This window comes from Mytilus trossulus, chromosome 12 (assembly GCF_036588685.1).
Source record: "Mytilus trossulus isolate FHL-02 chromosome 12, PNRI_Mtr1.1.1.hap1, whole genome shotgun sequence".
In the NCBI taxonomy this organism is placed as follows: domain Eukaryota; kingdom Metazoa; phylum Mollusca; class Bivalvia; order Mytilida; family Mytilidae; genus Mytilus; species Mytilus trossulus.
The window spans coordinates 10,906,174-10,978,262 of NC_086384.1; the positions used below are offsets into that span (position 1 = coordinate 10,906,174).

The 72,089-nt window shown below is 32.8% G+C and overlaps 4 protein-coding genes across 5 annotated transcripts; 1 reads left to right on the forward strand and 3 right to left on the reverse strand.

The window, feature by feature from the left end:
* Window positions 1-10,153: 10,153 nt before the first annotated feature.
* On the reverse strand, window positions 10,154-13,435 carry LOC134693022 (isatin hydrolase-like). The gene is made up of 2 exons (XM_063553713.1): window positions 12,989-13,435; window positions 10,154-11,140 (listed from the first exon to the last, which is right to left on the reverse strand). Exons 1-2 carry the CDS (start codon window positions 13,168-13,170, stop codon window positions 10,447-10,449), a joined length of 876 nt encoding a protein of 291 aa, XP_063409783.1. The 5' UTR covers window positions 13,171-13,435; the 3' UTR covers window positions 10,154-10,446.
* A 3,095-nt stretch (window positions 13,436-16,530) lies between these two features.
* Window positions 16,531-50,352, forward strand: LOC134693893 (uncharacterized). 2 transcript variants are annotated; one of them, XM_063554839.1, is made up of 4 exons: window positions 16,531-16,704; window positions 45,814-46,104; window positions 47,408-47,654; window positions 49,468-50,352. In XM_063554839.1, exons 2-4 carry the CDS (start codon window positions 45,835-45,837, stop codon window positions 49,923-49,925), a joined length of 975 nt encoding a protein of 324 aa, XP_063410909.1. In that variant the 5' UTR covers window positions 16,531-16,704; window positions 45,814-45,834; the 3' UTR covers window positions 49,926-50,352. The 2 variants fall into 2 exon arrangements, with proteins under 2 accessions (XP_063410909.1, XP_063410908.1); XM_063554838.1 differs by lacking the exon at window positions 16,531-16,704 and adding an exon at window positions 41,551-42,121.
* On the reverse strand, window positions 19,253-22,293 carry LOC134693894 (isatin hydrolase-like). The gene is made up of 2 exons (XM_063554840.1): window positions 22,033-22,293; window positions 19,253-20,026 (listed from the first exon to the last, which is right to left on the reverse strand). Exons 1-2 carry the CDS (start codon window positions 22,203-22,205, stop codon window positions 19,345-19,347), a joined length of 855 nt encoding a protein of 284 aa, XP_063410910.1. The 5' UTR covers window positions 22,206-22,293; the 3' UTR covers window positions 19,253-19,344.
* Window positions 36,487-40,611, reverse strand: LOC134693892 (uncharacterized protein K02A2.6-like). The gene has a single exon (XM_063554837.1). The coding sequence runs from the start codon at window positions 39,732-39,734 to the stop codon at window positions 36,759-36,761; it is 2,976 nt and encodes a 991-aa protein (XP_063410907.1). The 5' UTR covers window positions 39,735-40,611; the 3' UTR covers window positions 36,487-36,758.
* Window positions 50,353-72,089: the final 21,737 nt, after the last annotated feature.

Consider the following 72,089-nt stretch of genomic DNA (forward strand, 5'->3'; position numbering starts at 1 on the left):
CTACTTTATAGATATATTGAAAAGAAGTTGGAGAGAAAAAAAACAATATCAGCCACACATTCATGAGACAATGTCCATACTATAGTTCATATTAAAAGTGACATGTCTAGTTCTTTAACCTGTTTATATAACACTTTTTTTGTTGATTAAAATCTTAGTCATAGCCATTTCCCATACGCAACAAAAGAAATTCTAAACATCATCCAAATCACTTTGTGTTACTATGCTGGAATTTGAACAGTTAATGCCACGACACTCGCCACAACTAGCAGAACAGTTGATTCCATGTTTTCGACACGAACATCTTCTTGAATCACAGTTCTGTTTGCAGTTACATCGTATTGCTTTCAGCAGTTTTTGGGGTGCCGGTGGTAATAAACATCTAACAGGCATAAGTTTATTCTCTGATGTATACCAACCCCATTGGTTAGGATCTAAATCATGTCCAATCCAAATTTGTGTCTGATAGAAAGTTCTCATGCTATGTAGTTTAGCTGCATCCGATGTTGGCGGCAGAGTGTGAACTTGAACAAAAACGTTCCCTACAACGACCTTTGACGCAAATTTCCTGTATCGAAGTAAATCTAAGCCTTCTACTGAGTGAACACCGCCGTACAAATCAACTAAAATCTCTTCTCCAGCTCTGACAACCTGATCTTTACTTGATTTCTGAAGGAAAAGCTGTGATTGATCTTATAAGTATGCAGATGATTTAACTTGTTTCAATAGTGCTCCTTTTCCTAACCCAAACACTCGTGATGTCGTGTCGCACCCACTAAATGCATGTATAAACGGCAACAACCGACATATAGCTTCACCTAAATGTTTCTTTCTCTTTTTGATATCCCATATTCGGATCTTTTGAATACTTTGCTTCGGTTCTGACCTGAAATAAACATTTTTTGTTGTGCATCATGGCATGATAGCAAAGTAAAACAAGCAAATCTGTGTCTTCACCTAGGCCTATAACTACAACATGTTGTTCTTCCGAAATTGAGACTGCTGTCTGAACGATATTCAAGTCGGCATCGTCAAAGGCTTGGACTACTGCATAATTACTTGCCTCAAATTTTGCACTTAGCAGGTTGATAAATCGTTGTTTGTTATCTTCATTTGACAAGAATGCATCCTTTTTTGTTTTACAGGGCATTTCAGCCGAGAAATTTATTTTGGGAAAAATACATCCTTTTGATCGTCGTATGTGAGTAATATCTTTGACAGTAGGTACATCTGGATAACCATCAAATACAATAGTTGCTTCAGAGTAGTGGCTTTTAACGTAATCAATATATGCTTGACAAATACTATTGAATGAGTTTCCCTTTGTCCAAGGTATGCGATGTATGGGAGACCCACCATCTAATACATGGTGAACATTTATGCCAGTTTCCAAACATCCGCATCCATCAAAGTCCCAAATTGAGTCTGCTAGAATCGATTTATTTGCCTGTCTTGGTAAGCCATTATTGTCAAATAACGAAGATGGAACTACAGAGTTCATATTTGAATATTTCTGATATGTCTTCAAATAGTCCATTAGCTATGGTGGTGCATCTTTGAAACAGAAGCTGTGGGTCGACTTGTATTAATTCCTCGTCTACTTTGATACTAGTTTTGCTATTCAAAGTTATTACTTGATTTTTTTTCTTGAAAGTATAGTCAATGACATTTTGTCCAACAAGAGATTCTATTATCGATGTCCCCACATCTTTTGAGTTGTCTACATTAACAGAGCTATCAGCTGTTACTCCAGTTTCAATATTTCGCAGTGAACTGTCTCCAGTGAATGGACTGCGTTCTTTCATAAATGTTAGAATTGACATAATGTCTTCTCTGTCTCGTTTTTGACGTGCAATTGATTCTTCCTTGTGCTGATCACTTGTGTAGTAATCTACTCCTGTGAACTCTTGAATAGCTTGATTCATGTCTGCACAAGCGGGCATGGACAAAAGCCACTGTGATCTCTGACTTTCACCCATTCCACGGCCGCGTGTCAGTCCTCCTGCTGTTTTTACACTCCTCATGAGCACTTGCTCAATCATTAGATCTGATGACAATCCTGCCCAATATCTGTCGCTACGTCTCATAACATGATGGCCATCTTTAAAAGCAGCAAAAACTTCCGGATGATCTATTTCAAGTTGTTGCATCATCATTAGATACACATATTACGCAGATTTAGTATACAAGTTGTGGCCAGAGGCAACCAAATAAGGCAGCATATCTTTAACACTTTTTAAATGCAATTCCCAATCGCCAGTCCGTTCTGCTTTGATAAACTGTCTAAGGATCTGCATCATTTCTGTATACTGAAGCCATAATTTAGAGGTTCGATTTTTCTTCATTTCTTCAAGTGGTCTGTGAATTGTTTCTTTGATACTCTGAAGTACAGCACTATCACATGCAGAAGATATGGAAAGTGTTCCTTCCAACAATTCTGTATATACGTCGGCTGCCTTATATAAGATGTCGTCAACACTATCATTTATGTTTCCTTCTTCATTTTCGTCTGCTGGGAAATCAAAGTTGAAAATTTTAGATACAAGAAGGCTGTGTATGGCAGTGTCAACTAGCATATGTCCTCTAATGGCACGAGCTACAGCTTTACTACTTAGCATGTGTGTAACTGCATTTGGTGCATATATAAGTTCCAGAATTTCCTGAAGCCCCGAACTCCTCATAATGTGACCAATGCAACCTAAGAAACTTATTTCTGTATGAAATGCTCCTAAATGCAATACTACAGACTTCAACTGACTATTTGGATGTTCATTTTGAATTATTGTCAAGGCTTTCCAATACAAGGGCTGATCGAATGTCAATACTGGTGTTCTGTTGTAACGATGTGCTTGATTTGAAACAAAGAGTAGAGTTGAGTATATGCATGACATATCGCTTGAATTCATATCTATCATAGGTAGAAATACAACTGTTGACTTGCCTGGGTATTCTCCCTTATGTATCATCTGCATTATACCTGACCAACCTGGTGTTGGATTCTTTAAGGGCCATACCACCAGTGACAGTAAATCCAGACATGCAGTCTTGTCCATTCCCCTTAATTCCCGAAGCACTGAAAAATTTAGCTTTGTCATAAAGTTGTTTTGAGGTTTGTAATACTGAATATTAACCTTTGCTATTGAGTTGATATCATCAGATGAAACAGATATTCTAGGTATAGGGGCTGTTCGCTTAGTGCCTGGTGTAATGCCGGCTATAATTCCCATTCCATGAAATGTGTTATTGCCATCGAGTGTTCTCACATTATGGTCTACGTTGTCAGCTACAAATTGAATAAAACTATTACATATTCGCCAGGGATGTCAACTCCTTGTGTTAACGCGGCACTTGATTCAAATTTTTGAATTTCTTGATAAGATGATAAGTATATTTTGCTGCCTTTTGGTTTTTGTGATTTCTGTTGGGTTTGTATATGATTTTCTACATTCCTGGTGGACAAACTGTCCTGCAGAAGCTAGTATCTGACCCTCTCTTTCTCTACTCGCTTTATTTATTCCTTGGCTTCCTTTTTCACGTAACTTGACTAATAATGATGTATCGTCATCTTTAAGGCATATGATGCATTTTTCCATAACAGCCACTGATACCTGCAAGTATAAAAATATATACCCTTAAACAGTAGAAAGTACAAATCATATTTCTTTATAATAATGTTTAGTATGTATATGGCCATCACTAGATCACTGTGTATTAGAATTAATCTTTACGATTTGTGATTTATGAAACTAGAAAAATAACTTGTATACTCTATGAGTCTTTGTTTTACCTGGCAGTTATTTGAAACGCCCGGCTCTCTTGGCTATCAGATTATCTTTTCAATAATGAGACTGATTATTGATTTTTCAATACTAATATACAATTGAGAATGGAAATGGGGAATGTGTCAAAGAGACAACAACCCGACCAAAATAAAAAACACAACAGCAGAAGGTCACCAACAGGTCTTCAATGTAGCGAGAAATTTCCGCACCCGGAGGCGTCCTTCAGCTGGCCCCTAAACAAATATATACTAGTTCAGTGATAATGAACGCCATACTAATTTCCAAATTGTACACAAGAAACTAAAATTTAAATAATACAAGACTAACAAAGGCCAGAGGCTCCTGACTTGGGACAGGCGCAAAAATGCGGCGGGGTTAAACATGTTTGTGAGATCTCAACCCTCCCCCTATACCTCTAACCAGTGTAGAAAAGTAAAAGCATAACAATACGCACATTAAAATTCAGTTCAAGAGAAGTCCGAGTCTGATGTCAGAAGATGTAACCAAAGAAAATAAACAAAATGACAATAATACATAAATAACAACAGACTACTAGCAGTTAACTGACATGCCACGTATATTTGACTGTAAATCAAATATGTGTGCAGTGTACATGTAACTCTACGATTCGTTATAAATTACCTTAAAACTATTAAATCACTGTTGGATTATATCTCATCGTGGCATACATGATACTGCATTAATTTTGCTTATATGTCATTCAATTCATCAATATAATCTGCAAAAGAAAAATAATTTTGTAATTTCCAATTTGCTTATTTATTTTGAAATATTTTTATTTTTATTTTTATTTTTATTATTTTTTGGCATCAGGATTACACAAATGCATTTATATTTTTCTAAAAGTTCTTATTTTTTTGTTGCAGTAACTCAAATTTGATCAAATTCATGCAACTTTACTAATCCGTATATATTTTATAACTGTTAGTTTTTTGTCCCGAATGGCGTTCCATAGTTTTTAAATTTTGACAAGGACGTATGTAGAATTGTTACTTTTTTGGAAATAAAACGTATAAATGGGTTCAATATAATAAAACATACATTTATTTCTATAAATATGTGTATTTCATATAAAAAAAGTTATGATTAGTTCCATGAAAAAGACCGAAAATAACATGTAAAAAACCTGCGTTGTGACGTCACTCGGGAATGTTTACTTTTGCTGATTCTTGCTTCTACCGTTGTTGTACAGGTTGTAACTCGTAAAATAGATACTTACCATCAATTGAAGTCTTTGTTCACATTGCATTATAAGTTTTGCAGAATAAATCAACTCTATCGTTTGTACTGACACTAAAAATCTTGTTGTTGTAGTTGTCTCCCTTGGTGTGTATGGCGATCTTTTGGTGTCAATATCTGCAAGCCAAAATCCATAAATTGGACCCCACGAATTGACCCCTTTATACATTTTTGATTTTCAAAGACTTTTTATATGTTTTATATGGCAGTCATCTGACAACATTAAAGCAATAATATATTCTGTTGCAATTAGTTTAACGTTTTTCATAGATTGCCTGGACTAAATGTTTTGGTTAAAAATGAAAATCAACTAAAAGACAAAACAACAGTATGCTAAGGCCTAACATAAAAAAACTGAAGACTGATTAAAATGAACCTAACCAAAAACCGAGGGTGATCTCAGGTGTTCCTTGTAGGGTATGCTAGTAAGCCAGCCATGCTTGACGTGAATTTTAAGCCGGTCGTATTTCATTATCAATGCAATTTACATCTCCTAAAGAAGGTGTGAGAATGTATTAAACATCAGATAAATTTTTTTTATTTTCTAAAATGCATGCCATTTCTCAGATACTAAAAAGATACGATATCATGTGTACACATTCCAGTGTTTGATCTTTAGAATTGCAAGTGAGTATCTAGTAAAAGGATGAAATTATCTTTGATAAGTTCCAATTGGTGTTTGGCAAACAATAATTAACCATTATTTATGATTTGGAGTTCGTTTTAAATATTGGTATAAAAATCATGATTTTATCATTTTGAATAAATCTTTTTTTGTCCTTTTTATATAAAATCTTTATTTTATCTTTTTTTACATAAATCTTTATTTTATCCTTTTATCGTTTGATTTCCCCCGAGTTTTTTTCTTACTTTTTCGAACTATAAATTCAACTTTAACTTACTCCTCCGAATGTCAAAAGTGAAACAAATCTCTTTAGAACTCATCATTCTAGTCATAATGTGCATTTATTTTGATAAATTGCTCGCCTTCCGTGCACAATTTAATGGAAAAATCTCGTGATTTCCCCATTTAATTTAATTCACTTCTTTGAATATTCCGCAGATTTAATTTTCGATCACATTAAACTCGAATTAATGTTTGCTTCTAAACAATTTATACTGATTTGTAATCAGCTGTATTTAAGGATTTGTTTTTCTTCAAATATAAAAGCCATCTTCTCCGTCAGATGAATGTTCTTTGAGTTGAAGAAATTTGATCATCCGAACAAATAACTTATCTTAAATTTGCAATACAAATTCTACATCGAACAAAACGAACGTTCTTTAAGTCAAAAATGTGATTATTTGAACAAATAACTTATCTTAAATTTTCACATGATATTCTGTGGGGAACAAAAAGAAGTGATACTGTAGAAAATTCAACCACCTAATATAAAAACACGATAGCGTTGTTTACATGCTTAAATGTTTGACTCGATTATATTTCAAAGCATCAAAAACTTGCATGTACTGGTGGATAGTCGGACTGAAATTAAATTACTGATGAGGAAAGGAGTAGAAGTACAGAAAACCAAATGTTATGTAATATACAAAAATAGGAAGATGTGAAACGATTGTCAATGAGATAACTCTCTAGCAGAAGCATTTCAAAAACCTTTGCAGATGGAAATTTTTAATACGATGCCACGGTTCATTTAGTTATAACACCACTAATTCATGACCCCATTGCTTTCTATGTTAAATCCTGCAATTTCAAGCATTAATGGCTACTTTGTCTTTAGTTCAAATAAAGTGGCAGTTATTTCAAGTCAGAACTGTACCTTATCCTGACTAGTGCTGAACAAATCAAAATACATTTGAGGTAGTACCAAACACCTTCACTAAAATTAATTTGGCTCTTTTAATTTTCATAAAATTTTATATAATAGTATTTACTTAAATCTTTTGACAAAAATATAAAAATTTCAAAAAATTTGAACCAACCATTTTATCAGAAAAATTACACTGGTTATATAGCAGTTTAACAAACACTAATTTTGATCATTGAGAAGCTTAATATTCTCTTAACAACACAATGTAATTAATTAGCTGCTTTTTAGCTGATTTTTCAGAGTTATCTCCCTGTAGTGTTAGGTACCACCTTAATTGTATATTAGAGCGTACTTATTCTCAGAAGTTTGATAGTACATAAACAGGAACTTCTGGTCTGAAGATCAGGTTAATTGTGCCTTCCTTGCCAATTTTCATATACTTTTTTATTATTCAAATTAATCTGTCAACAAGTGTTCTACAGTGATCCCAATTCCCCAAGCTTTGATACCTAAACTACCCAAATATACCCGCTATTGACAAAGATACAGCTATACAGAGGAAGTTTTTTGTTTTAAATATGTATTTCTTTCATGTATGTTCTTTCCTACCGGGCCTTAATTAGTGGTTCTATCCCTTTTTCAACAAATAGATATGAAGATGTGGTATGAGTGCTATGATGAGACACCTCTCTATCCAAATCAAAATTTGTAAGCGAGAAACCATTATAGGTCAAAATACGATCTTCAACACGGAGCATTGGCTCACAACAAACAGAAAGCTATAAAGGGCCCATGAAATTAATCATAGTGTAATGCCCTTCAAACAGGAAAACCAACGGTTTAATCTATATAATAAAATCGAGGAACAAGTATGAACCACTTCACTACTGAACATCAGGTTCCTGACTTAAATGCCTATCACTCCAGGAAGCGCTAATCGAGGCAAATGTATTAATAGTCTTTATTGTAGACATGTTCATTTTTTTGTTCCATTTATTCACAGCTTGTATTTTCTATTGACATCAAAGGGGTTGTCTTAACGTATGGACACCTACCTCTTGTTGAAGACTGAATGTTTCACTTAAGATGTATTTTCGTCGATGAGTCTCTAGCTACCCAACAAACAAAGAATTTGGAGAGCAAATTTAAGAGAGCACCTGTAGAATTCTGTTTAAACGGGTTATCACATCATAAATTTTACGGTGATATTGTTTATAAAGCCTGTAAATTTAGATACGACTCTTGTAAACTCGTCCCTTGAATAAACTTGTTCATGAATGTTTTCAATTTAACACCAAATTGGAATCTTATTGCATAGTTATCATTGATCTTTACATTGTTTTTGTAGTTTGTGGTTAATTAAAATATAACAAAAGATATATTGCCATATACGTACAGTTATGAGTACTCATAATCCTTTATCCTATTGATACCATTATCTTATATTTTGGCATTGTACAAGGTCATTCGATTCTCGAACTGTTTGTAACGTCCCTCACCTTTTTCCGTTGGATGTAAATGAAACATTAGCTATCATTAATCTTGGAAAATATTTTGTATTTATTAGTCCTGAAGAGAGGCGAAGGATACCAAAGGGACATTCAAAACCATAAGCCGAAAATAAAATGGCAACGCCATGACTACGAAATAATAACAGAAAAACAAAAATACTCAAAACAAAACATAGTTACTAGTAACTAAAAACTGAGCATCAGAAATTCTGTACAAAAACTATGGTTGCTCCCATTCGCTCGAAAAGTGAAAGCAGAACATGTTCTGCATATTGTACCCGTCGTGTTGCTTGTGTTAGCACACACCCAGTAATAGTTAAAACTCGGTAGGTCACATTCGGGGAAAAGGGGGCGGGATTGTATTTATGAAATTTTGGAACTTTTGTAATTTGCTTATGAGCTATTTTTCAGTAACGATGATTATTGTACACCTATTTTGAGTGTTTTGTGTCAATAGACCACTTTCGAGTTCATCCGTCACCGAAAAAAACTCGTCAATTATACGCGTCTTTATGACGTCATTTACCAGAAAGAGGGTGTCGCCTGTATTCCTGCACTTTTTACGTTCATCAAGCGTCTTAGTGATCGTCACTGTGTAGGATAAACTAGCAATAATGGTTGTTCTGTAGGTACTTAATGACAATTCCCTAATGACAGCAATGCTGATTGTCAATTTTGAGAATTCAATTTGCCGAATAATTCGTACAATATAGAATTATAGTTTTCCAACCACTCGCTCAACATTGGAATGGAAGTGACGACACTCCTAAACGCACAAATGACGTTCACTAAAACCAGAGTTTTTGACGGAAATGCATCGAACTCGAAAGTTGTCTATTGTTTTTATGTTTCTTTGGTTTTTTTTTTATATACTGAGTTGAGACATTTGCAACTGATGTTCACAGTTTGTTGTGCTATAGCCCAAATGTCTTCATTATTTGAACTCACGTGACTCTTTTACACCACAATCAACTAAAATTCACATAATACTAATTTAAAAGTTAGTTGAAATATGATTCCTCATTCAAAAATAAAACAACAGGTTAGGGACTTTCTATATTTTTTCATTTCTTGACTGGTAAAACCTTTTTTTGTTGGTTTTTATCTGATATGTTTGATATTCTGACTTATGCTATGTGTAGTATCGTTTGTTATTATTCTGTGGTTAACATGTTGAAATGTACTATTATATTATTCATTTGTGTATTTTCTGTCCTGAATGTTTATGCATTTATTTGTAATGTAATCCTATCATGTAATGTTGTCATTTTAGCAGTATTTTTAACCTTGCCATTAAACGCTAGGTTTGGCTAGCAATCAAATATCATGTACCAAGTCAGGAATATGGCAGTTGTTATTGAATAGTTGTTTCTTTGTATGTTGCATTGGCCTTTCTTTTTGTTGCACTTCAGTGTTTCTGTTGTTCCGTTGTTTTCCTCTTATAGTTGATTTGTTTCCCTTGGTTTTAGTTTGTTTTCTCTCAATTGATTTATGACTTTAAAACAGTAGTATACTACTGCTGCCTTTATTTAAGATGTATCATTTCTGGCATGCATATTTTGTTATGCAGTCGATTTAAAATAAAAACACTGGAGCTTTTGTTCAAGAAGAATCTGAAACACCAAATTTGAAAAAAAACTTTAATTGAACAATTGAAGAAAAAAAATCTTGAACAATTAACGTCGGATGTTCCCAATAAAGCAGAACTGCATACAATCTTTAGATGACTTGAATTCAACCCCAGTTATCGGTGAAGGGTTTGTGTTCCTTACTCATTGGTTTTCTGTTTAGTGACATAGGGAATGTTGATTATCTCTTTAGGAATTTTTATTATGACTACGGTGTATTCTGTAATTCTTCAACTTGGGATTTTTGAATAGTCCCTTGATGTACTCTCCACTTTTCTTATATATGAAATATACATTTTTATTTTTGCAGCTTTAAATTTTATTTGAACAATCCAGACTCTACACCACTGATTCCGCACGGTTTCATTATAGTTTAAAAAGAGTTAAAATAAACTCCTTCAATAGTATCAAAATTCATGCAATTCTTTCTATGTGTTTCACCTAATAAAAACGACAGATACTGTTACAGTAACAGTTATCTAAATCTAATTTTCTAAAAGTGATGCAGGTTGATAAGTATAGTCATACATGTACCAATAACAACAAGTAGCATGTTAGATGTTCCGATTGTCACTGCACTATTGTAAGCACCAGAATTTGGAACCATGGCATAAAGTCTGAGAGGTCCTCCACTTCCTTCAATAGTTTTCATTCCTGCGGCAGAGATAATTGATCCGCTAGGTGGAATTCTATCCAAATTGGCAACGTTCTCCAAACCAGATATATTTTCTTTTGAAGTTAAAACATGTACTGGAAATGTAGTAGACTGTCCATAATCAAATGATGGAGCATCTGTTCCGATGAAAAGTATGTGTCTATTAGATATAACCCAAGAAATTGTATCCTCGTGCCAACCTGGGTGATGAAAAGAGGAAAGATCTGATATATTCCTCGTGCCATAAACCTTGTTTTTGTCGGGGTATTTTGCATCCCATCCCGAATTCATTATTAACATTGCCCCATCAGGTATTTTTCCATATTTTTCTTCCCATTCTTTTATATCATTTATTGATATCCGATAGTCCGGATTATTTCGCGCCTTTTCCTTGACATTGACAATGACCCCTGGACCTACCATTTTATTGATTGGTATTTGATGCATATTCCATCCGACTTTGTTGAAATGACTTGGGGCATCCATATGGGTACCGACGTGTTCTGTCATCTTAAGTACGTTAGAATATACCCTGAAATAATAATAATATATATTAAGTATGCTAGAAAATACCCTGAAATAGTAAAAAATGTATTAAGTATGTTAGAACATACCCTGAAATTATAATAATATATATCAAGTATGTTAGAAAATACCCTGAAATAGACTAAATAATATATATTAAGTTATGTAAGAAAATACCCTAAAATAATAATAATATATCTCAAGTATGTTAGAATATACACTGAAATAATAATAATATATATTAAGTTATGTAAGAAAATACCCTGAAATAGTAATAAAATATCTTTGTATAAAATATAAGTTTGTTAGAAAATAACATGAAATTGTAAAATCTGTTAAGTATGTTAGAATAAAACAGCATGATGAAACTGTTGGTGAGAATGTTTTCATTTAAACAAAAAATCAAATAGGAGATACATGTAATTTATGTTCTCACAGTTTCAACATGTATCATGTCCCTTCATTCTACTTCTAATAGTTATGTTAACATGTTTAAGTAAACGTAATTGAAATAAACAAGTCTCTCTGACTTGTGTTTATCTCTTGAAAGAGGAACGTCCGTAGAAGCACCTTTACCGATACACAGTAAAAGGTTTTGAGTTATCTTTCTTTTTACAAAATCTTCAGCTCGTTTTCTCGAAAACCTGCACATGATTATAACGAAGTAATTATTTACATAGGCGACAATGGTTACCTTTTGGGGTTCTGTTTTTATTTCCTTATCACTATAAAAATCTGCGGATGAAAACTTTTTAACTTCACCAAGAGTGAATTATATCACCAGACACTAATGCTGCCGCAGCTTTAATCTTTTATTGAAAAAATGGCATGTTATGGGTGCTCTATGGATTTGGAATTTATGAAATAGTATAAAAAGTGAACACTCTTTTTTTATTTTTTCACAGAAAATTTGCTCATCTCAAACAAAGACCTTCCTCAAAATTTCTCCTTATATCTACACCAATATCGAACAATCCTTTTTCACTATTTTAAAAAAAAATAATTCTAATTTACATGGTAACAGAAAATAAATTTACTTCTAGCAATCATAGACCCATTGACACATTTTTTCTCTCGAAAACTATTAAAAAATAACAACAAATTTATAACATATTTCAAAAATGTGTTTTATAACTAGATGTTTTAAAGTGATGATAAGAAAAGTAGTGTTTACCGGACCGTAGCTATTTTTTGAACGGCACCAAAACCTGAAAACTCCAAATATAAGGCAGGGTAAGCGATTATCCTAAGACATGTAAGACGAAGGTATTTTCCGTTATTCGTTAGCTTTCCGTTAAATAATTAGGTGTCGAGGTCGGGTTTAAAGAATTATTATTGAAATTTGAATTTGTTAGAATAGTTATTCATTATTTTGTTAAAAATTTAAGGAACATAATATTTTATAAATTTGATGCGTACGAAGCGCTTTTCTGGATTTATTTCCCTAACGACCCAATCCACAATATCAATGTAAAAATGAATAAGTAATGAGCTATTTGATAAAAAAAGAAATAATTTTACTTAATTCATCTATGGTCAAAATATTTTTCTTAAATTTCCTTTTGATAAATTTGAGAATAGTATTTCAAAACATTTAGTTTTTGGCATTTTGTTTGGTATAGGTAAACGTTTTGAGCAATGATTTCGATGTTAAAACATAGAAATAAAATGTAAGTCACTCACTATATAGTTTGGTACATTTAGTTTACAGTTTGTTATGTTTAATTGTAAGCCTTTTTCTAGGGTTACAAAACCTGAAAAAGAACAAAAAACCAGAATCGCCTAAATTTTAAAATTTTAAGAATTAAGAAAACACATATATATAACGATCTATATATTTTTTTATATAACCTACCAGTGACCGTATTCTTTACTTCCTTTGAGTTCAATAACTTTTTCATATCCTCCTAATGTTGGATAGTATATTGAATCTGGTCCCAGATTTCTTGTCAAGTCGACTAAATCATACGGAAATAACGGATTACAATGTATACCAGTCGCAAAACATATTACAAAAACTATTTTACATATGTCCATTTTTTAGAGAAAAGATGTTCTCTGTATATCTGAAAGTAAGATGTATAAACGAAAACAGATGGGTTCATCAAACTCGTACAAAAGATAGATATCACTGTCTCCGAATTATTGCAGAAAAAATGCTAACTAAGGTTTCTTTTTATGGACGGTTATCTATTCTCGGTGTTCCTATCGCGTTCCATTTCTTCATTATAATACATATGATATAAAGTGCGAAGTGAAAAGTTCTGGGGTCAAGGTTCTCATAGATAAATTCCATCTGGCTCCAATTTGTAAATTTTGTTTAGATTTATAGTATACATAGTTTTAATTACTTTATGTTCAGGAGGTTTATATATCTCCTCTTAGAGAAATGGACAACTTCACATAAGTTTTGTATAATATATTTGCTTCCTGTGATAACTTTAAAAAAAAATAGAAAGGAAACTTAAGACATGAAAAAAGATGAAAGGAAGATCATTATAAGAAAAGATCGAACTGTTTAATTTACGTTTTGATATACTTAGTATGTTTGTTTGTTTGTTTCCAAGTTATATTGCATTGATCATGTTGATGTATGACTGTAAGTCACTCCGCGTTTTTTCACTCCAAGTTCAGACAAAATCAACCAGTGTCTTTCCCAAGTCATCAGCCTGTAATTTAGTGGTTGTCATTTGTTGCTGTGTTACATATTTGCATTTTCGCCAATTATTTGTACATAAATCAGGCTGTAAGGTTTCTCGTTTGGGTTGCTTTACATGTGTCGTTCGGAGCTTGTATATCTGACTATGTGGTACTGTTTTACTCATTGTTGGAGGTCGTACGGTAAAATATAGTTGTTTTAACTTCTATGTCATTTGGTGGCTTGTGGAGAGTTATCTCATGCCACATGCATCTTCTCAGTTTCGTATTTATATGCAGGAATCAGAAAATTAACAGAACACTGACCATAGTGTCGCCAAGGTAGTATCATACTACCTGGGCGACGATCTTACATTACGGAGAAACCGTTTAACTTCAAAAAGGAAGAATATGGTTTTTGTCGGCGATAACATTCAATGATATTTTGAAACCCAGTGTTTTTGAAGATTTTCAAGAAGGAATGTTGGCATTATTTTATGATATTTGCATATAAAACGCAGTGATAACATATAGTTAGTGGCAAAATAATGTACGTAGATAAAACTCAATTGTATTCAGTTTTTCAACGCTATCAATTAATTTGTTTTTTTTAATTTAACACTATAAGGTATGTGGGAAATCTGGGTTTCTGAGTCATTGGTTTTTGTAATCTGCTTTAACAGAATACGTATTTCCATTATGATGTTATAAATCAGAGTATTATTATCTTTCATCAGATGGTCCATTAATTTTCGCAACATGTTAAAATTTAATTGGTATGATGTATTGGTAAGATTACATCATGCAAAATCATGTGTTAGTATTTTATCTATAGCGAGAACGTAGTTGTTTCGTGCGGATATTAACATAGCATCCGATATCTAGTCCATTGAAAATTCTCGGTTAGTCAAAATACTATCGAGACGCCCTCTTCTTCTACTTGCACGACAATCACCAAGGTCGTTATGTTTGTAAACTGTCAGGTTGTAGAGTGCTTTGTATAAATATATATACATGTACCAAAGAAATGTTGTAGTTAGTTAACATGGATGCATGACATAAATCACATATAATGATAATAACGAATTGTACTTTTTCAAGTTGTTTAGTCTAGTTTGTTTGTTTCGTGTGATAAGCCTCGGTCACACCTTACCGGATAGCTCGAACGTACGCCTAACGAATAACTTGTTTTCAATCCGTTCTTGTCCGTTAGACGTCCGTTCTTATCCGTTAGGCGTCCGTCCATATCCGTTGCATGTCCGTTAAGCGTCCGTTTTATCCGTTGACATCCGTTCTGTCCGGTGGAAAATTTTGAGCATGTTCAAAAATTTGAACGGACGTCCAACGGATAAAATGTCCGTTGAACGTCAGTTAGGCGTCCGTTTTGTACGGTACTCGTCCGTTTTGTATCCGTTACGTGTCCGTTATGCATCCGTTGAAGATCCGGGAGACCAATTCACCAACGGACGTCTTCCGGACGCCTAACGGACGCCTAACGGATAAACGGATGTGAAACGGACATTAACGGAAGGATAACGGATAAAACGGATGCCTACCGGATGTAAAACGGACAAATGCCAATTGAAATTTCGCATGGTTTATTGCCTTTTATTTTTGGATGGTTTATTGCCTTTAATTATCAGATTATTTTGTTCATCCGTTTTATCCGTTACGCTTCCGTTAGGTGACCGTTTTATCCGGTACTCGTCCGTTGGATGTACGTTCGACGTCCGTTCTGTCCGGTACGTATCCGTCTCACGTACGTTCAATGTCCGTTGTGCGTCCGTTAGGCATTCGTTACATGTCCGTTAGTACACCCACGGACTCCCAACGGATAAAAATTTTGTCAACGGATAACTTTTTTTTTTATCCGTTAGGCGTCCGTTCGAGCTATCCGGTAAGGTGTGACCGAGGCTATAGAAAGAATGTTTTCATTTGGATTGTACAAAAATATGGCAAGTCAATGGTCTTGTATTAACTAAGTATCCGTTTAAAAAGCAAGTTTCTGCATTTCAGGATCTACTTGGGACTATTATACTATACTATAATAGTCCCAGGATGGGCCAGGATCCACCAAAATTTAAGAAAGTTTAAAAATCACTGTAAATACTATCCATTCATTCAATATGCACAGGATGACAAACTTTATGAAAAGTATTCAGTAACATATAATAGTTTCAAATATCTTTTCATCTTGTTATTGGTTTACAATTTGAAAGTGACTATTTTAATTTTGATTAATATTTTCTTTTGTCTTAAAATTAATTTATTTTCTTAAGAAATTTTCATTGCCGGGATAGGTTTGCAATAAAAGTTAAGTCAAATACGATCAAATATTACGTCTGCAATCATTTTGAATGCTATTTAAAAACCCGGTTTATGGCAAATGTGGACTTTCAAAGAGTAATTTGGCTTTATTTTACGGTATTGCACGACATACATGTACATGCGCAGTGATGACCTATAGTGAATGACAAAACGAGATACGTGGATAATCATGGCATTGAAGTGCCCTACAACTTTATTATAAACAAGGGAGCGACCAGCGTTAACTTCCTTAAAACAAATATTCTGATTCACAATTTGGCAAAAAAAAAATATTGTGGTCAAGCAGATGATTTGTTTTATTCTAAATCCAGTTTCCCCAATACATAGTGATAGTTATTGACCAAGCAAGTCGGTATATAGAAGTTAATCTGCACAGCTTAGGTGACCCTTATTTACCCGAACGACGTAGAAGTTCGGGTTAAAGGGTCACCCTGAGCGTGCAGATTAACCTCTATATACCGATTTGATTGACCAATAACTGTTTTAACACATGACGTCATCAATTAACAAGAACGTTTTAGATGTGGACGATGTTCAGCAATCGACGGATCCTAGGAAAGTTCCTTGTAGGCTTGTAGGGTGAAGAAAGGGGGAAATACGACTGGGGTAAGTTTTAAATTGCTATCTTTTTTTTTTGGTTTAGACTTACTGTAAAATTGCGATTTAATGGTAGAATTTTTTAATGTTTCTTTTAAATCTATTCCCATTTTTTATTTAATAACTTACGATTATTGTGTACTTTCTGAAATCGTTGTATGGGGAAAAAACATAACTGAAAGGTTATTAAGCTTTTGAATGTCTTTCCCTCAATGAAATGTTTTAAAAGAGAAAGATAAACCGAGGAAGATTACCTAAATTTTAAATGTTGAATAAATAGAAAATACGTTTCTCTTTCCAATCTTTTACTCCCCCTCCCCAAAATTGATTTGTATCTACTGTATCAATTTTGAAGACACAACTATCTAAATGAAGTCTGTTTGATCTCCAGCTAATCTCCCTGTTTTAAAAGAAACTTAAAATGACTCCCTTTAAATTCGATCCAAAAATATAGGGAATAGATATTCAAAAAGTCGTTATAATTTTATATTTAGTCTAAAACTAATCAAAGTCAGATTTTTTTTATTCGGACATTCTTAGATACATTTTAACCATCTTGCTGAATTAAAACACTGATTTAAGATGTATGCTGTACACTTAATATAATAAAAAAAATTAAGTTCAAGCTAAGATGAAAAAAAAGGAATAAGAATTAACCTTTCATTTTTCCTATTTTGAAACTACGATGTTTGTACAAAGTTCAACTTTGTCGTAATTTGAAGGCAGATTGATGATTCCGGGGGGGGGGGGATTGGAGGCTAACATGTTATTATCCTAGTATTGGATAAGGTAACGTGTTTTAGCTTAAAATAGTCAATATTGTTTTTAGTCTCGCTACACTCGGCGACATTTTTTTTTTAATTTGATATAATAACGCCCATTCAAAATCTAGGAACCGCCCCTAAAGGTAAAAGTAGATTTGAACTGTGCAGTATATCTGAGGTAGTTAATGCATACCTTTGCTGTGCATTATTCAGATTATAGTACAGTAAGAACAAAGAGATTTTACTCATGTCATGTTAAATTCTGAAGAAGAAAAAAATGATTATTGGCGTCGAAAAACTACGTATATACCCTCCCCTTTTTTAAATTCAATGGTTGCTCCCTAAGTAAAAACATTAGTTAATTTAGTAGAAGCATATGGCATATTCAGTGGTATAGTTCAAGCAAAGTATTTACATTATATGTCACAGTAATGATTATCGGATTACTTATGATGACAACGTACTGACCAAGGTAAATTCTCTTTTATGAACTACTTCCATGTGAGTTGGATACATTTCTCTCTTATTTGTCCTCGGCCATAGGTGCGATATAAGAATAGAAATAATGTATGCATACATCAGAGAAAGAAATAACTATAATATGTAAATAACTTCTGAATTACTTTGTGTGTGTCCCTGAGACATTTTCTAATTGACGTAATTCATAGCTTTCGTAAACAAAACAACAATTGAAGTGCACTATGAACGTTTATTTTTATTCTTCTTTTGTTCATCAGAAAGATGATCGGTGGAGGAAAAGAAGCAGGGGTCAAATTTTTAAATTTCGATAAAGAAATTGTATCGAGATTCTTATATACGGGATTATTACCAGCTATCAACCAGTTCAAATGAAGTGGATGTAAAAAAAATTATAGGCAACCGTACTACCTTCAACAATGAGAAAAACCCATACCGTATAGTTCCCTTCGACTTCATTGTTAAGGGACTAATACATGGAGAATATGTCAAAAGGACACAGATATGCTCCCGCTCGCCTATAAAGTTATAAAGAGGTATGATTTAAGAAAAGAAAAGTGAGGACACCCAAATTCGGACTTGATTTGAGTTTTGCGGCAATAAGCTCTGTGTATATGTTTCATAACATTTGGTTGAGACTAACTTACGGTCAGGAACGGAAACGAAAAATATAACATTTTTGTATTTGTAAAAGGGCATAGCTCTGGAACTTCAAAAGTGACGCCACACTAATTCAGACTTTACCTGTATTTTGAGGTAATATTAAACATTGCGTAAAAATTTCATAACATTTGGTTGAGATTAATTAATTTTAGCGAAAGGAAATCGATTTCGTGATCTCCGTCAAGACGTCCGAACATTTTTACGTATAGAAAGATATACAAACAGACAGGGTAACATTTATTGCACTCTCCGCTGCAAAGGGAGGAGGCATTCATTTAAATTTTAATTGTATGTACTAGGATATCAATATTATTGTGAATGATATGTCATCAATTCATTTTTAGGCTGTAACAATAAAAAAACAAGAAAGACTTTAGTGTCCCTAGTACACGGATTCCCCATCCGCACTCATTTTCAGTGGACCGTGAAAATGGGGTAAAACTCTAATTGAGAAAGATCATAATCGTAGGAATACTAAGTTTTAAGTTGATTGGACTTCAACTTCATCAAAAACTACCTCGACCAAAAACTTTAACCTGAAGCGGGACAGACGAACGAACGAACGAATGAACAGGCGAACGGACGCACAGACCAGAAATTATGATGCCCATAAATGGGCCATAAAGAGAACTGCAAAGATTAACAATAAACAATCTGGAAATACGCTCACATGTATATATGATTCATTATGACAAATGTACATATAATAATCATTCAACATTCAAAACAAGAAAATAAGGTTGTTTTAGTAAGTCACCAGTATATGGTAAATCAAACACAAAATACTAAGAATTAAAAATGGCTGCTGCCTGCTAGAGCCACTTGTGCTCTCTCCCTGTGGAATCAAAGCAATGACTCGTGCTGGACTTCCACTACCATCTTCAGTTTTCATAGCTCCTATTGAAATAATAGTCCCACTGACCGGTATTCTGTCCAAGTAACCAACGTTTTCCAAACCACATATGTTTTCGGAACTGATCAGAGCATGTACAGGAAATTTCCTACTCTGGCCATAATCCAAAGATGGGGAATCAACACCAAGTACGTGAATTGTGCGGTGTGCCACCATCCATGCGACAGTATCTTCGTGCCAAGATGGAAAGTGAAAAGTCTTTGTATCAATCGGATCTTCTGTGTTGAAAACACGTTTCTTATCAGGATACCTTTCATGCCAACCGGAGTTCATAATAACTATGGCGCCATTAGGTATACGCCCATTATTCTCCTCCCATTTTTGTATATCAGCTACAGTTACCCGATAGTCGATATCATTTTTGACCTTGTCTTTTACATCAATTATGACTCCTGGTCCAACTAAATGGTCAATCGGTATTTGATGGGTTGTCCATGAATATTGGTTGAAATGAACAGGTGCGTCCAGATGGGTTCCAAGATGTTCTGTTGTTTTAAGTGTATATGCTGCTACCCTGGAAAAAATTGTAGGGGTTAATTTTTTTTTTCTCAAATTTGTGATAATTTTAAATTATAAATACACCATCGATGGAAGACTATTATTTGATCAAAAGTTAATTGTAGATTTCAGACGTCAGTGCCCGGACAAAGATCACGAACATTGTCCTTTACCATGTTTACAGTGGTCAACTAATTGTAAATTGTTCGCTATAAAACTATAGAATCTAATGACCCTGTGTCGCTAACCTGCATCTTCAACAGTCATCCAATGGCCACTTTAAGTACATATTAGCTTTAGAGTAGACTTGCTACAATTCCCTTTCTAATATTTTTCTCTTACTAATTTATATGTTTACTGATAAGTGCTAGCCTACTGATTGCCCTTCCTCCTGCAGATGTCAGTATAATTGTAATCTCCTAGTTATAGCAGTAAAACTATTAAAGGGGCAAAATTGAAAAAAAGAAGAATTTTTTTTAGGAAGGGACATGTAGCAAGTCTAGCTTTAGAGGTGAACTACCTAATTCATTCGTCTCAACTCGGCCGATTAGCGGATTCTACCGAGGATTGCCGAATGCTACCTAATTATGAGTTAACTGACAAAATCAACCCGTCTTAATGTTTCTTGTTTAAACGTTTCCTCTCAACTTTTATAGTTTTCGCGATAATAGGAAGAAAATGGTAATAAAATCTATTTTTAGCCATGTCGGCAGGCGAGGTAATCGACCACATCTTTTTAAACAAGATATCGTACATGTATGCTTGTTTGTTTCCAAGTTGGTTAAACTTGGACAAGGCGTTTCACAGGAGTTGATCTATGTGCAGTTAACGGAAAACGACAGACGTAGACAAACGACGGACGCCAAGTGATGGCAAAATCCCACCCTGGCACTTTAAGCTTTAAGCTGAGTGTGCTAAAATGAATGCCATTTATATATGTCATAATTGATTTAAAACAACTTTAAAGGAAGGATCGAGATTGCATTTGTTTGGAGTTCTCCTGTAAAGTTAGAACGACCACATTGCTTTTGAAGTTGCTATTTACCTATATACCTATCCCAATTTACGTTTCAAAATAATGCCTATTAAACAGTTGCCATAATTTACTTTATTTAATATTCGTAGTGTCATTGGCAATCATACCCTTTCTCCGTATTTGTATAAGCACTCTGAAATCAGAAACTCATGGAAGAGGGAGAGGGTCATAATAGTAATGTTATTTTTCAAGCTAGGCGGTATTTAACTTCTAGAAAGCTGGATTGTTTCTGTTGATAATGATAAATAATTCAAATTGTCTTGGTTATCTTTAATGATTACCCTAATTGACAATTAAAAAAGACCTGTGTTGTGGGCTTTGCTCATTGTTGAAGGTCGTTGGACTACGGTGATCTATAATTGTTAATTTCTGTGCCAGTTTGGTCTCTTGTGCATAGAGAGTAGTCTCATTGGCAATCATACCACATCTTCTTTTTTATATTATAACATTTGATCTAACCTTTTAGACTGTCAGTGATTAATTTTAATGAACATGATATGTTTTATATTGTACTGTGTTGTTTCTAAAAAAAATATATTATCTTTTTAAAAACGGATTTAAAATATTGCGCTAAAATGGGCATTGATGATATTCATTTTCGCTAAAATCATAATGGGTTAAAAATCTGGCGCTAAACTGGTGTATTATACTTTGGCGCTTAAACGTCTGATTATTTTCGCTAATATGTCTTTTCAATGCGTTACAATGTCCTCCGCCGAATGATATATAGCTAGATGTAGCTTGAAAAAGAAAATTAAGAATTAGAAATTAAAAGTTAAAAAGAGACTGACATTTTTAATATGTTTAAGAAACTCATAGTATTTATAATAATTAATGTGTCCTATTCAATGCAAATATAGGCACAAAAAATCAAAATCTGTAAATTAAAATACATTTTTTTGCATTTGAGTTCCGCACTTACCTCCCCTACTCTTTTAGACATTTAGAATAAGGGAAAATTTGTGGTGAATATTAAATTAACTCACCATAAATCGTCTCCATAGTTTCCTCTCTGACTATAAATTAGCTCAAATCCCGTATGTGTTGGCCAGTAAATAGAGTCATTTCCATGAGTATGTGTCAGGTCTACAACTTTGTAGTCAAAGCAGTGACCACAATATAGCAGCACAGAAAACGTTGCAAGGATGAACAGCGCCATTAAAGCTCTGCAAATTCATCTGTTTAAACCAAATTACCGCGAGAAGTTACAGCCGGTGTCATGTAAAGTAGGTGAGAGTCTTAATATTATAAACAATCACTGTCTATTTTAACATAGGGGATTTTTTTTTAGCTTACCTGGACTATAGAGCTACGAGAGCTATGTTCATGTATGAATATATGGAATTTGTTTAGCTTACCTGGGCCATTGAGCTACGAGAGCTATGTTCATGTATAAATATATGGATTTTGTTTAGCTTACCTGGGCCATTGAGCTACGAGAGCTATGTTCATGTATAAATATATGGATTTTGTTTAGCTTACCTGGGCCATTGAGCTACGAGAGCTATGTTCATGTATAAATATATGGATTTTGTTTAGCTTACCTGGGCCATTGAGCTACGAGAGCTATGTTCATGTATAAATATATGGATTTTGTTTAGCTTACCTGGGCCATTGAGCTACGAGAGCTATGTTCATGTATAAATATATGGATTTTGTTTAGCTTACCTGGGCCATTGAGCTACGAGAGCTATGTTCATGTATAAATATATGGATTTTGTTTAGCTTACCTGGGCCATTGAGCTACGAGAGCTATGTTCATGTATAAATATATGGATTTTGTTTAGCTTACCTGGGCCATTGAGCTACGAGAGCTATGTTCATGTATAAATATATGGATTTTGTTTAGCTTACCTGGGCCATTGAGCTACGAGAGCTATGTTCATGTATAAATATATGGAGTTTGTTAAGCTTACCTGGGCCATAGAGCTACGAGAGCTATGTTCATGTATAAATATATGGAGTTTGTTAAGCTTACCTGGGCCATAGAGCTACGAGAGCTATGTTCATGTATAAATATATGGAGTTTGTTAAGCTTACCTGGGCCATAGAGCTACGAGAGCTATGTTCATGTATAAATATATGGAGTTTGTTAAGCTTACCTGGGCTATAGAGCTACGAGAGCTATGTTCATGCATAAATATATGGAGTTTGTTAAGCTTACCTGGGTTATAGAGCTACGAGAGCTATATTCATGCATAAATATATGGAGTTTGTTAAGCTTACCTGGACTATAGAGCTACGAGAGCTATATTCATGTATAAATATATGGAGTTTGTTAAGCTTACCTGGGCCATAGAGCTACGAGAGCTATGTTCATGTATAAATATATGGAGTTTGTTAAGCTTACCTGGGCCATAGAGCTACGAGAGCTATGTTCATGTATAAATATATGGAGTTTGTTAAGCTTACCTGGGCCATAGAGCTACGAGAGCTATGTTCATGTATAAATATATGGAGTTTGTTAAGCTTACCTGGGCCATAGAGCTACGAGAGCTATGTTCATGTATAAATATATGGAGTTTGCTAAGCTTACCTGGGCTATAGAGCTACGAGAGCTATATTCATGCATAAATATATGGAGTTTGTTAAGCTTACCTGGACTATAGAGCTACGAGAGCTATATTTGTTCATGTATAAATATATGGAATTTGTTTAGCTTACCTGGGCCATTGAGCTACGAGAGCTATATTTGTTCATGTATAAATATATGGAGTTTGTTAAGCTTACCTGGACTATAGAGCTACGAGAGCTATGTTCGTGTATAAATATATGGAGTTTGTTAAGCTTACCTGGGCCATAGAGCTACGAGAGCTATGTTCGTCACTTGCATCAGTCAGTCGTTTTAATACAGACGTATGTACCATTGACATCTGTGTCAGAAATCTTCATTTGAGTACGATCGGTTGAAAGCTTGACTGACAGAGGAAATATTTGTTTAAATTGGCAAAATTATATTACAAAATCTCCACCTCGAATTCGAAACCTGCAAGGAAAAATTATTTCAACTTTTAGGCAATCAATGCTTTGAACATCCATTACATGTATAACATGTATAAAGTAAAGTATTATATTCGTATTCAATACATTTCATTGATCTGATTCATGAAACGCAGTGCCATTTGCTCTCATATGCGTTTGTATCGTATAGAAAGTCAAATTTAAAAGTTATCCTTTTATTTATGTTAATTGTATCGACATTTTACAGAAAAACGTATGGATGCTCCTTAAAAATCGTCTATATTCTGTTATGACCAAGTGAAAACAAAAAATTCTGTTTCGCCAAAGTTATTAAGTGTTATGTAACTACAAGGCGTAATGTTTTGAGCTTAATCATGGTTCCAAGTCCGAATAAAGGAGAGGGAAGTCATTTTTCTTGGACTTGGTGCAATCGTATGTTTTATTTTTGGCGCAAATGATACCATGCAATTTTAAAAACAGGTGGCGCAAACGTAGCATTGGAGAAAAAATGTTGTGGCGCAAAAGAATGCATTTTTGGCGCGAACGGATATCTCCCAAAAAAATAGTATCTAAAATTTTAAGCGACATGATTGCAATGAATTACATTGATTTCCCAGTTAGATAAAAACCGATAATTTCACATGTGAAATAAACGTGGTTATTTCACTCTCTGACGTCATACAACAATAGGCGTTGTCAAGACGTCGATAACGTCGGATCAAAACAAATTGTGAATGCGTAGGAAAAACATATAGTTCCTTACATTTTTCACATTAATTTCATAAAAAAAGCCATTAGCCAATGTAATAAAAAGTATAACTAATCGGTGTATTTAAATATAAAAAAATAAGACAACTTGTGACCGAACGCCGCTATGGATTAAACTCGTGCTGCGCACTCGTTTTATCCATGCGTCGTTCGGTCACGCGTTGTCTTATTTTTGATATTCAAATACGCCGATTAGTTATACTATAAATATTCATAACTTATGTATGTTATAAAATCATGTGTCATAAGACCGTAATGTATGCAATCCAGGTGAGCAGTTACTGTCTACTTGAGCCTCTAGTTTACAGTAATTTATTATTGTGTTTTTCAAGGATCTGGTTACTTATATAAATTATATAACAAAATCTCCACCTCGAATTCGAAACCTGCAAGGAAAAATTATTTCAATTTTTAGGAGAATTCAGCATGTTTATCTATTGTCTTAAAAAATCATAATATTTAATAAAATAAGAAGATATAGCTAACGAAGTCCTTATATTTAAATAAAGTAACATTCCCATTTCTTGTGGAATATTGTTTTATTTATGTGGAAGTGTTCAATGACCTTGACTGGCTTTTCAGCCCTCGCACGGGCGGGTTATAATATATGGATGTTTTTAACGACCTTGACTGGCTATACAGCCCTTGCACGGTCGGTAGGGTTATAATGCATTTATAGTCTTTTTTTTTCTTTCTTTTTTTTAAATTATGTTGGTATAGATTAATTTTTAACATTACAAAACAAATAGATGAAATTATATATATTCATAAAAAAAAATTAAACATTACAAAACAAATAGATGAAATTATATATATTTATAAAAACATTAATAAACCAATAAAGAATACTAAGATCTAGTACATTTATAAATTTTGGTGCAATTTAAAGCTCAACAAAATAACTAGACGTATAGATTGAATTATGACCAGTTCAAGGTAGACAATCAACATTGACTTTTTGGGAATTAAACATAGTACAAAGGAATAATTACATTAGATGTAAGTTTCATTATAATACGCTATTCTGATTGGCTAACATGTTATTCCGTAAACAATTGCATCAGACAATAACATTTATCATGCATGATGACACGAGGTCCCACAAAAAAGTGCACAGGTGAATTAAATAAAAATGGATAAAAATCGTGTTTTCACGATTTTAGCTAAAAAAATGTAATTATAAGTATTGAATACTTCTTTTTGAAACTTTATAGGGTTGTAAAAGCGTTGACCGTGCGTACATTTTTAGAATGAAGCGCTTCCGCGCTTCATACAAAATGTACTTCGGTCAACGCTTTTACCACCCAATAAATTTACAAAAAGAAGCATTCAATTCTTAAATGCAACTCTTGCATACAAATAATTATTATACATCAAAAGAATTATTAAACACGAATTCGTGCGCCACCTTCAATGACGATTCTAGATTATCATTATGACCAACAGTTGTAAATCTATAGACTAGTGTCAACTAATGAATGCTAACCCACAGTGAAATACATTTGTTTGAAATTTTTAAAACCTACTCGGAAAAATACACAAACTACTTGATTTCCATAGCTCAAGATTAACATGTTTACACATTGATAAAATAGGGTGGTTAAACATTATAAATCTATTATCGGTTTAATATTCAATATGACCTCATATGCTTGCATCAACTTACCCAAATATATATTTATTAAAAGCCAAATCATTTTGTATTTGTTTACATTAAAATCCATTTTGGAAATTTTAAAATTATCACAAATCCCGGTTAAGATTTGACTATATACCAATATCCAGATATGTTCAGATAAATATGCTCGATCAATGCTTTGAACACCCATTACATGTTTAAGAAAGTTAAGTATTATATTCGTATTCAATTCATGTCATTGATCTCATTCATAAAACGCAGTACCATTTGCATTCCAAAGCTCTCATATGCGTTTGGATCGTATAGAAAGTCAAATTTAAAAGTTATCTATTATTTATGTTACATAATTGTATCGACATTTTACAGAAAAACGTATGGATGCTCCTTTAAAATCGTCTATATTTTGTTATGACCTAGTGAAAACAAAAAAATCTGTTTCGCCAAAGTTATTAAGTTTATGTAACTACAAGGCGTAATGTTTTGAGCCTAATCATGTTAATAATAATTATTTATCACGGACACACTGCAAACAATTATCATAACTTACTGTTAATCGGGTTGAAATAAAAATTAAATAGTATCTAAAATTTTAAGCGACATGATTTTTTAATATTCATAACTTATGTATGTTATAAAATCATGTGTCATAAGTCAGTAATGTATGCAATCCAGGTGAGCAGTTACTGTCTCCTTGGGCCTCTAGTTTACAGTAATTTATTATTGTGTTTTTCAAGGATCTGGTTACTTAGTATTAACATTTGCTAACCCTGACACTGAAGAGCTATCATTAATCATTCAGATGAAGGTTTCTTTAAACAAAATAGTTCATTCAACCTATGCCAACATTTTGATATTTCGGTATGAAATTGAGTGAAAAAAAATGTTGCATATGTTGATTTATTTGTTACAGATTAAGTGTTATAAAAACATAAGTTAATTAGGAGCTAATCAATCTATAACCAGTTAAAACCTAGCGTTGAAGTATACTCAATGATACAATTTCTTTTACAAGTACTTGTGAAAATGTAGATAATTTTGTGTGTTGAGGACCTCTATTTCATAAAGGAATTATAGTTTAAAATTAATATATAGAATGAAATAATGGGGAAAAAGAGGATTTTATAATTTTTATTAAAGGAACAATATTCTAGTCATATTAAATATCTACATGTATAAGTGTCAAATCATGATTCAATGAAAAGATATTCCTTCACACATACAAAAGATATCAGATAACAATGGAACATATAATTGAAGAATTCTTTTCCAAATGTTTATCTAAAAGTGAATTCATTAAATGAATATATTCATCTTCAGGAAATATTGAGGAATTTTAAAATCAAACTATTAACTCAATGGTGGTAATAAATTGTAGTGAACATTTCTTAATTAATTTTTTTACCATGCATGATCTATCTTAAGACTTTCATATTCAAGGTTCAGCGGAACTCTCTGCTTGTGTCTTGACTGATAATGCTGCTCTCAGCGTAAAAGCTAGTCCTATAATATAAGACTCTGGAGGTTCATATCATTTACATTCAACGTTTTTTATCGGATATTTTTTTTTTACTATCAATGTTGAACTCTGGGGTTCAACATTGATAGTAAAAAAAAATATCCGATAAAAAACGTTGAATGTAAATGATATGAACCTCCAGAGTCTTATATTATAGGACTACGTAAAAGCGTAATCAGCGTAAATTAAAGCGTAATGTAGACTGTCGAAAACTAAGTCCATTTCATTAAAATACAGATTGAATCTGCATCTTTCCAAATTTTAAACATTACTTGAATTGACAATGTTATCGATCTCTTTTACAGACTCATGACTTTGGACAAGGGCATACTTGTGCGACGGTGTTAAAACTTTCTCTATACCACATAAAGTGCATGATATTCATCTGTCAAATTCAAGGCTACATTTTGCGTTACAAATAAATGGATTTGACAAGGACATTCGTTACAATGTATGTAACAACGGTGCAATGACATTCTAGCTGTCAGTGATAATTAGCTTGAATAAAGGTCACCTACAGATGTAGAATTGCATTGGGTTTTTTTTTCGAAATAAACATTAGATATACAATTTGAAATAATTGTCATCTATATGAAATCAACTAGATTCTAGCAAATTATAATTATTAAAAAAATCAGTTTAATTTTTAAAAGGCGGATTCAAATATCATACTAGTCAACAAAAGAAACGATACAAGGCAATGCATTTTCCATTTATATGAAATTGGATGCACTGTACCAAGGATTTGTATAGTTAACTATACAAATCCTTGACTGTACCGAGCTAAATAATTGCCCTATTCACGGGTGTCATTCGGTTTATCGAGAGAAATGGGCGTGAAAGAATATCTAACGGCGGTCAAGTATTGAGAAACGATCGTGAAAGTTCTGGTAACGGATCGTGAAAGGCATTTAATGTACATTCTAGTTCAGAATCTTTGAAAAAATCGCTTAATTTTCAAAACGCGGAACAAATCCGAACAAAAAAATATGTCTGTCAAAATGGTTTAACTTCCTCAACATAACTGTGAAAGAAGATAAAGAAAATATGAAGTACTTTTTGAAAAAACACAAAAGGCGCAATGCGTGTCTATGAAGTTAATTAAACATAACACGCTTTGTGTACCTATAATGGTCATATTTCAGAATATCATGTTATATTTGAAATTTAATTTTTGGTGTATCTGATAGTACAGTAAAATTAAAGTATGTGCTTCCATTAAAAGCGTTAATTTGTTTATGAAAACCTTGAATTTGTTGAATTTCCATCAAACTTGATCGTGAAAGATCAGGCAACGTATTTTTTTCGATCGTGAAAGAAAATGCGTGACCAGACTTAATACTAGTAATCAGAAATCAGTTTTTCTATTACCATTTGATAAATCTGCAAGTGGTTGAAGCCTGTAACTATTTTGATAAGGATGAACATTAAAGCTATTATCTTTTTTTTTCTATTCAACACTTTACCTCAAAAGTTAAAAAAACAAACTAATAACGTGTCTAAATAAGTCAGTACGTGTGAAAGATTCAGCTCTGTGAATCAGTCTAGTGCACTTCAGGCACACCGACACTAATTAGCCAATAATATGGATAGTATGCAACGTTTAAACCAAAATGTTATCCATCAAACAAAAAATCATAGCAAAAACAGCACATTTCATGTGTAGTTTTGGATTGAACGATAACCAACATTGTGTGCAACAGAACTTTTTAGGTTCTTTATAAACAACTCAGATAAGGATTGATTTAACTATATACTTACATATTATAGAATACCAAAGCGCAAATGCTGTAATGTCTTGTTTGCTTTACTTATGATAGTATGTGTGTTGAACGTCTATAATATCAAGGATTTTACTAGAAGTGTCAAATGCGCTTAAGATTATCAATGTTTCATAAAAAAAGGCCATGGTTAGATGAACCATGCCATACAGATCTCTACAAATATCCCGTTCACCAAATAAATGTGTTCCGATCCTTGCAGTGCCTTAGAAACTGACAAATGTAAAAGTTATGCTTGGCAAATTAATTCGAAACATAAGTTCAAAAGTATATGAACCCTGACCGACAGCCAGACATAGACATCTTTCTAAAATTTAATAAATCAAACACAATTGAATCATCACGGTCATATAAGAAACATGCAGACAGACATGTACACTATACACGAAACATCTTGTCGCTATTGCATACATGTATTTATCTTACCTCCTATACATTTCTAGGAATATGATTGGTTTAAAGCGATCTCGTGGAGACCGTGTATATTCAATATTAGGTTAGTAGGGAGGCGGGGCTTATTTCAATATTAGGTTAGTAGTGAATTTGCGACTTAGGCACTGTTTGATTATTTCAAATATTGAAAGTTCTTTTTAATATTGTTATAGCAAGGTTGTTTATTTTAAATATCTATCGTTTACATTAGTTTTTTTAGTGCATATCAATTGAAGTAGGTTCTTAAAATTGAACACCTGAACACTTTAATACAGAAATAAGGAGATGTGTTATGAAAGCAAATAAGACAACTTTAGTCTAAATTCAACACATAAAGATAGTCGGTAAGATAAATTCGTTACATAGTGTGCTAGTGACCTAATATGATATATACAGGGTAAGTAAATTCCATATGGGGTTCGAGCTTCGCTCTCACCCCATATGGAATTTACTGACCCTGTATATATCATATTAGGTCACTAACACACTATGTAACTAATAATATTCAAAAGGCAAAACAACATAAAACAAACATTGCCGAATGATGCATGATAATGAGTTCAATGTTAGTTGAAACCTTGCACAAGTCGAAAATATACACCTTACAATCATAACAACAGACAGTTATCCTAAAGCTTAACGAATCCTCGATACGGACCTGACCACTAAAATGAATATTCATCCATGAAATGAGGCAAATTCAGAGTCAGGTGAATCCTGTTTGACGAACATTTAGTTTATAGGATCCAATATACAAAATATGGGTATCCTATAACACATGATAAGTGAGTACTTCACATGACGATAAAAAAAACTTCATCCTACAATCATACAACTATTTTACAAACAACATGTTCACGAATGCCCAAATAATAATTTTAATGTATTTGCGCGTCTTGCGTACTAAATTATAATTCAAGTACCTTTAATAACTATTTACACCACTTGGTCGATGCCACTGCTGGTGGAAGTTTCGTCCCCGAGGGTATCACCAGCCCCGTATTCAACACTTCGGTGATGACATGAATATCAATAATGTGGTCATTTGATACAAATTTCTTGATTACAAAACTTTGAATTTTTCGAAAAACTAAAGGATTACAAAAGTCGTATTTGGTACAACTTTTAGGAATTTTGGATCCTCCATGCCCTTCAACTTTTTACTTGTTTGTCTTCATAAATATTTTGATATGAGCGTCACTGATGAGTCTTGTGTAGATGAAACGTACGTCTGGCGTACTGAATTATAATCCTGGTACCTTTGCTAACTATTTGTACTTATACAAATTAAAATTTCCTGTTACCCCGCTTATATCCCGAGAAAGCGATGATATGGATGATATGTGCAGCAGTTCATTTTAGCTCCTCTTTGAGAAATAAACAAAAGTTTCAAGTGCCGGGTGTAACAACTTGCAGTATACACTAACATACATTGGTGGATAATATAAAATTTACTTTTTTGGCGACTGCACTACGTCCTACAGTGACATCGGAAGTTGCGTGGCACCAAATCAACATTACATTAACTATATCATTTCAAAATATAAAATTGAGCCAATTCTGATGGTCTTTAGATAAGAAAATAAACTATTGTATGGAATAATGCTAGCCATAAAAAAATATTAAACGTTTGATTTATATTTCGCGCTTCATTCTGAAACACGCACTGTCAGCAACATGAACGTCTTCGTAGCATCAGATCTTTCACGATCCTTTTCACGATCTTCAAAAATGCGGTACGTGATCTTTCACGATCCAAAAAATCTATTTTGTGTGAATAGTTCTTTATTTACCAAGTTTCAGATTATATTTATACAAAATAACTATGAGAACCGTTTAATTAATTCAAATGCAATGCCCTAATTTTGATAAACGTAGTTTATTTAGTCGAATTTGTGAAAACAATCGTGTTTGTTTACATTTTTTATGTCATTGAAATGTCGAGAAGCAATCTGCCTTTTGTCGTTTTGTAAAAACTGTGTACTTTTGAAACTGGATATTCTGACATACTGATCATAATGTTGAACCATTTTGACAGACAGTTTTATTTTGTCGTAAATGTGTCTGTGTAATTAATTAAATAAGAATATTTACTGATCTTTCATATGTCTTCTCGATTAAATGTCTTTCACGATCCGTTACCAGAACTTTCACGATCGTCTCTCAATACTTGACCGCCGTTAGATATTCTTTCACGCCCATTTCTCTCGATAAACCGAATGACACCCGTGCTATTGGTCAATTTTATACAGAGTTTATTGTATATATTAGTAATATCTTTCTTATCACAACCATTGATTTTATGCAAAAACACGAAAATTTTGTTGTTGAAATTTTGTAATTTCAAAAATCGTATTTTTACCTAAAATTTCAAAAATCGTTATGAGAAATTATAACTTTTAAACTAAAACATGGTCTTTTTGAAATTTTGAATGCCTTAATTTGCAGATATTTGAATACTTAGTTCTCATCCTCGAAATTAAGTGCCGACTTTTGTCATAATTATCCGCAAAATTAATTTGACCCTGTGTTCAATAAGTCGGTATTTTCTTGCTTTCCAATTTATAGTCAGATTATTTGAATCATATGTACTATTTGCTTTGTAAATGAATGTTTTTAATTGGGTAATTTAGCTGTTTTTCCTATTTCAATATTATATATACTTTATGAAAAATTGATGTTCAAACTTGTGTATCGTTTTTTTGCTGTTGACTTGTATATCTTTATCGGTAAATACATTTAAACTGAAATACACCTTGATATAAAATCAACCAGAAAAAGATAAAAAAAAAAAAAAAAATATTACATGGATTTAATTAACAGACTTAAAATTAGCATGTGGTCAGTTACTAACCAATGATGTGTTGTGTTTTTTTTTATACAAATATTGTTTTCAAATTGGTTTTTATTAATGACGCTATATATTATCCACATAGCTATTTATCTTTAAAAAAAAATTAGGATTGTAATAGTTGCCGCATGACATTAAATATGGTCAATTAATCAAACAATCAATAAATCTTAATTGTCAAACATACAATTGGTATCGTTACTTCGATGTAATAAATTTTCTATTTTTCATTTTGTTACCCCTCTTTGATCCTGTAACAAATGGTTTGTACTATTAAACTCCATATTGGAATATACACGTAAATTAGTTTAACTTAAGAAAATCCTTGTAATCTTTCTTAAAAATATCACGGTATCAAAGATTCATATTGTTATATGTTTATGTCATGTTGTAAGGAACTATTCAAACAAAAGCAGAGGCGGGTTTAGGGGGGGCAGGGGGCCCGCCCCCCCCCCCTTTTTGGGAAAAAAATTGGTTGCTTATATAGGAAATCACTGAAGCGTGACTGGAGCGTTCCCCCTTTTTAGGCAGTAAGTGGGCCCTCACTTATGAAAAATTCTGGATCCACCACTGAAAAGCTTATCGAATCACCTAATTCGAAAGTTAGAACATGTAACGTTGGTAGCCTATATATATTAAGTGAGAGACAAGCCATGTGTACTGGTTAACATATAATGCTAGAGCTAACTAATCAACACAAATACATAAAGCAATAAGACGCGACCTTATCTGCTATGTCCATCAACACAACACGTGCGTGAACTCTGAACTGTATAGATATTTATGAATGAATGAAAGTTACAATATTACATCTCTTCTTTTCTCAGATTAAAGTTCTACTTTAATTAATTATATTACTGTCTGTGTAGTCATAAAATCTTTAACTGTCTGTGTAAACAAATTAAGTGATAAGAAGCATAAAATTGTATCAATAGAAAATTAGAACTTTATAGTCTGTGATAAATGTAAATTATTCGGTACGCGTACTGTAATGTCAATATAATTAGTGGATCGTCTGATCAATCTGATAAGTACGAAAGCCCAGAAGGACCATGCGAGATCCGATATTCGAAATTCGAGATTCAATATCCGAAGTTCGAAATTCGACATTCGAAATTCGAGATTCATATCTTAATTTCGAGATTCGAGATTCTAAATTCTATATCCAGTGTAACCAATCAGAAGAAAGCTTATAACTTGTGAATTTACTTTAGACCAATGAAATGTGTTTTAACAAACATTTGGGTAAACTTTCCTCAAATGCAAAGATTTCCATCACTCACCTACATTCTTAAACCTAAAGACTTGACACCGTTTTTATAGAGTCGTAATGACTAATTGCCTTTTTTTTTACCAGAAATATATATATGTATATAGTTAATCAACGGTGTTTCGGGATTTTTTAGCTAAGTTTTATTTTAGCAAGGGTCCCTTCTCAAAAGTCTCCCTATTTAAAAGTCTTGTTTCCGCTAGGTGCTCTTTTAAATTTTTACTGCGTTTATACGCAATGATAGGCATCTGTTTAAATATTGTTTTACAATATTCATCTCTTTGCAAAATTTGCCAATGCTTCTTAATAGCTCTGTTAGGATTTATAACTGTAGGGTTATATTTAGTTACTAGTGTAAGTGGAATTTCCCTTTGTCTAAAATTATCTGACAGAGTACTGCATCATTTAATCTTGTGTTTCACATCTTTAATGTGTTTTGCAGTTTCCAACTTATCATAGCCTCTATCTATAAGTTTATTCTCCAAAGTCAGAAGATGTTTGTTGAGATCAGTTACGTTGTTTTTGTTTCTTACGTGACGAATTGTTTCACCTGTAATAATACTTCTAAAAGTATGTTTATGATGTGCACTTGTAATTGGGAGGTACTGATACGTTTCAGTTGGTTTGACATGTAACCTGATGTCAAGGACACCACTCGATTTAAAACGCGCCCCTTTGTACACCTCAGTATCTAAGTACGTCACTTCTGTATTGGAGAAATTATACGTAAACTTAAGAAGTGGGTCAATGTTGTTTGCAATTGCAAAGAACTCATCAATTTGTGATTTGTTGCACTCTGTAATCATGAAACCATCGTCACGATATTGACAAATCATACGAATGCTATTTTTAAATTGAAATCTGTCTAAGATTTTTGTAAATATTGTTGACAGATACAGATCGGTGGCAGTGGGTGATAATATTCCACCTGGTGGCGCCCCTTTAACTTGTTTATATAAAGTCCCATTAAATTGGAACTCATTGTTTTCTAATAAAATGTTTGCAAAAGATATTAGATCTGATTTGTTTGGTACTTTAAACTTATACTTTGTTCGATCAATTTGATTTAAGAAATTCTTGGTTGTATCTAGTAACTTCTCGATATTCATGTTTGTATACATTGAAGTTACATCATTCATAGGCAATTAGTGTACAGCTACGTACACAGGTCTTTGACTCTATCCTATTGATAAAATCTTTTGTGTCTTGAATGTAAAACTCTAGTTTCCTCAATAAAGGTTTTAATATTAAATGTAAAAACTTTTCAATTCTTCTGAAACCAACTGAAACGTATCAGTACCTCCCAATTACAAGTGCACATCATAAACATACTTTTAGAAGTATAATTACAGGTGAAACAATTCGTCACATCACAATAACAACGAAGCTGATCTCAACAAACATCTTCTGACTTTGGAGAATGTACTTATAGATAGAGGCTATGATAAGTTGGAAACTGCAAAAAAACCCATTAAAGATGTAAAACACAAGATTAAACGATGCAGTACTCTGTCAGATAATTTTAGACAAAGGGAAATTCCACTTACACTAGTAACTAAATATAACCCTACAGTTATAAATCTTAACAGAGCTATTAAGAAGCATTGGCAAATTTTGCAAAGAGATGAATATTGTAAAACAATATTTAAACAGATGCCTATCATTGCGTATAAACGCAGTAAAAATTTAAAAGAGCACCTAGCAAAAACAAGACTTTTAAATAGGGAGACTTTTGAGAAGGGACCCTTGCTAAAATAAAACTTAGCTAAAAAATCCCGAAACACCGTTAATTAATTCTATATATATTTCTAGTACAAAAAGGCAATTAGTCATTACGACTCTATAAAAACGGTGTCAAGTTTTGAGGTATAAGAATGTATGTTGGTGATGGGAATCTTTGCATTTGTGGAAAGTTTACACAAATGTTTGTTAATGTGGTTAATTTTGATATACGCGGGATATCTATTCAGTCGCTGCATTTTGTTAGTTTTTTCTGTGATTAGATATTTCATTGGTCAAAAAAAATTTTAAACTTATAAGCTTTCTTCTGATTGGTTACGCTGGATATAGAATTTCGAATTTCGAATCTCGAAATTAAGATATTTGAATCTCTAATTTCGAATATCGGATCTCGCATGATCCTTCTGGGCTTTCGTAGATAAGGCTATCATTACGAGTGTGAATAGTAAATTCCACAAAATTGATTTGTATCAAAAATTCACAAACATATAAATCAACATCAAACCTAACTGATACATCAGAAAGAGCACAGGATTATTATGCCTGTAACACAGCTCTTTAACGCACATAATCATCGAGATGTTTTGGTGTTTGTTTTTCTCGTGATGATCTTCTCAATGGTGTGTTTGGTATGTCATCATCAATGATTTCTTCTATTTCCTCATCCGTCATTATGTTAGATTTCCCAACCTTTTTGAAGTGTGACGAATTGCGAGTGATATCTTTTTGTTGTTCGTTCGTTGCCGTAATCATACTACCCTTTTTTATTCTTAATTGTTAATGGTTGAGGATTGTACGGGGTAGATAGTTTATCTTTCTTTTCCTGTTTAACTAGTACGGTATCTCCTACTGTAAAATCAGGTACTTTTACTGAATGTTTTTTCTCGAAGTATGATTTCATTTTAATTTTGTTCTTGTGGTCTTCTTTTCGAACTTCACTGTCGGCTTGGTTATTTATTGAAATGTTCGGCATTTTTGTATTGATCTTCCTTCCAAATAAAAGTTCTGCCGGGGACACGTTAGTTGTTGAGTGTGGTGTTGCTCTATAATTGCGAAGAAATGTGTGTATTTCTTGCTTCCAACTGCGATGTTCCGTTTGAGCTGCACGAATTGCTTTCCCTATAGTTCTCATAAATCTTTCACTTTCCGCGTTAGCGCGAGGCCATAACGGAGTTATTTTGCGGTGCTTAAAACCCATGTTATCAGCAAAATTTCGGAACTCTCCTGAATTAAACGGCGGTCCGTTGTCTGTTTTCAGTTCTTTCGGTATTCCAAAAATTGAGAAAGTTTTGTCTAATAGAGGTATGACAGATTTTGCGGTTAAACTGGTTAAGGTTTCTATTACAGGATACCTTGAGTATTCATCAATTATTACCATAACGTAATATCCATTCGAAAATGGTCCACAAAAGTCCATGCTGAGATTCTCCCATACATTATTCGGTATCTCAGACATTTGTAACGGTTCGAAAACATTTTTCGGGGTTGACGCTAAACATGGTATACATGATTTACACGTTTGTTCTACTAGTTTGTCTATTCCAGGGAAGTATACCTTTTCACGTAATAACTGTTTTGTACGTACTATGCCCTGGTGTCCTTCATGTGCAAGGTCAATTACACGCATCTGTAACTCTTTCGGAATGACAATTCTATTATCATGAAGTATGATCTCCATATCATTAACGGGAACGATTGTTAATTCGTATTTTAATCTTGAGAATGTATCTAGCGTATTACTCTCATACTTGTCCCACCTGTTTGATTTTAATGCAGTAATTACGGTTTGCAGATCTTTATCTTTTTGTGTACTTTCAGCTATCTCATTAAGGGTCATTGCCTTCGGCACAGCGTTGTCAGTTAAATATCGGACATATTCTTCAGCTAATTGAGAATGTTTACATGCGATTGATGTATTCGGTGTCGGATGTCTTGATAAATAATCAGCTGCGTTCACCTTTCCTGGTTTATACTGTACTTTGAAATTATATCCCTGTAATCTTAATCTCCATCTTTCAATTCGTGCTGGTGTTTTTGCCTTTGGACTGTTGAATATAGTTTCAAGCGGTTGGTGATCGGATACCAATGTAAATGATTGTCCGTACAAATAAAGGTGAAAATGTTCAATTGCCCATACAATTGCTAATGCTTCCTTTTCTGTTTGCGAATAGCGTGTTTCAACGTCTGTCAATGATCGGCTTGCGTATGCGATAATTTTTCCATTTTGTGTTAATAATCCAGCTAATCCAACGGGACTTGCATCTACTATCAACATTGTTTCTTTGTTAGGGTCAAAGTATGACATCACACGGTCAGCAACAAGTTCATTCTTTAGCTTGTCAAATGATTCCTGTTGTTCAGATGTCCATTCCCACTTGGAATTCTGCTTTGTTAATCTGCGGAGCGGTTCAGTAATAGTTGAGTAATTTGGAATGAAACGTCCTACATAATTGGTCATTGCTAAGAAACTACGAATTTCACTTACGTCTTTCGGTATTGTCGTGTTCCTGATAGCGCTTATTTTTCTTGGATCGGCTGAAATGCCATCTGCACTGAAAATGTGACCATAGAATTCAAGTTTGTTCTTATTAAATTCACATTTTGCCTTATTTAATGTCAAGTTCTTCTCATTAAGTCGTGCAAATAGTTTTTCCAATCGTTTATCATGTTCGTCCTGGTTCCTTCCAAATACGATAATATCATCGGATATATTTCGGACTCCATCTAATCCTTCAAGTGCATTACTCAGTGTGTTTTGGAATAACTCTGCGGCTGATGAAACACCAAAACTGAGTCGTTTATATCTCCGTAATCCTACGTGTGTCGTGAAGGTTGTGATGTTCCTGGATTCTTCGTTTAACTCCAATTGATGATATCCACTTCGAAGGTCCATTTTCGAGAATACTTTAGATCCGTTTAAATCCAAGATCATGTCATCGAGTGTTGGTGTAATATGACGTGAACGCAAAATAGCTTTGTTCGGTTCCCTCATATCCACGCATAGTCGAATTTCGTTTTTGTTTTTCGGTTTAGGGGCCACAACTATCGGGGACACCCAAGGTGTTGGTCCATCCACCTTTTCTATTATATCCTGTTTTTCGAGTTTCTCAAGTTCTGCTTCTACTTGCTTTCGAATGTGAAACGGAATTCGCCTATGTGGTTGAATTACAGGTTTGATACTTCCATCAATATGAATTTTCACTTTTTCATCTTTTAATTTTCCAATTCCATGGAACACATCGCTATATTTATTGCATAATATTTCATGTTTATCTGCTACTGTCGAAATGACTGGCACTATGCTTAAGTCAACAGATGTATCATAGGATAATAAATTCCCGTATCTTCCTTTCATCACATACACCGGTGCGGTTTTTATTTTATGGTCAGTCTCTATTGTAGCGTGAAATTTTCCCATTAATTTCAAGTTTTTATCTGATCCATATGCGAAGACTTTAGTGTCAGCGTGAGAAAGTTTGGGTTTACACTTGATGTTCTCGAATGTGCTTTCATCAATAACATTAATACTTGATCCTGTATCAATTAAAATATCCACATAAGAATTATTGATTTTCACGTTGATTTTCGGTTGTCCTTTATGTACTTTATTCACAGTATTTTCTCGTAATCCAAAAACGTAACAATCGTCAGAACTGCTATCACGATCATCATCATGTTCGTAATTGTCAACTTTGTTTACTTTTCGTTTAAAAGTGCTAGTTCCATCCATACGTTTGGATCTACACACAGAAGCGAAATGATTCAACTTTTTACATGAGTTGCAACTTTTTCCAAATGCCGGACACTTGTTTGCATGTGGAAAGTCACCTCCACAGTTTCTGCAAGTATTGGTAGTCCTTTTCTTTACGTTTTGGTCAGTTTGTGTCTGTAGAAATCGTGGTCCGTTTCTGCGTTTTCCAACTCCTTTTCTCACAGCATTTGCGGATTGTTTGTCTGATTGTTCAATTTCCGTTGCCTGCTTTTCGGAAAGTTCTAACGCTCTAGCTGATGAAATTAATCCTTCAAGGGTCGTGTCTTCCCTAAGAGCCTTTCGTCTTAGTCTAGTTGAATGACAACCTTGGATAATTTGCGATTTTACTTCTTAAGATGTTTCAGTAAATTCACAGTTTACAGCTAGCTGGCGTAATCTTGTATGAAAACTGTCGATAGTTTCATCAGATGTTTGTTTGGCTTGCCTAAATTTGTAGATTTCGTATTCTGTATTCTTTTTCGGAGCAAAGTAAGCGGTTAACTTCTGTTTAGCGGCATCAAAGTCTTCTCCTGTATTTTCAAGGGTATCAAAGACTTCGTTGACATCTTCTCCAGCGTAATGCAGCAAGAGTGCTCTTTGTCGTTTGCTGTCCTTTATGTTTAATCCAATGAATAAATTTTCAAGTCTACTTATCCATTTACGCCACCTTATTTCAGCATTGTTTTCATGTACCGGAAAACTCGGAAAATTTGGCAAAGATGCAGCCATGGTTTAATTATCAGTGTCACTAATTAATAAATCCATAAAAATACATTTTTAACATTTCCAACTTTTGTTTTTATCCTCGTCGCCAATGTAACGTTGGTAGCCTATATATATTAAGTGAGAGACAAGCCATGTGTACTGGTTAACATACTTAAATATAATGCTAGAGCTAACTAATCAACACAAATACATAAAGCAATAAGACGCGACCTTATCTGCTATGTCCATCAACACAACACGTGCGTGAACTCTGAACTGTATAGATATTTATGAATGAATGAAAGTTACAATATTACAGAACAGTGCACAAGATCAGAGGCGCTGATTAATCAAAAAAAAAACTGTCCGTTGTGTGTAGTTCGATAGGTAGTTCGATTTGCTATCTACACTAAGCTGGTGTGCTGTGAGCTTAACGTTATAAAGGATATCAGGCTTATGATGATGCACGCTCGACGCGTGTTTCTTCTCTAAAGCCGCAGCATTGACGATAGAATCAAAAGAGTTAAAAGAGAACATAAAGTTTAAAATTGAATAGCATTAATTTCGAATAATTTGCCATGTTCAGCTTAAGGTTAACTACTAGTATTCATGGGGTTTGAATAAATAAAAGTTTTGTTAACAGTAGATTCATATTAATAGGTCTATTTCAAATCTATCAATGATAAGTTATGCCAACATAAAAATGCTGACAACAGTAATATTACCATTGATATAAATCAAAGATGAATCTAGCTCAAATATCTGAATTTATAACGACTTCAGTAAACGTTGCACTACTATACACCGTCAATTGGTGGAAAAATAAATGAGATGTAAAAACTTTATAACTTACATAGATAATAAGACCATGGAAGTAATATATAGTCCATGATAAAACCAACAAGAGTCAATCAATGGTTAGATTTGAAGACAAACAGTTAATGAGACACTATTGATACAATTGTATACTTAAGGTGAATGATACCACTCTCATTGTTCACAGTTCTTACTTATATACCATCATATTTATCTACATATAAATACAGATACCATTAAAGATAAGTTTGTCGTTGAGAGTTAAGGTATAAAGTCGATGATTTTCAGTTTAAATATTTGTACAACAATAACGTCAAACGACCGCCTAAATTAACACGGACACAGTACTTATTATTAAATGCAGTTAGTATTTAGCACTTAGTCAAGGCTTGTATGATTCTTCGGGTTGAAAGTTGGTTGTTAAGTTATATTAGAATTGGATATTTATACATATCTTTTCTGTTATTTCACCTTTGTTAGTCAAGAGGATTGACATTGTTTGGTTTAATTTTAACGTGTAAACGGTGTATAGCTTAGTCGGATTTTCCGCAACGAAATTCGGGAATCAAAGCTTGTTGGTTTCTATACCCCGAAGCAGACGAGCCACCACTTGAACAACCAGAGATTAAAATGCCTAGAAATTTTCTATACTTTGATTGACAGGACGAAACTACCACGTGTACAAAAAAGAAACCAAAATGCCGCGAAATTTCAAGACTGTGTTCTTATACATTTTGTTTCTAAAGAACGTGTTTTGTGAAGTTGAGCAGTCCATGTTTTACAGACAGACATGTCACCAAACAATTGTTAATAGAGACATACAGTCGTACACAGTCAGGAGTATTGTGAGTATAGATCCGAAACTATTAGGTTTTAACAGATGTGGTATCATGGCAAATTGTTCGACAATTGAAGTTTCTTCACTGACGCCATTAAATTCATTTCGAGATTAAATATTACTCATTTATGACACTTTTCTTTTCTTCCCAGATTTAATGATAATCTGTGTTTCTTTGTATTACACCGATAAAATACGAGGGCTGAAGGAATTTGGTAGGAAAAGTAAAAATATGGAAAATATCTATGGTAAACGTCTAACGGCGTTCTTCCGTAAACAAAAACTCACCCCATTTCATATACCTATGATAAATGCATATAGATATTTGCATTAGAAATATAGTCAATTTCTCATGAATTTATTTCACATCAGGCTAATTTTCAATTCAAAAACACTAGAAGTATGTGTTTACTTTGATGTTTTGACAATATTATTGCATTTTTCCCTTTCAGTGAAGCAAATCCATGAAAATGAGTAATATTAAAAAAAACTAATTGCTATGCTATAAATGCTAGGCGTCGTATAGTTGTACGATATATCAAGCAAACGATATGAAAAACGCTTAACTACAGATGTTGTCGAGAAAAATTTCAGTAAAATCGGAAAAGAAATGAGTTTAAAAGTTTATTTAAATTATATTTCCATATTAAAAAAACACCGGGAAAAATTGTAAAAAAAAGAATGGCTTTCCCCTTTTGATTTTTTAGTACAGAAAGCATTAGTCATTGTAAGTTTATCAAAGGTCTCGTTGGTGACATAGCATAGATGGTGGACACGTTTACTCAATTTACCTCAATTTTGTAATATCCATATTATCCAAACCCGGATTTGTTGTTTTTTTCCCCCAATCAGTCGATTTATGACTTTCGAACAGAGGTATACTACTGTTGCCTTTATTTATGCTTTATTGAAAACTGTGTAATTGTCTAAGTTTTCAGTACCTTATTTAAATATTCCTAGATGACTTTGTGCTAATATTTCACGATTTGTTTCACTTGAATATCAACTTTTAATGCTTCGAAGAAAATATAACCTCCATAAACAGTGGATTAAATTATAATTTGCAGGGAATAAGAATAAGAATAAGACTTTTATTAATTAAAAATCCAATCAATCGGATTGTTATTAAATAAACAAACCAACAACAAACAAATTAAATCAAAACACAATTAGACAGGCATATATAAATGACAAAACCGGTCGGTCGGCGTTTTGCATTTGCGCCGTTCTGCATTTCATCTGCGCCGATTTTTCCTTTCATTTAGGCCGATTTTTGTTTTCATTTGCGCCGATTTTTTACAGGTAAATAACAGGTAAATTACAGGTGAAATGATATAAGAAGATGTGGTATGAGTGCCAATGAGACAACATTCCATCCCAGTAATGTTATTTTCATTTATCATTAAAGACCTATTCCTTTAGCCAGTTGTACATATGTTATAATACACTTTGTCAATCATAACATGTATATGTTGTGTACAAGTTATCATTTTGTACAAATTATAATTTGTACAAAAAAATTGTACAAATTATAATTTGTATTTTGACTTTGTACAAATTATGATTATGATTTGTACAAAAAGTGCTTGTACAAATTACAATTTGTACAAAATTAGCCTCAATTTCACTTATAACTTGTACAATAATTTATCATATGGATATTGTGATAAAAAAGTGTTGATACCAACTATAAAAAATTTCAATGCTATTTTGAATGTCATATTGATTCATTTATATTGCCTTCAGGTTATGAATTGAATTCCTGTTCACTTGTCTTTCACATGGTTATGAACAAAAGTAAAAGTTAAGATGTTAAAAAAAATGTCTAGTATTGTTGATCGATAAATTCTTTCAAGAAGTTAGGCAATTTCCTGAGAATAACACATTTAAGCACAACCTTCTTTATACTAGGGACAAATTGAATGAGTTAATTTCTAAAGTTAATCGCCTTATCATGCTCTATTTGGTTCTGACCGAAAGATAGGTTTATCTTCATCTGCTTTGCACAAGGAACTTTTGCCAAATCTTGAAACTGAGGAAGATTTGAAGAAAGTGATTAAAGAGGTTTCAGAGGACAACGGTGAAATTGAGATTGATGGAACGGATGAAAACACAGATTCTGAATCAGGAGACTCAGAAAGAGAACTTAACGATTCTATATCAACTAGTACAACTATTGAAGTTGTATCAGCGGAAGTCGAAACCATAAACATTTGTGCAAAAAAAACGTGCATTGTCTGTCCAACAAATCCAAACAGATGTCCTGACAAGAAATACAAAACAGAAACTGAGTTAGTTATCAGTGTGTTTCATATTGATTCGTAATCAAAATTGAAATTATTTTTATCATTTGATTTGAAATTTATTATATGTAAAATATTGTACAAGTTGTAAGTGAAATTAAGCCTTATTTTTTACAAATTATAATATGTACAGACATTTTGTGTACAGATTATAATTTGTACAAAGTCCAAATACAAATTATAATGTGTACAGACAGTTTTTGTACAGATTATAATTTGTACAAAGTCAAAATACAAATTATAATTTGTACAATTATTTTGTACAAATTATAATTTGTACAAAATGATAACTTGTACACTACATATATAACTGTTGTCTCCTGCTTTAAATCAAGAAGTAAAAATCTAAGATAAAAGCACTTTGTTTATACTTAAATGACGAATTCAAAATATAATTACAGCATTCAAATCCATAAAACAGAATACATTGAAATCATAAATCTGTTCTTTCCGAGTATGTATAGGCAACACATCTAATATATTCCGTTCTGATGATTTCATTCTATATTTGGCGTAATTGTCGATAACGAAGGCCACATTTCCTGTGTCTGGCATACGTACTGGTGAGGTCATTTCTAGATATCGCGTTTTCTCACACGAAGCTATTACATCAAGAGTTCAAATGGTTAAGTTGAATTCATCCCTTCGTTAATTTTATGGACGCTATCACGAATTGGTTTACCGTAATGCCGAATTTGTACTTGTACGTTGTCTAAGAATGTATGACATTTGTCATCAGTAGGAGCGGAGCGTCAGACAATGTCAAACGTGAAGTATTCATCGATTTCATTTAGGGAAAGGAATGGTAACCCGAAACATTGGGATAGCCATTTACCAATTGCAATGTCACTTGATTTGTCCTTATACTATCTGCTCAGCCAATGTATAAGTATGAACTTACCTGTAACTTACCTGTAAATCCAATTAGGAAAAAAATATAAAATTCGGCGCAAATGAAAAAATGAAATCGGCGCAAATGAAAGAATGAAAAATTTCAAAATCGGCGCAAATGTCATACGCCCGACAAAACGATAGACGTTTAACAATACTAATATGTAGCATTGAAAAAGAAATAAAGATTATTAATATTAATTATATTATATACTATTTTTCACAGCCAGCCTACTCAATAAAATTATCAATTCAAATATTTATACGATTAAATATTACATAATAATTTCAGTCGACAATCACACACAATTCATATATTGACATAATAATTGTTTTTCAAATTATCCATTAAACTTATAGTGTTAACATTGATATTAAGTAAAATATCTAATTCTTCACAAGAAAATATAAAAACAACTTTGTATGCTTTACTCATTAAATTCAAACTGGGGACAATACTAGACATTTCATTTAACATTTTGATCCTAGTTTAATGAACTTTCAGGGTGAGTGTGCTTATCTTTGCATGATGGTTGATACGTGTGCTGTCATCACATACAATATCACCAACATTAACCAGGGACAAGGTCAATGTAATTTGAAAGAGGACGCAACAAACGCGTTCCCCTACCAATATGTAAGCACTACAGGCATGTGTGTTATGAAACGTGATGATATACAGCATGTACAGGGCGTACTAACACCTGAAGTAACAAGCACCTCATCGAACATTCTAGATACATCGGAGGCGGAGACAACTTTAAACCCGGTAACAGTAATCCCGTATTCCAATACTGTAAGTTGACTTTTTTTTCTTTTTTTCTTTCACGGTCATCCCATTCGTCTCAACTCGGCCGATTCCGTACCCTCGAAGGAGAGTAGCGGATTCTACCGAGGATTGCCGAATGACGGTCATCCGCTGTAAAAATGATCAGTGAACTTAGACGGGAATATCATTGGTAAATTTTAAAACAAAAAGATATGGTATGATTGCCTACGAGACAACTCTCCACCAGAGCCAAAATGACATACAGTAGATGGTCAGCAATTTAAAATGTCAGCGTAAGCTTGGCCTTCAACAATGAGTTAAATCTGTACAGCATATCAAGCTATACTTGGTTCCAAAATGACATGGCTCCATAATTTATGTCTATAAAATTGATCCCTACAACAGGTGTTTTGAGAGATTTGAGATTTATTCAAATGTTCAAACTTTATACAATTTTATATAATCGAATTTTGGATGAAACACCTCTTCTGTTCTGTTGGGTTTTTTTTTGTCTATCAATTAAAAGACATCATTTTGTCACGTGACTGTGACTTCATCTCCATTTTTGTTAATGATTACCCTGAAAACGGAATTTAGAATGACTCGAATTATGAAAAATGTTTTTCATCACCAGTGAAATTTCTGTTCTCCGCAAATGATTGGATGAAATTTAATTATGACGTTAGATATTCTTGATTTCTTCTGATTTTCCCTATTATGACGTCCAGAAAAAAAGCGATCATGCTGCAGCCCTGTGACGTCACATATAAAGAACACAACATTCTGCAAATCTTTGAAAAGGAATAATGAAAATCATTATCGGTCGTTCCACTGTATATTATCACAGTGCTCAGCTCTTACATGGCATTGAAAATCGGTATCATATGTCGCATCATCCGGCCCGAGATACCAATATCAGCGCTCATTCGACATAAAGCTTCATACTGGGACTTGCAGCTGATATTTTACAACATCAATATGCAGACAACCTATAACTCGTGTATCATGATATTTCTACACTCTCAACATTTTGATTTTGATTTTTTTTTTAAAGTTCGCCAAGCCTTGCGCTTTAAAATTTAACTGTCTCAAATGTAGAAATATCGTAACACTTGTTGCAGTGATAAAAAAAATGTAGAAGTGTGCACCACATTTTTCATATTATTTTTTCATATCTATATAAAATATTAAGCAAATGTTTCAACATACACTAAATTGTTCAATATTGATACATTACCACCCATTTCTATAATGAGAATATACTAATTGGTGTTACATATTTAAAAAAAGAATAATCATACGTCTATAATCCGTGTTTTTCTTGTTTCAGTCTATTATTGGTACAGTAGAAGTCATACAGAATCTATGTGATACATACACCTCTAATGACATTATTGTACTGACACGTGGTGGCATCTACGTCTATGACGAGTACGATGATTTGTGGACCAGTTCGGGGACATGCATGCCAGTGCAAGCATTCGAGGACATATTTAATGCCTACCCCAATCTACCGGATATAACAGAGATTGAAGCCATACATTCTACTAATACAGATAGAGTGGAATTATATGCCAGTAGGTTGAATTTTCGGTTATAACAAGAAGGCTTTGGAATTTTTGTTGTTGCATATGATATAATTATTGAAGAAGAGTCGTATGTCGACAACCAGAACGCGCGTTGTGCAGTAAAACAAGTTTGGTATTTGTATAACATTTAAATCTGGCCATTGAGATAATGCACACTTTTATATTCATGAAATTTTAATCATCATAAGACATTGTTATGATAGTTACAAAATTTCCTATACTATTTTAAAATAAGTAATGACAAGTCCGCAATTGATAATCATAAACCATATCTAGGCTTGGCGCCTTTTTTCAAAATTCTGTTCAATCTATAGATATAGGAAGATGTGGTGTGAGTGCCAATGAGACAACTCTCCATCCAAATAACAATTTAAAAAGTAAACCATTATGGGTTAAAGTACGGCCTTCAACACGGAGCCTTGGCTCACACCGAACAACAAGCTATAAAGGGCCCCAAAATTACTAGTGTAAAACCATTCAAACAGGAAAACCAACGGTCTAATAGTTTATTATGCAGCTAGAAGTATAATTTTCCGAATGAAGCAATATTTGATTAAAAATACTAGTTTTCGAAAATCTCCCCTGCTGATTTGCATGGACAGCTTTACCTTTGAATATCTTTCTATTACTGAAATGGGTACGGTTATTAATTTTATTTTAGGGCAATTAGACAATTTGAAGGAAGACTTCGACTGTTTCCCTTATAAATTGTATTCGCACACGAGCTCTTGTTAAATGTAGTCATTATATAATCTTTAAAAGCTACTTAATTTGGATTCACTTCAAGTATGATGATATACTTTTGAGGGTTCACTGAAAAACTTTAATAAATGCAAGATATTGAATAAACTTGGGCATATTACACTTATAACTAATGTAAACGCAGACTTCATTGTAAATTTGATCCTTATTTGACTTAATGCTTACCTTATCTTTGAGTATGATAAACCAAAATATGGGAGATTACTTCTCACAAAAATTAGAATAGATTCATATTCATTTGCAAATGAAAGCAGGAGATACAGCCATTTTGAGCAGCGGAAGGATTTTGAAAATCTTGTGGAGATTAAGTAGAATATGAAGTGCATTTCCTTTTTTTATTGTCCCCTTTATAAAAACCGACGTGAAAAGGTTTGATAGGTCTTAGATTTGATTAAAAATGATGATATAAATTCGGTAATGTATTTGTAATAAAGTTACAATTCAAACGCGTTGATTCTTTAAAAAGAAACCATGAGCTCAGAGGTTTCTTGTTCATGAATCAATGTTATTCCATTAATTCTGTAACTTAAACTATTGTGTTAATCTTCAAAATAAGACACATTCGAACTTATTTCTAAGTACAGGAATATACAAAGTTTATATGTTACAGGATTTTCTAGCACGAAAACTTATTCGTGGCACATCATGATTTACTCGCATAGAGATTTACGAATAAACATCTGGGAAATTATGTAAGAAACTAAAAATTCATACTATATTTGCAAAACAAAAACGGAAAATTGAATGTAGTAATTTTTGTTTGAAGTATGTGAAAAAGCCTATTATAATAAGAAACATTCACAATTATGTTCGCTCAATATGGAAAAGGAGTAACAGGAGTCTTAATTTTTACAAATAAAGCAAATATTTATTGTTTAACTTTATTTGTTCAATAGTTGTCTGGGTTGCTGGACAAGTCTTTAATATTGAAAAAATGATTACCACTTCTCAGGTGTAATTATTTGATATGTTATGCCATATACCATAGCCTTTTTTCGCTTTTCAAACTTTAAAAAAATCGATCGTCTTTCCATTTCAGATAATTATGTGTGGTCATTTCTTTTCGCTGCTGGTTCACTCCAGTATACAGACCCTGGATATCCAATGACGTATACACAACACTTAAAACAGAAGACAAATAGACCATCGCTTAATTATTCTATAACCCATCCTTTGTGGGCAATACAGCGTGGGGTTTACGGAAACCAGGAAAGGTATTTCTATGAAAACGGCAAGATACATTTGTATTCGATTTCTCAACCATACTATATCCAAATGACAGTAACGCAGAAATACTACAATGCCAACAATATCAATTTGAATCCTTGGATTAAACTGCCACCAAATGTAGCAGATATACTTCTGATACCGGCGCAATGGAACAATTACATAGTGTTGACGTCAGACGGGCAATGTCATGAATACGTCATCAATTATGTAGTAAATTTAAATGATCCAGCAGTCAGCATAAATTTTTTAGGCAATATTGTATTTTGAATTTTCATTTTGTGATTCAAATATGAGTTATGCAGTGAAATATGTGAACTCAATCTTAAATTGAATGTTTCTTAAACAAAAATTACCTTATGCATAGAAAGTATTTGATGTATTTTTATTTATTGCATTATTGTGGAATGCTCAATTATCCGTCTGGATATATGAATAGTTGATCGTATTTTTCTTCACATGTGATATTTTTCGAAGGAATGTTTAGCTAGCTATAAAACCTGATTCAATCCATCACTTTTTACATAAGAAAATGCCTGTACCAGGTCAGGATTATAACAGTTGTTATCCATTCGTTTGATCGTGTTTGAGCTTTAGATTTTGCCATATGATTATGGACTTTCCGTTTTGAATTTTCCTCGGAGTTTAGTATTTTTGGTAATTTACCTTTTGCTTATATTAAAATGATTTTTTAAAACTAAATAAAACGATATATGAAAAATCTTGCATGTCTACTTTATTATCAAAATCGCTTACGTGTACGTCATGATGTATGTAACGTAACAATGTATGCAGAAGGTAGAAAAGTATTTCCAGGTGTGTTAGGTAAATAAACATAAGTATACCGCTGTTAGAAATTTTAAAATCGATAGGGAAAAAACAAATCCGGGTTACAAACTAAATAAAGGCAACAGTAGTATACCGCTGTTCAAAACTCATAAATACATAGACAAAAAACAAAATCGGGGAAACAAACTAAAACCGAGGGAAACGAATTAAATATAAGAGGAGAACAACGACATAAAACTAAAATGTAACACACACAGAAACGGACCGAGCATCAGACAAAATCCCCAAGAATAACAAATATAACATCAAAACCAAATACATAAATTTGGGATGGACAAGTACCGTGACAAGTCTTATCGCAATGTGAATTTACACTCAAAAATTAGAGAAAACAAACGACACAACGTTAAAATGTACTACACACAGAAACGAACTATAATATATCAATGGCCATATTCCTGACTTGGTACAGGGGTAAAACTGAGGGAAACGCATGCAAGCAAAGCTCTGATTCCTTTCAAGGATTTGGCTATACTTTATGGACCTTTTGGATTATAGCTCTTCATTTTTTATATAAGCTTTGGATTTAAAATATTTTGGCCACGAGCATCACTGAAGAGACATGTATTGTCGAATTGCGCATCTTGTGCAAGAAAATTGGTACCGTTAATTTTATTATATAAGAGAACTACGACACAACAAAACATTAAAATGTAACACACATAAACACGATCTATAATGTAACAAAACAATAAACTCGTACAATTTTTTTTCTGTAAATCTGTAAAGAGAAAAAGATTAAAAAGGAACACTCAAAACTCGTATTTTGAGTTTGACAGAACTATGTCAAGGAAACGAAAAATGACAACTAGACAATCAGCAGTCTGCTAAACACTGAAACTAAAGACCGAGACCACTGAATAAGATATATGGGACAAAAAAGGCGGGAAATATCAATGAGGTAATCAAAACTCGATAAGTCGAAGGAAGTCCGGCAATGAAATGTCATGAACATAACCTATCTAAAGGCTCCTCCTCCACCTGTGTAACTGTCGTGTTTGTTGATCATTGTCATTGCAAGTTCATTTATAAATGTAAATTCGGGAGATGGAGACATACATAATTGTGGATAAGACAATTTGTACAAAAATAACTGGAAAGAAATGCTGATGGCCGTAAAACTATTGAAAAGATAAAATCAACTTCACCACAAGGAACTCTTGGTGAAACATATCATTGTAAGCAGGCATTCCCTATCTGGAATATGGCAGTTGTTATCTTATAGTTCGTGTCTGTGTGTTTTGCATTGTCTTTTGTTTTTTTTGCACTTCAGTGTTCTCTTATTTCGTTGTTTTCCGCTTATAGTTGATATTTTTCCCTCGATATCAGTTTGTAACTGATTTGTTTTCTTTCAAACGGTTTATGACTTTCTAACAGCGGTATACTACTGCTGCTTTTATATATTATATAATATCTTCTAGGAGAACACATATACAGGCACTGTTGTATTTTTTGCTGCATAGAAACAGAAAATTTACATGATTATCTTCCTTTTTCGTAAAGTATTTTTTTCACAAAACCTTAATAGAGGCGAATTTAGAGGGGAAAGTGGGCTCGGGTTTAGTTGTTGAGATTGAGAAAAAGAAAAGAAAAAAGATTCCAAAAGAACACTCAAAACTCGCATTTTGAAGAGAGGCCGACAAAGTAGTGTAAAAAACACGAAAATAGACAAAAAGACGAAGAACAGTTTTATAAACACTTCGTATAAACTGAAGACCGAGACGACCAAAAAAGACAAATGTGAATCTTTCTTCACTCTATTGGATACAAAATTACATAAGTTTCTTTATAATTAGTTATCAAAGGTACCAGGATTATAATTTAATACGCCAGACGCGCGTTTCGTCTTCATAAGACTCAACAGTGACGCTCAGATCAAAACAGTTAAAAAGCCAAACAAATACAAAGTTGAAGGGCATTGAGGACCCAACATTCCAAAAAGTTGTGCCAAATAAGGCTAAGGTAATCTACTTATAAATAAATTTTAATTGCTGGGTTTTCAAAGTACTCGTCAAAACTCTTTTCTTATTTATTAACATCAATTTTATCAAAGTCAAAGCCGAGCTTCAATGTTATTACTAAACCACATATTCTTGGAGTGAAATGAATTAGATGCGGATATTATAAAGTAAGATAACAAAAATAACGAGCTCTGAGGAAAATTCCTAATGGAAAGTCCCTTATCGAATGGCAAAATAAAAAGCTCAAACACATCAAACGAATGGATAACATCTCTCATATTCTAGACTTGGTATAGGTATTTTCATGTGTAGAAAACGGTGGATTGAACCTGGTTTCTATTGCTAGCGAAATCTATCACTTGTATGACAGTCGCATACAATTCCATTATATTGACAACCATGTGTGAACAAATCAAACAGACATATTAGGAATAAATGTTGAAAAAAATAGGAGTACAGCAGTCTTACGAGCTATGTCCTCGTTGTGTATTTGTATGCCCGCATCGCTTCTTGAGTTCATTTGGTAGTTAATTGATGAAAAATCACACAAAGGAGATTCTTAACTGTTTACTGGCCTTGCAGTTATATCATCAATATGGTAATATGGGTCAAGACCATTGATATAAACTTTGTACTCATAGACTTTTGTGTTGGATTATACCTGACAGACAAATCCATGCACGAGTTTGACCGAATCAAGACGATATTTTTGCTCCAGATGGTATTGTTTCAAAATAAGGGGTTGTTAATTTGATTCAAAAAGGTGACTACAATATAGTCGTCAACACGGAGACAATTGATAGTAAGGATCGTTTCATTCCATGACACAAGCAAACTTTCATGTTTGTCAATTTACAATTGATTCCAGAATGCGTCAGATAAAAGTGAAGAGAAGTCAAAATAACCCTTTTCAATTGACTGACAGTGCATCATCGTTGGCGGCTGTTTCATTATTATTGGAGGAGAGGTCCTGTTAACGTTCCGAATTCAACCGGGAAGACAAAAATGAAAATAAAAACATTTTTCATAAGACAAATGTCATCAGATTACTTACAAGATTAACTTTGTACCTGCAAAGGTAAATCTTTGTGCTCAAAAGCTAAGGTTGCAATGAACAAACTCTGTCCTGCACCGAACTTGTTCGTGTCAAAAAAAGGAAGTGTGTTGTAATGCTTATACGCGTACTGGATCCGGATATGATGACGAAGAGATTGATTCATATCCCTAATTAATGAAGACTAGAGGTATTGTATGTCGCTTTTAAAAGACAAGTTATATAAGGGTCACGACTGATTATAAATTACAGAATTAGCAAATTGGCATTACATTGTATTATTTTCCATCATTTTACTAAACCATTGATGACAACACTTTTTTATCAGGAAATCCCAATAAGAGCATGTGGGGGACTAAATCTAACACCAAACTGATAAAATTGAGAATGGAAATGGAGAATGTGTCAAAGAGACAACAAACCGACCAAATAAAAAAACAACAGCAGAAGGTCACCAACAGATCTTCAATGTAACGAGAAAATCCCGCACCCGGAGGCGTCCTTCAGCTGGCCCCTAAACAAATATATACTAGTTCAGTGATAATGAACGCCATACTAATTTCCAAATTGTACACAAGAAACTCAAATAATACAAGACTAACAAAGCTCCTGACTTGGGACAGGCGCAAAAATGCGGCGGGGTTAAACATGTTTGTGAGATCTCAACCCTCCCCCTACACCTATAACCAATGTAGAAAAGTAAACGCATAACAATACGCACATAAAAATTCAGTTAAAGAGAAGTCCGAGTCTGATGTCAGAAGATGTAACCAAAGAAAATAAACAAAATGACAATAATACATAAATAACAACAGACTACTAGCAGTTAACTGACATGCCAGCTCCAGACTTCAATTAAACTGACTGAAAGATTATGATTTCATCATATGAACATCAGGCACAATCCTTCCCGTTAGGGGTTTAGTATCATACCATCATAACATATATGAGAAGAACATAACCCGTGTCATGCCAACAACTGTTTTTAGAATAAATGTGTTTAGTTCCGACGCAAAGACCTAATCAGTGACTCAATATTAACGCCAAAATATGCAATCTTTAATGACTTGACAACAGTATCGAAATTATATCCCTTCTTAATAAGACTATTTAAAGGTTTTGTAAGTTTCTGAGGTGAATACTGACACCTTTGTGCTTTATAAAGAATATTTCCATCAAAAATTGGATGTGAAATACCTGAACGTATAAGAAGTCTGCATGTTTAGCTATATTTACGAATGATGTCTTTATACCGATGATAAAATTTAGTAAATGTTTTGACTAGTTTGTGATATCGAAAACCCTGGTGTAATATTTTTTCTGTAATACATACATTTCTTTCGTTAAAATCTAAAACATTGTTACATACAGGAGCAAATCGTACAAGTTGAGATATATTATAAACACCCTAAGATGGTGACAAGGGAACGTCACCATCTAAAAACGGATAATTAACGATAGGAAATGAAAAATCATCCCTTTTATCATAAATTTAAGTATTCAGCTTTCCGTTAGTGATAAAGATATCAAGATCGAGGAAAGGGCAGTGGATATTGTTAGTATTAGCTTTATTTAAAGTAAGTTCAGCAGGACAAATTTCATTAATATACATACTGAAGTCGTCATTATTGAGAGCCAAAATATCATCCAAATATCTAAAAGTGTTATTAAATTTGTTTATCAGATGTTGTTTTGATGGGTCTTTGCTTATTTTTGTCATAAATTGTAACTCATAACAATACAAAAAGAGGTCCGCAATAAGTGGTGCACAGTTATTCCCCATTGGAATTCCGATAATCTGACGATATACGGAATCCCCAAAGCGAACAAAAATGTTATTTAGTAAAACGTCAAGGGCATATATAGTATCAAAGCATGTCCAATTAATATAGTTTTTTTTGTTTATTGCTACTAAAAAATGACCTAAAAGAGTTTGAACATATATATTCACATTCTGATTTTTTGAATGCCCATTTAATTAGGTGTGTGAATTTTTTTTAATGAGAATGTGAGGCAATGTGGTTTACAGGGTAGAAAAATCAAAACTTTGAACAGATTCATAATCACCAATATAAGCATGCAATTTATCAAGTACTTCCAACGAGTTCTTGACACTCCAAAAGTAATTTATTCCACTATTTTCGAAGGCCTTATTTGAACAATTTATTATAAGGTTTTTAATTGTACCAAGTGTGCTGGTAAGAAGAATAGACAATTAAGTAGTTGAACAATGGCTTGAAGACGAAATAAATCTATATTTGTAAGGGGTTTTGTGTAGCTTCGGAAGCCAATACATACTTAAAGTTGGGACTTTCATTGGATTTTGCTCTGCTTGTAAAGCGGTGGCTAAAAGTTCATGTTTGTTACAGATTTCGTTTTCTGAAAATGGAGTCAGTTGGAATGTTGGTGAATTGGTGATTTCCTTTTTCAGAACCTCAATGTAAAATTTACGTCAAACAATAATAATATTATTAGCAGCTTTATCGGCCGGGACAAAAACAAATTCCTTGGCTAGTTCGTTTAGTTTATGTTTGATACGAGAAATAGGTTTATTGTGGTTATTGTTAATAGTAAAATGTTCTTTAAAATGTTGAATACGTATATCAACTATCTTCATTTCTGAATTAAAAAAAGAGTCCAAAGATTTTTTGTCAGCTTTTTCCCGTTTTATCCATTTCATACAGTAAGTATGGAGTGAGTCGTGGATGATATTACGACACTCATTCCAATTAATAATTGACGGAGGATATTTAGGTCCTTTACTGAGGAATGATTTTAACTCTTGGTCTTGAACGATGTTAAGATCTCCTGTTATAACATGGGAAATGGGTCCATAAATATATTCGGAATTACTGCAATTACATGAAGTAAGTGTATTTTCACTGATATTAACATCTTTACACAATTGACTATAATTAAACACAAATTTCCGGGTAGATTTCTAGTAAATATAACAAATAAGAGGTAGCTCAGTATTGTCAAAATATCCGGGGATTTTTTCTGTAACAGAATGGTAGTTACATATACCGGCAATATTTACAAAATCAAAGCCTTCATTGACATACTTAATTTTATTAAAATGTTTTTTATGATCTTCATGATTTTTATGACTTTGTTTTACACTCAGCCAAACGCTAAATTAAAACTTTTTTTTAAATCTCGCATTCGCCTCGGTTGACTATGGTATTGTTTTTTATAACTGATCTGTCCAGACTTTGCAAATACCCAATATATATTTATCTATAGCTGGATACTAATTTCCACAAAATACACAACCTTTTAGATGCATAATTAAAAACACTGTTCCAGCGCTTGAATTGTCTTTTTTTGCTACGTCATAAATGGAAAACAAATATAAGAAGGTTCCAGATCGACGCAAGTTTGTAATTGCAGCTCTTTATATAAGTAGTCGAATTTGTCGTTTTAACATCGTTTATAGCATATGCTTATGATTGAACAGTTTTTGTAGCATTCTATTGAATAAATATCAGAAAATTTCTCCTTTTTGTCCTTGTGGTTGAAATATTGATCTTTTTACGTCTGATCTTTGACCTCAATTTCACAAAAATGTGACCACTACGATTTTTTACGACCAAACATTTCTTATTGTACAGTTTTTCTCTTTACATATACGATATATAATAATCGTGACAAAACTATTGAAAAAATAGAAAAAAAAATGGGAACCATTTCAACAATTAATTTTATGATACAAGAAAGATAACTCATACTTAACTGAAAATAAATAACACAACTGGATGCAAATCACAAGTGGACAGTGGTTAGTGTGCATCATATTTATATTGTATATATGTATATGTATGTAATAATTAAATATGTGTACTATTTTATGATAATAGGAGTTTTTTTGTTTTTTTTTATGATTTCCAGATATTGTCGGGAGAGAAAATAACAACAAAATACAAATATTACTGTATGTCATTATATATATATTTATATTTATTTTATTATGAGTACATGTATGAATAGAATTAGGTTGCATTAATAATAATCATAATCGTTTAATATCAATTTAATCGTATACAAATATAAGTAAATGATTTTTGATTTTTGATTTGATTTGATTTTTTGTTGTTTTTTTTTTGTACTTTATTTTGTTTTGCTTTTTTTTCCTTTTTTGTTTTTGTTTGATTGTTTTTTGTATGGGGAGGGGGTGACACTGACATATCAAAATGTATAAACATGTATTGTATTCTTCTTTGATAGAAAAAAATGCACATAGATATTGTATGGGATGAAGAAGTACAAAATTAAGAATTATAAAAAAAAATATAATTTAGGTATTGGTTCTTCCGGAACATTAAAGTTTTAAAAACATGAAATCTGGTTGCAGTTCTAATTTTATTTCATTTATATGAACCAAAAAGGTATATGACAACTAATAAGCAGGAAACGTACAGTTTTAAGTAAACTTGTGTTGTATCTTTTCCATGCACGATCACATCCCACCTATTTGTCTATTTCTAATTACAATTGGTGGTTGCGAATAATCTACCATGCCCCTAAAAAGATGATACGTTTCAATGGCTCGTTGCACATAGAAAAACATTATACCTTTTTTGTCAGTCGGCTTTAAACCTCGGCTGGGACATTTGATTATATGAGAATGAGGCAACTTATTGGGATAATTTTTCTTACAGTCCTCCTGGTCAGTATTGTAGAATCTGGTAGGTAGATATATATATTCTTATAGTGTATAGTAGAAAGAAGATATGTATGATTGACAATGAGACACCTCTTATAAGAGCGTGATCTTCTGTTTGTTGATTTGGTTCACAGTTGTTTTGTCTTTTTGTTATCTAAAACTTTAAAAGCCTGTGAAAGTACAATTTACGGCCAAATTGCCCCTTGAAGGAAAAATATTTCAAACTATTTCTGATTTTCATAATTAAATGTTGAACGTATGTACCCATGTTAAACAATGTTGTTTTTCTATTGTTCGGAAATGTACAAAAAATGCGCCTACATCCACTCCATTTGAACTTTGGTGGATAATTGTCTCAATGGCAAACATACAACATCTACATGAGGTTAATATTCTGTGAGTTATGTAGCCATTAAATTATAGTAAATCCATTACACTATTGAAATTTGTCTGTTTGACTTGTCAAAATAATAAGTGAATAAAGTCATCAAAGATACTAGGGTTTCATTGTATACCTTTATTCAAAACCATACTCGGGGTAGGAAGAGGAGAGGACCTCACTATCAACGAAATCGACAAGGATGTCGTAAGTTAATTTATCATAGATTCAAAGATTGAAATGACGTACGATATGCGGTCGTTTCGTCTACAACGGACTTACAAGTGACGTACGAATACAAAAGGGAGAAAGGTCAAATAAAGTACGAAATATTGAGGACCCAAACTTACTACATGTTTTTTCCAAATACATCTAATGTAATCTATGAATCCTAGTATATAGTGAGACAGTCGACAAAACAAATGTAGGAATAGTAAGTGAATTGTATGTTTATTTGTTCGCTGGTAAAAATAACAAGTATTTTGGTCGATGCTTATGTTTTATATTTATTTTCTAAAATATGGTTAACAATAAACATGTTTTGCTACAATCTTGCATATATCGCTTTAAAGATCTTTAAAGATATGTCTCTTGAACATGGTCCAACTATGTCAATAATGCTTATAAAAAATGTTGAAGTAAAATGTAATGACAGCCAGCAATGCTTACATTTGTTGTTAGTTTTACAGAACTTAAACAGACCACAATCTTTGTTTTTTGCAATCAATTTCTATATACATGACTTTTATAAATCTGACTATATTCCAAATTTGAAAACATAATTACGAACTAGTATGCCAATTTGAATTTGTAACATGGAAAAAACTGTTTAAAACAGTCCATCTTACATCTTTTTTTTACGTTTATCATAACTTTAATTGATGTTGCTTATCGTGTTGTTGTTGTTTAAATTATGCAATGAATAAATGTGAAGATCTTCTCGTCAATTAATTTCAAGTTAGTGCTAATTGTTAATTCAAGTTAGAAAGACAAATAGTTTTTCTAATAACTTACAGGGGGTTAGGGTATAACTATTTCTAGTCAGCAAGGTTTGATTATAAATATATAAGCAACATATTTATCATTTTATCCAAATAAAATTATGACGGGAGGTATATCTTTACATCTCTGATGATCAGCAATCAAACCAATGAATGTCTTCTACACGACTGGTGCCACCTTATGGGGCAGGATCTGCTTACTCTTCTGGGGCACACGAAATCACTCCTAATTTTTGGTGAGGATCGTGTTGTTTTTGTACCCCTATTTGTGACATTTTGTTCACGCATCAATGTCAATATAATGGAATTTGATGCAAATGTCGTACAAGTGAGAGAATTAACGCTACAAAATCAGGTTCAATCCACCATTTTCTTCATTTGACAATGCCTGTATCACGTCAGGAATATGGCAGTTTTTGTCTATTCGTTTTGTTGTGTTTTATCATTTGATTACTGAGATATTAATGTGGTGACAACCATAACTGTTTCAGCTTACATGAAATTTATATAATTACATGTAATTGATAATTTTCTTTATTGTAGATGATAACTTTAGAAAAGATCAGCTTTCTAAAAATACATTGGCAAAACACAACCGATGGCTGAATCTCATATCTTCAATAAGACAGAGGTGTGTTACTCCAGCTTGTGTGAGAACAGAAAAAAGAACGATGTCTGGAAAGACACTTGCGAAATCCAACAAACGGATGAACCTTTTGTCTGCAATCAGGCAAAGATGTTATCCCCCATCTTGTCACATTGGTAAAAAGAAACATTCGCATAAAGAACACTTCAAAACAGTTGATTAATCAAATAGTTTTTGTTTACATTATGACGACGACAAAAGAAAAAGATGCCTAATTAAAAAACGATTTGTATTTCGTTTGCAGTGCTTATCAATATTTAGTCGCATCATTGTACAAAAGACGTCGATCTGCAAGGTTTAAATAATTTACTTGTTTTTTCTTTGAAAATATTTGTAGTTTCAAATTTGTACTTCCGATCGTCAAAAGGTTATGTAAATGAATTGTTAATTGTCCCACAATGTACGTCTAATGTATATAAATTTATCAAATATTATAATTGAGTATGGTTTTCTTTCAGTCCAGTTGCAAATACCTATATATATTTTCAGAACGAAATTGTAATAAAGAAAATAAATATTAAATAACATTATCAACCAGACTGTGTTACAATGATATCTCTCGTTACCTTTATTAAACAGATGTTGTTACAAAGTAATCAACTTGAAGGTGGATAAAAAGAACCAAATTTTATATTTTTCATAAATACAAACAGGAAAACATATTAATAAAAATCTGAGCGTGATCTGATAGATTTTGTTATAGTCTAATAATTTCAGCACTTTAGTTTGAGAACTACTATTAAATATATGCTTTCAAGTGTAAAAATATTTCATATTTAATATATATTTTTGGATAAAAACATATTTTCACTAATTTGTTTTTTTTAAATTTGAACTAAATGCTCTAACTACGATATTTAAATTTTAAGTTAAATCACCATGACAGTTGGTTGCTGTTGAATGACAAATTAAAGTTAATTTGTTGGAAATTTTTCGCAATGCTTTAATGATGTTAATATTCATTGATGTGTAAAAACACTGCTAAATATAGGTGGGATGTTGGGTATTCCGGAGAGAAAAGCAGATCCGACTCAATCTACTAGCCGAATGTTTCATGTCGAACATATTGAGTATTGATACGGGGAAATTACATGCTGTACATCTATTTTCTACATGTTCACTTTAATGAATTCATACTTACTTTGATTTCCAAGGCAGTTTTGTTGTTTATATTAAAATATAATATCGAATTAAAAATTCATTTTAAACACTTTTTGTTTTTGTTGAATACGACAGTTGTTATCCATTCGTTTGATGTGTTTAAGCTCTTAAGTAATCCATTTGATTAAGCATTTTCTATTCTGAGTTTTCCTCGGGGTTTAGTATTTTGTGATTTTACTTTTTTCTTTAGTTGATATGAAGATTATTCAGAGGCAAATCTTAAATAACGTTTTCCTGCCAAATTGCCTATTATCGCAAACATTATTTGAAGTACTTCGGATTTTAATAATCAGATGTTGTGCTTTTGTGCCTGAAAAAAAGATGTGATAAATAGTCCATTGGGCAAGTTGGGTATGTTTCATTTTTTTGGGTGAATCATGAGGGCCAGATAAGCCCAATCTTTGTGTTGTTCCGGTCAATCATTTCTCAGTTTATCAATGTTTGTTTTTATAACTTGTTAATTTGTTAATTTTACAGCAATCCCAAAATTTCTACAGAATACTTATTAGAGGTTGGTAAAGGATTATTTTCGTGCAACGTGTTTTGCCATTTTCATTTCACGTGCAGCCGTGAAAAGGATTGGTGATTCACCGTGTGACTTTTTGCAGATGACACCTCTTTATTTGTCATAGTAGATGATGATCATGATGTAGCAGCCGCTTCTTTAACTAATGACTTAGATGTTATCTCAAATTGGGCAAAATCATGGGCTGTTCAATTTAACTCTAAGAAAACTAAAAATATTGTATTTACTAGAAGGGAAAGGGAGCATCCACCTGTATTTTTTTGGGATAAATGGTGAAGAGGTTGAGAAAATAAATATTCACTGTCATCTTGGGATAACATTTCAGTCATCAGCTTCATGGCATACACATATTGATATTATTTATAAAAAAGCATGCTCTCGTCTTTCTGTGCTTCGCCAAGTTAAGCACTTATTAGATAGGAGTTCACTTATCCGTATTTATTATGCTTTTATTAGACCTATATTGGAATATGGTGATGTTATTTGGGGCAATTGTTCCCAGCATGAGACTGAGCTCCTTGAAAATATTCAGATAGAAGCTGCTAGAATTATTACAGGATTACGACGTAATTCCTCCAGACAGAAACTTTATATTGAATTAGGTTTAGAAACTCTGGAGAATAGACGTAATAAACATAAGCTTATACTATTCTATAAAATATTAAATGGGATGACACCTGCATACTTATATGAGTTAATCCAGCCATATCTTCCCAGACAAACCCCTTATACTTTGAGGAATGAAAATAACACTTTTCACCCGCCTCTTGCTAGAACTAGCTCTTATTTTAATAGTTTCATTCCTTCCACTATAAGACTTTGGAATAGTCTTCCTTTAAGCTTACAAAAGTCACCAAGTTTGGGTATATTTAGAAGTGGACTGGATAAGTTTTATAGGACTGGTGATATATTTAAACCTTTCAACTATGGGATAAGGAAACTTAATATAAGTCATTGTCAACTCAGAAATAATGCTAGCAACCTTAAATCTCATTTATTTAATCAGTTCTTATCTGAGAACACTTTTTGCACAAACTGTAACCATCCTGTTGAGGATAACAAGCATTTCTTTTTTATTTGCCCTAAGTATAATGATGTAAGACAGATCCTTCTTGATTCCATTTACTCCATTGTTGATAATGTTGACATAAATATTGAATTACTACTTTTTGGAAACAGATTATTATCATATGATATGAATATTGCTATTTTTAAATCTGTTCAGAAATATATCAGTGACACTCAACGTTTTGTTTGAAACTTACTTAATTTTTGTTTCATCTAGTTTTATTTTTTATTTTTTTATTTTTTTTCTACACTCCAAAGTTAATTCATTTATTCCACTAAGCAAGCTTAGTGTCTCCTTCAAGCCATATATATATTTCTAATGACTTATAAAGGATATTTGCATGTTTCAAGGTAATTTAAATAACTGATGATTAATTGCCTATATATTTATTTATACTTTGCATTTATTAAGTAACACTGTTAACATAATTTGCTCGTGTGTGCTCACAAGTAGCATGCATGTTCCACTAAATTGCATTATTTTAAATACAGTTGTTGTATAAATTGAATCATACCTTGTACATGTATTATGGAGAGAGCTTTTATAGGCTGTGCCTGTTGCTCAATCCTTTTCATATCTTAATGAATAAAATATGTTTAAAATCAAAACCGTGTGTCTTGAAATCGGTAAAAAGATCAACATGCAAGAAATTTTTAATTGTTCGTTCATCATGAAGTAGCAATTTTATTTCGCGTTCTTCCGTGCAGATACCACAATTTACGCCACTCTTATGAAAGTCTGTTATTTTTTAATATATTGCATTAAAAGAATGGCACATCCTTATCATCTTATTACTGTTACAGTTACTGTTTTGCTTACCATTACAATATCTATAGATTATCTTTGATCATCTCAACGAGAATGATTTTCTCGCTTGAGCCGGTACGGCAAAAATGAGAAAGGCAATCAAGTTGGGATGACCAATGATAATCTATTTATCACCACTTTACCTATGACGAAGTTGTTAATTTCATGTTAATTTCATTAACAACGACACCTGCTGCATTGGTTTTTAGCGATAATTTTCATATATTCCTCGAGTGTGTTGAGAAAGTAAAATCAGTCAGTAAGACCAATGGAAAATTTTGTGAAAAAGCGATACATATATTTAATGTTGTTGTTACTAGTAATGAGATGATCTACTGATCGACACATTGCGATGTGCTTCTTGTCAAGTTTTCTCTCTCAATTGTTCGAATTACATATGAAGGTTTACGTTAGAAAGAAATATCGTTTTATGTGAAAGGAGTGGAACAAATTGGGTGGAGTGGGGTGGTAGCGGAAATGGTATGCACGACCATGGACAATGTATTGTATGATTATAAATGTTCATATCTATCTATAAGTTTGATTTACTAAATTGTTCGTGATTATTGGTATGTGAGATAACCATGATGATTTACAGATCAAGTTAAAGTTTCGTTCCGCTCCGCTATGTGATATGTGAGACTACCATCATGTGTGTGTCCACATGTGTTATTGAAATTGCAGATTTTCCAACTTTTTGAGACGGGGACATTCGTGTCGCTTTGACACATCTAGTTATATTGAAGTGTTTATAACCCCGCCTCATCATTTTAGTATTTGCCGGTCCCAAGTCAGGAGCCTGTAATTCAGTGGTTGTCGTTTTTTCGTGTGTTGCATATTTGTTTTTCGTTCATTTTTTCTTCTTCTAGAAATAATGCCGTTAGTTTTCTCGTTTGAATTGTTTTACATTGTCATATCGGGGCTTTTATAGCTGAGTATGCGGTATGGGCTTTGCTCATTGTTGAAGGCCGTACGGTGAGACCTATAGCTGTTAATGTCTGTGTCATTTTGGTCTCTTTTAGACAGTAGTCTCATTGGCAATCATACCACATCTTCTTTTTTATAACAACTATTTAAATTGAATAACCGTTGGTATAACAATATAAAACAGAACTTTCAATGCATTTAATTAATCAAATAGTGTCAAAGTGGTAACTCCACTACTTATCGTGTATTGAAATAAGCCCCGCCCCCTAATAACCTAATATGGAATATTAAAAGTCTCCACGCGGATGCTTTAACCAATCATATTCCTAAAAATGTATAGGAGGTAAGAGAAAGGATTTTGTTAAAATATTATGTAGGAATGACTTTTCAATGTCCAAAAATGTTTGTGGTTAATCGTTTTTTTTTAATTTGTTTTTTTACTTTTAACAACATGAGATTTGAAATAAATTTAAGAAATTGTCATTGTCTGTCATTTTTAACTCCTGTTTGTGTGAATTTACAAAGTGTTGACTTTTTACCTTTTTTCTTATTCATGTAATTGTTCCGTATAAAGTTCGTTAAAGTTGCGTATTTTGCAAATCTTTTGTAAAGATTTTTTGTAAGGAAACCGACGCTGAAAATAAAAGATCGAGTGACTTAACAACTGTTATTTGGCATTTGATTGTTTAATTACTTCTCCTGAATCAACTATTTATTGTTGCTTTTTTCTAGTTTTGAGTATTGCCCGGTAAAGCAAAAGAGTACTAGAGTATAGTTTGTTCTGATTTTGTATTGTTACAATTGTCCCGGGAAATGAAAAGGTTTGGCGCCCGCTAGCATTCTGCATGTGCCTGTCCCAAGTTGGGAGTCTTACGTCATTAGTTGTCGTTTGTTTCTGTGCTAGATATGTGTTTTTCGTTCAACTCGTTGTCTGCACTCAAATCAGAAATATCTTAATACAGATTCGATTTTAATTCAATCTTCAACTGTACTTTATTGTTTTCTATCGTTTAGGTTGAGCTAAAATATAAAGGGATCAAATGTAGGATAATATTGATAAAATTAAATCAATACCGTTACACACCTGATAAACTACGTTTGTATTTTTTGGCTTATTTCGCTTTCTGTAACTGGTTAAATGATGTCCAAGAAAGTTATAAGCCTCTAACAGTTCATTTTGTTGTCGGCTCATATCACAGAAACGCGTGTCGGACTCAGTTATACAATTTAAATTCTGGTATCAATGATGCATATATTTAAATAATTAACTTATGCCAAAATTAACTTACAAAACTAAAAATAGGAATTATTCTCATTCTCTTTTAACTTGACAAACTTTGGAGGTCCGAAGTTGTCAAATTATACATGTTATATATAATGTGCACAAAGAAATACATTAGACCAGTTAAATTTAGTCTTTACACGTTTATTCACGTATGTGACTAAAATTAATGTTGTTGTACATAATCGTTAATGACAGTAAAATAAGAAATGTAATATAAATGTTTTATGTGCGTAGAGCTTAGGCAGTATTTTTAATGTCAAAGATTTCAATGTCCATTAAAGATGACTGCAACCAAATATCAACTTCTTTTAGTTTTCATATCTATACTTTATGGATTTATCAATTGTAAGGGTTGCAGGAAGAATAGTAAGTTAACTTACTGTGGATTCATTATTATTCGTTGGATACCAATTTTCGGGGGTTACGTGGGTAGAGGTGAACCACGAATTCAAATGTTCAACGAATAATATATATTCAATAGCTTTGTATACAGAGATTGGTAAAACCACGAAATCAAATATCCATGAAAATGCAAGTTTTCAGCTATCCACGAAAATTGATACCCACGAAAATAAATATATCCACAGTAGTAATATTTTATAGTTTTAATTTCTGTGTTGTTTTACATTTTACCTTCAAACAAAATAAATTATGCAGATTCATTTATTTGCGTGGTTATCATTTTTTTGTGATTGAGGACAAAATATACTATCGTGGATATTTTTTGTCGTTGATTTATAAAAATTCTTTCACAAGCCTTAGAAAAAACATCATTTGTAATTTGTTTTTATCTAGTATGAAATTAATGAAAATGTGATTTCTATCAATACTAATAAATCCACAATTAAAAAAAAGGTTACAAGAACTGCATTTTTCAATTTACTGACTTACACGTATAATAAAAGTTCATGGTTCACGGTATTCTAGGCTAGGAAATGAATAAACAACACCGAAACAAAGTGGTTCCGCAACAACCACTAATCGCACTCATATGTAACATATCACTGACCAAATCAACTATAAAAAAATGTTTGCCATCAAGTTGGAGAAAACATTGAGATAGAAAACATCACTCGTAAATGAAATTGGTGAAAATAATCAACCAAACAATAATATCATAAGTGTAAACAAGAGATAACAGTGGTTCACCGGTGTTTTAATCTTAAGAATTCATTTACAATAAAAATATCAAGGTTAAAGAAAATACCCAAATCATTAAGCTGAAAGAGGACGAGACCAGTCGCGTTTAAAGAATGTGTGCCTCTAGCTATGTATTGACCAACCGGTATGGGAATAAACTCAACATATCTTGATAAAATAAGAGCAGTTTCATTACTAGTATGTCACATTGAATAAACAGCTGCGCCATGAACGCATGATACGCCCGACGTCTTGTGTGGAATTTTTATGCAATAATCATAAATAGTTTCTGAGAAAGTTTTAAGCAATAATCATATATTGTTTTTGAGACACGGCGGGACTTGTGAAACCCCCAACCCTGTTTTTTTTTTACAAAAAACTAAATATTACTAAAATAAAATTTTGAATCAAAACCAAAAAGTATACAGATCTTTAGATTAATATAACAAAGAAGTGTGTAAAGTTTTAAGCAATAATCATAAATTATTTTTGAGATACGGCGCGACATGTAAAAAAAAACTCCCCTGTTTAACAAAAAACTCAATAACTCCAAAATAAAGTTTTAAATCATCACCAAAAAGTATACAGATCTTAAGATTAATATAACAAAGAAGTGTGTAAAGTTTTAAGCAATAATCATAAATTGTTTTTGAGATACGGCAAAACATGTAAAAAAACCTCCCCTTTTTTACAAAATACTCAATAACTCCAAAATAAAGTTTTAAATCATCACCAAAAAGTATACAGATCTTTAGATTAATATAACAAAGACATGTGTAAAGTTTTAAGCAATAATCATAAATCGTTTTTGAGATATGGTGCGACATGTAAAAAAAACCTCCCCTTTTTTTACAAAATACTCAATAACTCAAAAATAAAATTTTGAATCATCATCAAAAAGTATACAGATATTAAGATTAATATAACTAAGAAGTGTTTAAAGTTTTAAGCCATAATCAAGAATCGTTTTTGAGATACGGTGCGACATGTGAAAAAAACACACCCCTGTTATAGTTACAAAGTGCCGTAACTCAAAAAGTTTTAATCTTATTTTCACCAAAAAGTATACAGATCATTTGACCATCATAAGAAACAACTATGTTAAGTTTCATGAAATTTGGATGAGTCGTTCTCAAGTTACGGTGCGACATGTTTACGCCAGACAGACGGACAGACGGACGGACGAACGGACGGACGGACAGACGGACGGACACCGGACATTTGTTAACCATAATACGTCTCGTCAAAATTTTGACGGGCGTATAAAAATGATATATACTAGTAGTAAAAAAAGTCAATACTGCATATTTAACATAAGTGCAGTTCCATTATGTCACATTCAAAAATTGGTATATAGACAATGAGGTCAATACTGCATATGTAATACAATGTGTTACAAACTCACATCTTACTTTTAAATAATGATAATAACCATTCTTATCATTTGATTAACAGCGTACCAATCTATCCAATTGATGAAGAAAGCCACACTGATTCCGACAACGACTGAGAGATATGCTCTGCTTATCGGTGAGTGTGCATTCTGTAAAGTCAATTGCAATTGCACGTGTGTAAGACAAACTTGTGTTGCCACTACTTGTTGTGGCGAGACCAGATTTGGACGTTCTAACTTTTTTGCTAATCTTCAAGAAATAATTTTAACACTGTAAGCCAACAAATAAAAGTGACAACAGTTAATAAAGGAGATGTGGGTTTGTTAATTTTCGTATTATAAAGTATAAGTATCTAAAAGAGGGGCCGAAGATACAAAATGAAAATCGGGAATAAATGGACAACGCAAACACCAAGGCCAAAAACAAATAAGACCAACGTAAAACAGTTGTACCGAGAACACAACATATAAACTCAAAGACTGAGCAAAACGAATCCCACCAAAACTCCGGAAGCGTAATTAATGGATTGAAACGGTTCAACCTTTAAGCAATGTCATCTATATGTAACCGAGAGTTCCTAATGGTGAAGTTGCAATCATCTCTTCGTAAATTTTACAGACACAAATTGGTTGACCCTTATGGAATAACCGTTTTACAAATGATGTCGAATATGTTACCTACGTCTTAACTACAATCCCCTTCCCTTAGATGAATGTGCCCTACCGAATTAGGCTATTTACCGGATTTGTTATCACATTATCAATACGACGGGTGCCACATATTGAGCAGAATCTGCTTACCCTTCCGGAGCACCTGAGATCATCCCTAGTTTTTGGTGGGGTTGGTGTTGCGTATTCTTAGGTTTCTATGTTGTTTTACGTGCACTATTGTTTGTTTGTTAGTCTTTTTCCTTTTTAGCCATGGCGTTGTCAGTTTATTTCCGATTTATGAGTTTGATTATACCTCTGGTATCTTTCGTTCCTCTTCTAAACCAGTTTTATTTAGAATGGTTTCTAGTCCATTTTCACTGAAACTGGTATACATTTTTGTTTAATGGCCAGCTGCATTGAAGACCCATTGGTTGCCTTCTGCTTGTTTCTGCCCATTGGTCGGGTTGTTGTCTCTTTGACACATTCCCCATTTCCATTCTCAACGTTTTATGCGCCTAAAGTGCATTTTCCTGTTTAAATTCCTAACTATCCTACTGCCTGCCGGTACTTTTTTTGTAGCTTTGCAGAAGTCATGTCTTCTTTGACTGTCAATGACGTTAAAATACCAAACCACTGTGATGTCTTTTAGTTAGTTGTAGTCTCTGATGTATGATTATTATTGATATTTGGTTTTTTTTTCTTGGTTTTAACTTGCGTTCAGTAACTGCAAGAATTTTAAAACTGTACGTTCGTGCTTATTTGACATGTTGATGCAATTTTTAAAATTTTTTTGGTTTCTTTATGTTTTATATCTGTTTATATCTGTATACATATATATATAACGGCTTTAGTGAGTATTTGATATGACTATGTTTTCACTTTTGTCCTCGAACTATGAACAACAACAAAAATTATTTAGAATTTTTTTTTATCTCCATTTTCACTGTATACCTAACAACAAAATTAGTTTCATTTACCTGTGTACATTGTTCTATTTGGTGGAATTTTGTTCAAGGTTATGGTTGTCTTTCTGAAGTAGTCTAACATATCACCCCTTATTTTATTGTTTTGTATTTTCATTGTGTCATTGATTAAAATTCGTTGTGTGTATGTTCCCTTCTGTTCCCTTTTTTTAACACTAGTATATATTGATAGGGGATTAATAAAGGAACCAAAAGAGCGAAAAAAATATAAAGGTCAATGCGCTTGTTTTTGAGATATCAGCCATTGAAATTTTGGCGGGAAAATGTTTTGTCGAGACTTTTCATAGTATTATCATTGACAAGTCAAAGCTCTCAAAAACAATTAAAAATAACAACGATTTAATAAGACTTTTACAGATGGCTTATAATTATACATGTAAAAGATTTATAAAAAGAAAAAATGTTGGTCCAAAATCTGACAAGCGAATATCCTTTATATGTCTTTTGACTGAGTTCAGCCATTTTCGATTGATATTTCATAGTGTGTCTCTATGTTATGATGTTACACATTGGTTGTCGTTTTTTCCAGATGTATATAGCTTGTTCTTATGCTTTACTGTTAAACCCCTCTCCCAGGTTAGAGCAGCATTGGTCGTGCTCTACCATTTTAAACCCTGCCACTGTCCCAAGTTAGAAGCCTGTAAAAAAACTTTTCATATATACCAAGATCAAAATTTTGCATTTGCAACAGATGTGCGTTTCGTCTTAAAAATAACTCATCAGTGACGCTTGAACAAATCAGTAAAAAGCCAAATAAAGCATGGAGTTGAAGAGGTCCAAATATGCCTTAAAGCTTTGATAAATACATCTAAGGTGAATGTCGTTTGTTCCTGTCAATTATATTTGTTTTAAATCTCTATTTTGTAATTTAAAATAGGTCGTAATTTTTTTTGTTAGATTTGTTTTACATTTTTCATTGCAATGCCGTTTATAGCTGCCTATGCGTTATGGATTTTATTAATTGTTGAATGCCGTATGGTGACCTATAGTTGTTGATGTCTATCACTTTTGGTCTCTTGTTGAGGGTTGTCTCCAATCTTCTTAGTTTCTCCTTTGCTTTTACAGCCTTATAATCATACATCCTTGACGTTCACCATAACTTCGTTCAAGACAATCACCGAGTTAGGTCAACGAGAAAGGAAATTTGTAACTAATGAAAGCCCTTTCATACGGGAACATTTTGGATAAATTTATTTTTTCCTTCATGTTAAGTATGTGAATACAGTACTAAGCATGTTTAGTTGATGAGTTTTAATTATATAATTATGTAAAATTTACCTAAGGGACATTCAAACTCATAAGTCGAAAATAAACTGAAAAAGCCACGGCTAAAAAAGAAAAACAAACAGTTAAACAATGGTACACAAAGCACAACATATAAAACTAGACACCAATCAACACGAACATTACCAAAAAACGGACCGATCTCAGGTGCTCTAATTCTCGTTTTAACTTGACATGGAGGTTTGAAGTTGTCAAATTCTATATAATGTGCTTTAAGTAATACATTAGACCAGTTAAGTTTTCCATACACGTTTATTCTCGTATGTGACTTAAATTAATGCTGTTATAAATAATGCTTTATGGAAGTATTTAAATAAAACATGTAATATAAATGTTTTTGGGCGTAGACCTTAGGCAGTATTTTTAATATTAAAGATTTCAATGTCCATTAAAGATGACTGCAATCAAATTTCAACTTTATTTAGTTTTCGTATCCATAATTTGTGGATTTATCAATTGTAAAAGTTGCGACAAGAAAGGTAAGTTTGTAATATTCTTTATTTCTTGTTTACATTATTTTCATTTTACCTTCAAACGAAATGAATATTGCAGATTCATTGATTTTTTTGTGGTTACCAATTTTTAGGGATTGATGACTCATAGTTCTATCGTGGATATTTGATTTCGTTGGTTTGCAAAAGTTGATTTACAA

Bases quoted from the DNA above. Each gene is read 5' to 3' on its own strand.
- LOC134693894 (XM_063554840.1), bottom strand. From the start codon at position 22,205: ATGGCGCTGTTCATCCTTGCAACGTTTTCTGTGCTGCTATATTGTGGT. The intron at 20,027-22,032 runs GTGAGTTAATTT...AATTTTTTCCAG, and splicing joins AACTATGGAGACGATTTATG to GGTAGCAGCATATACACTTA.
- LOC134693892 (XM_063554837.1), bottom strand. From the start codon at position 39,734: ATGGATGGAACTAGCACTTTTAAACGAAAAGTAAACAAAGTTGACAAT.
- LOC134693022 (XM_063553713.1), bottom strand. From the start codon at position 13,170: ATGGACATATGTAAAATAGTTTTTGTAATATGTTTTGCGACTGGTATA. The intron at 11,141-12,988 runs GTAGGTTATATA...TTATTATTTCAG, and splicing joins AGTAAAGAATACGGTCACTG to GGTATATTCTAACGTACTTA.
- LOC134693893 (XM_063554838.1), top strand. From the start codon at position 41,975: ATGCCGCGAAATTTCAAGACTGTGTTCTTATACATTTTGTTTCTAAAG. The intron at 46,105-47,407 runs GTAAGTTGACTT...TTCTTGTTTCAG, and splicing joins TAATCCCGTATTCCAATACT to TCTATTATTGGTACAGTAGA. The intron at 47,655-49,467 runs GTAGGTTGAATT...TTTCCATTTCAG, and splicing joins TAGAGTGGAATTATATGCCA to ATAATTATGTGTGGTCATTT.